We start from the raw sequence: 52,939 nt of genomic DNA, 5'->3' as shown, positions 1-52,939 counted from the left end.
TTTGTATTTCATTTCAAAACACCTTGTTTTCTCAGACACTAATAAGGTTTTAGATTCCCTTAAGTACAACCAGGTATTTAATTTCCTATCCTATGGTGGGCTAAGTTTTCAATACCAGTGAAATGAAAAATACTCTAAGATTTGGTACTTAGAAAATATTATACGCATACCATATTTACATATACTTAATTTTTTTGTATACCACCATATTAGCACATCACAGCAGGTTGTAGATTTTATCCAGGTTGTTGAGTTATATAAAAAACACAAATGTTTTGTAGTAGTTATCCTGACCTCTGACCCTATCAGATGGCAATTCCTTCTGATCTCCAAACTTAGAATAGGATCAAAGTTAACCTGGTTTTGCTGTTAAAATGTTTTGAGTTGTGATGTAAATTCATCTAAACTAGAAAGTCAACTTTATGTTACACAAAAGACAGAAGACTGCATGCTAAAGTTCACTCCTAATTCAGTTGTACAAACAAAATAAGAAAATTCTGAGATATCAGAGAACTCTGTCCTTGTATTTTTTTTTAAGAAAACAGAGTGATTTTGTATAATCAAATTACTTATTTTAGTTCATCCCCATGAAACTGCAGATTTTGTTGCCATGGTTAACAGCAGAGAAAAAGGAAAAAACCAAGTCAAACAAAGACTGCGTGTTGTGCGGCTGGTCGGCTGACATGCAACCACTATCCTCACTCAAAGGTCAGCAGAGATTAGGGAGCGAAGGAGGATGGAAAGAAGAAGAGAGAAGGTCTGTTTCTCTTGTGGGTGGCTGTGCGGGATGTTTACCTAAGCCGGCTCATTTCTCTGCTCTCCCAAATTAGAAATGAAGGAAAGTTCAGCTCACTACGTCAGAGGCTCAGATATCAAGTGGGCGACCCTGACTATCCAAACACTCTGTGATATTAAGTCTGCCTTTGTTTTCGCTCTTGCTTTCGTAAGGAAACCTTCGCAAATCAAATTTAAACAAAATATATTTAGAAATAGGAATTGTCTGCAGCCAACTCTCTTCCACATGTTTAAAGATTTTTTTTTTTTTTCAAAAAGCCATGAATAAATATTTCAGCTGGCTTGGATCTGTCTCCGAAGACCCAAAATTAACTTTGAAACTGACAAAAACATTTTCCTTAGTGTGAAAGATTATATACACTTGGTGACCGCCGGTGGAATTTTTGGCTGTGTCTTCACATAAATTCCAGACAGGACGTGTTTCTGGAGAATGGACATGTGGGGATTTAAACAGGGCTGTGCAGTGCGGACGGATGTGTGTACATTCTGTATCCTAAAACTTTCTCATACCTGCTCAGCGCTGTGATAAAAACATGATAGGAACCGTCTGAAGTGACATCAAACACGGCTGAAAAACATTTAGTGCTGAAAGGCCTCTGGCTGCTTTGACTTCTCCTGATATTTAGCAGAGATTTGCATCGACTCAACATGAACCATGACAGAAACCAATCATTTTATATTTATTTTATATTATTTCCTACAAAATATTTCCACTATTCTATAAGAGTGGAAATAATTGTAGGAAACTAGCTCCAATAAATTAACTGAGCTTGCGAGTTGAAAAAAGCAGCTGCATCTTGGGAATGTCCCTGAAGCCAAGAGTCATTCTGGGAGATTCCCAAAGGCCAACATGGGCAATTCCCCAATGAATCTATCCACTGAGGTTTGGGTGCAACAACTCCACAGCTCTGCAAAGAATCTAAAAAACAAAATATCTTTAAGATGTTTGTGTCTTTGCTTAAAACGCTTTTTTTTTAAACTCAATATTTTAGAGGACTTCGTGGTTCCCTCTGATGCCAAACTTACATGAAAGATGAGTTACCAGCAATGCAGATGAGCTGAAGGCCGCCGGTCTCCATAGCAACCTCCTGTCATTATCCACAGGTGTTTGAGTTTTGGTTTTCAGAACAAATGGAAGTAACATAAAAGAAATAATATACTGCACTAAAACAAATGATAATTATCATTTGTTATAATCAAACCTTTTATTCAGGTTTGCATTGTATAAAATCAATGCAAACTTTCCAATGTATGTTTTCCAATTAACCAAATCACTGATTTTATACATTTTAGTACTTTAAAACTTTTTATTTACACCCAAATTTAGGTTTAAATTTGTTATAAAAGTTGCATTTTGAGGAAAACAAATACAAACTAAACAGATAGTTCGAAAACATGCAGCAACCAAACAATAATGTAAAATAATATCTTTATTATGACCATATTTTTCGGGTTCAATACAAAGCACTTATCTGATCAGTTTGGAGGTGCGTTCAGTGTGGCACTTTCTTCTCTAAAGGACAAAGAGGATGAGACAGAAATGAATGATTATATCTAAAACATGATGCAACAAAACAAAGCAAATGTGATTTGTAATAACAAATATAACAACAATGTGCTGTAACCACTGGATCCATGCTGTTTGTAAGCGACCTCACTATTAGATCTCATATTGTCACTTAAATGTTTCTTGGATTCAAAGTACAGTCTGCATTTTAAATAAATGGATAAAAATAACTGATCTTCCTCCATGAGTTTTATGAATACTGCTCAGCATTTTTTTCTGTTCTCTTTGCAGGCAGATAGTTTAAAAGCAACTTTGCTGAGGATATTTTATTAGACTCCCTCAGCAGTTCACTGACAAATGACATTAAAAAAATCCACTGAAAAACATACTTTTTATTTTGAGTTTGCTGCTTCTCTAAAGTTGAATCTTATAGAAAAATTCAGTTTGTTTGCATTTGTCCTAAATATGAAGGTCCATGATTAGAAGGTTTGAAAGAGTACTTTGTGTCAAAAATGCATAAAAATCTGCTTATTGTGACAGACTGTAACTATTTAAATTCTGTAACCCAAGACTTTTTAAAAATAATCTGGAAAATGCTTGTGACTCTAAATATTGTTCGGTGAAACAGACAATTATTTCTGATAAGGCAAATGGACAAAGTCACACTTAATAAATAGAGCCAACAACTTATCTGCTTTTTAAACTATTCATGAGATTTTGCTCAATTTTAGCCCCATTTTACTTGCTTTCTTCAGATGAGTCAAGACTACAACTGATCTTATACTTAAGTTACTTTTTTTAGTTCAAGCGTCTTTCAAATTATGAAAATTAGAGTATGACCTTAAAATTCAAATAAATTTATACGAGGTCCCAGAGGATATCCTGTAGTAATAATGTAGTCACTTTTTGACTATGGTTCCATATTTATAAAATAATCTTTTGCATCTTAATCAATCTCCGCCTCTAAATCCTTTAGAAGAAAATGAAATCCAGTCATCACTTTATCTAAGTAACAAGTGGTCAAACAAATAAGCATACATTATAAAATAGTCTTATTTTACACATAAATATGAAATACAATGGCAGATCAGACAGAGCCTTGCTTATGTTGGTAAAGCTTTTGACCATGCAACGTCCAGTACCATAGAAAACACACCAAAAGTCATCAACACATCTCAGTCCACCAGACACAGATTAGCTCAAATATATACACAACATAATAACAACACCAATAGCATTTTATCATATATTTTACAGCTAGAGTTGTACCATTAGTCCAGCACATTAAGATGTGTACAGGTAGCTCAAAGGGAGATTTACACGACTGCCGTCAACACTACAAGGTCATCAGAAGTTTTTAAATACGCCATTGAAATATAGGATGTAAAAATAATATACTCCAAATACATTTATATAATTATATACATATCCATTTAGGTTAAATACTGATCACTCTGAATCCCTGGATTGATGAAAACCTCCTTTGTTGCTTTAGGCAGCAAGGTAACAGATGCTAACTGGATGAGGCCTTCTAAATATCGCTACAGAAAACTTATGTTGACATCATCTGTTTAGTTATTTAGCTTATGGTCTTCTGTTGTAGAATAGAAGACCAATCCCACATTCATTTTAGTTTGTTTTAGAAAAGCATAAAGAAAAAGCTTTTTTGTTATTTTCTGTTTTCAAAGTTGGGCTAGCTAGCTTGGATCTTCATTCTAAGCTAAAAAAAAAAAAGCCAATTTCTCTATTACTGCAACTTGTATTTATTTACCAAATGAAAACATTATCTGTTGCTGTAGATGATCACAAAGATGACTAAAGAGAAAATGTCTTTTTGTTTTACTAAGCTAGTTACCTCTAACTTTTATGCTAAACTAAAAGAAGTTTAGCTACCAAAGAAAAATGTGTCAAAATTCCCATCCAATTAGAAATCAAATAAGTACCATAAATTTAGGATTGGGTTGCTTTTATGACCTCCAGTATGAGATGTTTATCAAAACCCTTGCACAACATAAATTCATGTTTATTTTTTGTCTTTAAGAGGAGTTTTCCACTGGCCCATTTTCTCACTTTATTCAAATCACAGTCATATTCATTCTAACACTAAGAAGCATAATAATCTACACAGCTATCTGCCTAATAAGTGCATTAATGTTGTATAATATTCTTGTACCTCGACAGAAAAGCTCTCAGTTGCCTTAAAAAGGAAATCCACTTTAACAAAAGAAAATTACATGTTTCTCCTAAAAACTTGGCTTGTTTCAATCAGCACTCAATCAAAACAGGCAGTAACAGGTAGCAGCTCTGAAACAGATGTGAATTCAATTTCTTTTGTTAGATTATTTCTCCGGTCAAAACAAATATCTGCTTCAATCATTAAAACCAAAACTTTTTGGATACTGACATTAAGACCGGTCGGTAGTTTGTTGCCAACATTGTAGAAACGACAATTAAAATATTCAAAGATGTTATTTTGTTTGTACAATCAAGCAGTCAGGAGATAACATATTTTCTTTCCGGGTGGATTTTCCTCTTGACGCACCACCTTCACACAATTAAGGCACCTTTTAAACCCCTGAGGGGTCAATGGGTTCTTCTAATAAGAAGAAAAGCAACAATAACAACATGGAACACAAAACAGGAAAGAATGCAAACCAAAACAAACCACATGATGTAAGACACATGAAAAACCAAAACAAAACAAAAAAAATTGATGGAATGTCTGTGGGTAAGGTAGAAATTCTAGAAGTGCCCTGTTTCATTACTTCTCCTCTCACCTTGTAACTTATTACAGCAGCACCACAAGCCACAGGACTCCTGTGGAAACACTGTGGGTGTTAGCGAAGCACCTTGATCAGTAAAGTAGGTTCTCCTCAAACCTCGTCTGTGTTAATGGGTCTACAAATGGATGTGTGTGTGTGCCTGCGTGGTAGTCAGTATCCGACGTTGAGCTTGTTCTTGTTTAGCTCTCGTTCCAGGTTTCCTATTAGGGTGTCGATGCTCTCCTGCAGGTCTCTCAGGTTCACCCTGTTACTCAGAACAGGGCTGATGTCCTGGATCTTCATGTAGGCCTGGTAAGCGTGCTCTTTAGGAAGCCGAGCCGGGAGGATGTGGTTAAACATTTTCTCCTCCGCCTCCTCCTCTTCAAAAGCCGGCGTGTTGTTTGAACTGTCGCTCTCGCTTTCTTTCTCCTCCTCCTCTTCTTCCCCATTTTCCTCCTTTAACACAAACTCCTCTCTTTGAGGTTCTTCCTCCACATGGGGATCAGATGCAGGACTTGTGACCCTCTCCTGGTCATCTTCCTCTGCTGCGTCCTTCTCACGGGCTTCCTCGACCGCCTCTGTGTCTTCAGATGGCACATCGTCGTAGTCTGCTTCTTCTTTACTGGGAGGAAGCAGCAGTTCAGAGGGGAAGTAACTTTCACCACAGCCGCTCCAGTCGCCAGCATATCTGTTGCTGGGACTGTCCAGACGTCCTGGTTTGGGCCGCAGGACACCGGCCATCTCTGCTTCACTGAGGTTTAAAAACTGGGGGCGCTCTTTCCTACGTCTCAGAGGAGGGGCTGACAGAAGGTCGAAGGTGGCTGGAGACACACAGGCTGCAGGGAACCGAAGAGACGATTGGTCATTTGGGTCCACAACTACAGGGAGAGATAAAAGACAGAATAAATTAATCAGACTATCATAGAATAAATACAAATTCATAAAAGTTAGCATGGAATATTTGTTTAAAGGCCCAGAAAAAAGTAATTAAAGGTGCATCTGAACAGTTTTTTTTCAGTAATTCAATTTATAAAGCGAAACCTATGTTATATAAGTTTGAAATATTTCAAGCTTTTATTTCTGTTAATTTGTATGAACATGGCTTAACTCATAAAAATCCAAAATTCAGTTTTTCAGAAAATTTTAATATTGCTTAAGACTTTTACAGAAGAACTTTTTAAATGCAGAATTATGCTCTCATCACCTTCCTAGCGTAATGGCAGAAAAAACCCCATATATATAGTATATAGTAATAATACTACTACTACTAATAATAATAACTTATTAAAAAATGAAGTATGTTCATGGTTATTGACTGATGTTGTAGTTTAGTAGAAAACAATTCAATATTTCGGTAAGAAGAATAATTTTAGATTGCTTTTATTCAATATCAAAATTTTCTGAAAAACAAAATGTCAGGTTTTTTTTTTTTAGCTGTAAAGCATTAACCAAAATAAAAACTTTAATCAAAAACACTTTGTGCAGTTAGGATTGAATCGAATTACAGAAACAAAGCAGCTTTTTAATTATGTTACAATCTGTACAGATGCTGCTGTAAAAATAGCAGTTATTGAGATATGCATTGTATAAAACCCAAATTAAGATGGTGGATTTTGCAGAATATCTTATTTTACATTGATTGATAATGTTCCTGTTTGAAACCAACAATTGCAAATCATAAGCAAATAAAAGTCAAAGGTTTAAAAGAGAAAGTTTCGGTTTCTGCAGGGCTCAGCCTGTAGACTGCTTGACACAAAATGGCTTGCTTTATTGCTTCCCTTTTATTTCAATACAAATAAGGCAAAAGTACTCCAGCTTGGGCTGCTCCATGCAAATCAGAGATTTTTTTATGTAACTTTGAAGAAAAAAATCATGCATTGTGTGATTTTGGGTGATTTGAGCACCAATAAAACCCTCCAGAGCAAAATACATTTCTGTAAATCGTGCTCATTTTACGGAGGAACTGCTTGCTGCTATTTAAAGGTGTCTGAGCATTAATTTTATCAAATGAAGGAACATGCCAAATCGGGCGCATGCTAAAGTCACACCCCATCCCACAAAGTGTTTTGCTGGCAACAAAACACTTTGTGATTTTGTTGCCAGCCTGTTGATGACTGAATAAAATTTTAAAGTTAACCACAGCGATGCCCCATGAAAAAAAAATCACGTGACTGCCCCATGAAAAGGAAGAGTGAGTGATCACACAGTCAGCACAGTCTGATTACCTGTCTCTCTTTACCTCTATGTACCATTTCTTACTGCTTTGGAAAAGAATAAAACACAGTTATGGTGTTAAGAGTCACGTCCTGTACTTAGAAAATAAAGTCAGAAAGAGATCACAAATTTTGCTTGTTTTTTGAAACATTTATTTTTTTCCAGTGTTCCCAGAACAGAAATGTTGAGTTATGTTATGTTTCTACATTTACATATATGTTTATACCCAACAGCAGTCCTGAGGCTACAGACTTAAGCAATTATCACTTGAGGCACACAGACATTATCTTCCCGATTCAGAGACAGTGTTGTTCAGTTTCAGACATGATTCTCTAATGGCATGAATTAAAGAATTAAAAGAAGGATTAGAAGGAACTGAAAAACTTCAGTTTTCCTTTAGTTAATTTCTGTTAACTGTTTATAAGAAACTGTGAGAATATCTTGCTTTCTTAAAATCACATGCAGAGTTTGTGATATAAGGTTGAAATAATCTGAAAAGGTCTGTGCACATTCCTTCACAATCTGGCAGATTATACAGTTGAAATGACAAATTAAAGGTGGCAAAAGTTCTGAAATGATTTCTCTTCACCTATAATTGTTATTTCACAAAAATCCAGGAGAGGCCTGTACACTTTTTTTAAATGCAGAATGGATTACTTTGTCTTCTGAGTAATTATTTGTATTTTTCAGATATTTGCAAAACGATGTTTACAATTCAATAATGTTCTATTATTTTACTTTGTGAAAGTAAATGTGTGCAAAAAAAATCTTATATTTAAGTTTAAATACTTAATTTATTAATAAAAACAGTCCAGTAAACAGTGACTAGATATTGATTGTTAAAGCTCAACTAGAGCGCTGATGTAAACAAATACACTCAGACGCTTCCCTCATGCTGTTCCTGTCATCACAAACACATTCCCTTTCTCTCTCACAGTTAGAAAACGCCCAACATATAGCTGTCCATCAGCTTTGCCCGCTCTCTCACGCTTTCTGTAAATGCCTCCAGTGTTTTCCCACCAGCAGCCGTCAGATGCCATCGCCTTTGCCCCCATGCGCATGTTGCTCAACGCGGCTTTGAATCGCGTTTGGTATGTGTGTGTGAGAGGCGTGAAGTGGCGGCTGAAAATATCTCATAATGATTGTGAAATGTTAGGGTGAAGCTCCGGGGGCTGAAGGGTAAGGTTAAGTCTGGAATGTCTTTAATTACAGTCCAGGCGTCCTCCAGTCCGTGCTGGGGAAGAGGATGGAATGGAGGTGAGGGTGTAAACAAAGGCTTGAACCTGGAATGAAAGCTTTTTGTAGAAGTTTTTACAAACAGCAGCCAGAAAAGACCAGAAACTCTTCTCAGGAATTGCTTTAGTCTAAAATGTAAAACCAGGTCACTTTATTGAGCTGGTATGGGTCTAAAAAGAAATAAATATATTTTTCTGATATATAAAAAGTTCATCCTGTGCTTCCTCTCTTATATCCTTTATTACATCTTACAGGCTTCTTTTCTGGATTTGTTTTATGCTTGTTTTTATATGTTGAAGCTCTAGTTATTTAGGAATCAATATTCTATTTTAGAAAGATAAAGAATCTTAAAAGTAAGTTCTGATAGCAAAAAACACTTCAATGCACATATTCTAAGGTGGGGCGAGTGTTTTGATCCACGTCTGTGTCAGTTCTGAGCAGAACAACTGCAGAAAATGTTTATCTGAATTTATAATGTTTGTGTTTTGAAATAGTTTTTATCACAAGCAGGCATTCACTTCTGCAATAACTTGAAGAACACCTTTAAATCCTTGGGTAGGGTGCCGGACTGTTGGATCTCCAACCAACTTCTGTCTGCTACAATATGGATTTTATGTTCGTCACTGGATAAATAAAGATAGAAATATTTTCTTAATGCACCCAATTTCAAACTGGAGACTTTAACACTATGTTGCTTTTGGGTAGACATTGTTTGTAATTCCATCGCTTTTTGTTCACCCTTTAATTCTTTTTGCATATTGTTATCTCTCCCATGAAACTCAATGTTGCTACCATTAGCTACTTCTAAAATAGCTTCTTAAGCATTTAAAACAGGGTTAGTTAAGAGCAGGATTCAGAGGATGCAGCTACATTTAGCAGGCTCAAGCAGAAATGGATGAATGCCTAAAATTTTACAAATAAAGCTTCTGTAATACAATCTCAGAGAGGTTTGTAACAAGATTGCAGTTTTAAAATTTGACATAATTTTGTTTTATTCAAGAAAGCAACCAACATTATTGCATTACTTTTAATTTGGGAATGGTTGGAACATATTCCTTGAATTTCAAAATCTATAAAAATGCAGTTTTTTCATGTAGGGATGACATAATTGTTTACTAAATGTCAAAAGAAATGCAGTAAACTTGCTCATAGCATAAACTTTTCCTTAATTGCAACATTTATCATCCCTGATCTTAAGTGCTTTCTGGAATAATCTTTGGGTTCCTTCATACTTCACAGCAGACAGCTGCAGCCAGCAGGAACAGCTGTGGTGGCTGACAGATGGGCCGCACGGGGAAAGCTGGGACTCTGCTGGAGGACTGATCTGTCACAGAACGGCGAGGATACGCCTTATAAATTGGGTTTACTTTGGGCTTGCTGGCTTGGCTCTGATTGGCTCAGCCACCACGATAAAGCCCATGTGGAGAATTACATCCCAGAAAAACCAAAGATGGAGGTCGGCGTCTATCAGCCACACTCATGCCAGTCTGTAACCTCAGTGATCAAAGCAGCCCAGTCCAACATCAGTTCTTTTTTAGAGCTGAGCCACAAAGCTGGTAACAATTTGTAAACTATCCCATAAAAAGGAGCAGCACGACTTGAATGTAAGGGAATCAAAAAAGCAACATAAAAGGATGTTGGGCTCACCTGGCCAGAGCTGCAGCAGGTAGTGCAGGACTTCAATGTGCTTTTTGAAGTGCAGGGCGCTGGCGAGCTCCTCTGAGTCGATGAAGACGCGGTTGGTGTGGCACGAGGCCTCCTGACGCTGGCTGAGCAGCACTGGGCCAAAACACACTGCCAGGTTCTGACATGTCATCTTGTTCATTTCCTGGTAGGACGCCACGCGCTTCAAGTGGTCCAGAAGCTTCCGCAAAGTCATCTAATGCAGACACACACATAAGCGCGGACAAATAAGACATGTCATTATGCTGATTAGTAGTTGCAGTATTACCACTGTCGGCAGCAGAGGAGTATCAGAGTGAAGCCTCTTCTTCATCAAGCTAATCTGTTGCAGGAGCAGGAAACAGAGGATCTACAAAGTGATCCCCTCTTATTTAAATGCTACATTTTCAAAGTAAGAAATGAGATCAAATCAGGGTTTCTCCCAGCGTGTTGGAAGCCTGGAGGGCTTTATGTGCGCTCCACCAGGCTAAGCATCGTTTCTTTATTTATCAAAAGGTTTTTCCATACACCAGTAGCAGTGACAGCAAAGACATGTTAAAGATTTTCTTTTGTGAAACTGCTGGAAGCACCATGGCAACATAGTCTGAACAGTATGAGAACACATGGAAGACTGTGTTACATTTATTTTAATCATTTTTTTTTATATTTGCCTTTTTTTAGACTTTATAGTTGATGTTTAGATACACATGATTACTTTGTAATATTTTCAAATTTCACGTCAACTTCATAGATTTTTTTAACTCAAAAACACAGCAGGGTGCTGGACGACTGCCCTGGCACCCTTGACACTGAGCTTAGCAGATTTTCTGGGGGAAACCCTGTCAAACTATAAATAATTTCAAAGTTTTTCTTCCTTTAAAGTGAAGTATGACTATTATACTTTGCACCTATACAGGGTATAGGTGCAAAGCACAAAATCAAAATAATCACAAGTGGAGTAAAACGTTACGAAATAATTATATAATATATAATAATAATTATAAGATGTTAAAGTATATGTTTAACCATTGGCACATCTATTTATTCACGCACAATATTTTTATTTTTAGCAGCAATGCCTACTACCCTGAGCTTTTTGTATACATATATATATCTTTATAGGCTGATTTTATTGGTAACATAACGGTAATTATGTTTCCTCACAGCTGAGACATTAAACTGATTTGTTAGGTGCATTGTCAGTAATAAACTTTAGACTTTCCTCCAAGAATGACATGTCCAGCCCTGCAAACCACTTAACACAGCCATTATCACTACGCTGAAAACACACGTAATGTCATTGTAATGGTAGCAATCTTGCACATTGCCGTCATTCCACAGCCGCCAGCAGCTTAGCCACAGTGACCTCTCTCATAGCTTCCTTTGTAAATGTATCTTCCGTCATTAAACTGTAGGACAGCGGAGTGACGGCTGTATTTTTATCTTACCCTCTCCACCTCCGGTAGGATTTCCAGCAGGCTCACGGTATACTCCGAGTCTGCCGGATCGTTCTCGCACCCCGCAGCGGCCATCTTGAGGGGCCTGGTGGCCATGGTCTCCAGCACCGCCTCATACAGCTGCTTGGTGATTAGAGGGTAGGGAAGTTCACGGAGGTAGTCCTTCAGCACTCCTGACAAGGGGAACAGAAAGATGACTGAACATGAGAAAATATGACTCACAATTCAGTCTGAACAGGTTATGTCAGGTGGTTTTCAGACATTTGTGTTTATGTACATTAACCACAATGAAATAGGAAGAGTTTTTGTTTTATTTAAAGGACTAAACATAGTAAACATTTCTGATTAATTGCTAGGATCCATAATGCTTGGAGTGCCACAGAAACCTGTTCTAGAACCCCTCTTATATATACATAGAGATTATATGATTTATCAGATGTATTGGCTTCTCTCAGATCTGTTTCTGTATTAATAGCTAAAACTAGTGCTGGAGATTAAATACATATCCATATTCTCTATCCCAAGTAGCTTATGTTTTACAGTAGCTATATATTTCTCATAGTTTTTAAAAGAAAATGTAAAATACAATTCTTTTTATCTATACTAGAAAAAACCTGATTATATGGATCCACTCTACAAGCACCTCTAGTAGTTTGGGAAGACAAAAATCTTCCCAAACCTGCAATATTTATATTTATATTCATAACGTAGAATATCTAAACTTGTTAGGATCATTATTAAACCTTATGGTGAAGATTATTAGAATAGATTAATACCTCTCTAAAACAATTTATTTCTCTTGTTCTTATTGAATGAAATGCACAGGTAGCTAGCAAGCCTTCTTTCATTCATGTCTTTCTATGAAATAATAAATAAATATCTACAAACTGAGGCTCCATTATTTCTGCTAGTGATCCTATGATGTCTGGCAGGCGGCCTGGTTGAGTAGGGTGTGATGCACTGGCTCTAAGTGTTTTGGGAGACTGGGGGGGGTCTGGTTTAACACCTGTGACTTTGGACTCCTGTAGCTCAGACAAAAGCCTCAGAACAACATGAAACCGACGCTGTCTGTCTCCACTAAGCTCCTGGCATGTCTTTTCTTCAAAGGCAAAAGGGGAGAATTAAAAAAAAATAAAAAAGGTTTTTGGCAGCCTGACAGGTCTTTGTGGCAAATGTCTGCTCTCGTTTTCCTCTACATGAAGCTGGATCGGTTTTCAGGGAAGGCTAGCGGCTGTGTAATTAGCATTATTGGTTCTGCCTGTAAGTAATTCTAATCTTCAGAAAGATACAGCCACCTCCAAGAATGCTAACACTTTGTGTGACATATTTTTAAATTAATGCAAACACTCTCTTGAATTCAATCTATTAATTTACAAAAAGTATTTTGTTTAGATCTACGGACATGCAGTTGAAATTATTCATACCGCTGACAGCTTTAGGTTTAAAATAATTTCAACTGCATGTCCCTTCTGACTGAAGATGATGTTAACATTGTGCGATGACCCAGCCACTGGATACAAACTAAAAGCTGCTTGAAAATAACGGGCCTGACTGCTATAACGCCAATAAACATTTTTTCCATTGATTATTCCGAAGGATTTAAATACCATCTGAAATGGTAGTCTTGAATAAAAAGCAAATAAAAAAAGTTTTGTCTAAATATATACTTTATTTAACATCTTAAAAGTTGAATGGAAATTATTTGATATCTAACTCTATCAGGAATATGAATAATAATAATAATGAATTGCCTGAACATAATTTGGTGTACAAGAAGGCAGTGGTTAAGAATTTAAATTAGGAGTTTAAAGGTTAGAAAATTAAGCTTTTAAAAAAACACTCTAACTTAATCAGTACTTAAAAGTTAAATAATATAGGAAAGGCACAACAATTCAAAATAATTACTTGCAAAGTAATTATTTAATTACTTGGCATTGGTGACAGAAGTTTAAACAACAAGAGTATCCCAGAGGTTTGGATTGGGAAGACTACATTAACATTTGATGAGGACAATCATTATGTAATTTGTGGACCACACAGAGTAAGCACTATCATTTCACTTATTTGGAATGAGCAACAAAGAAAAAAACTCATGAAAAAACTAATATTGCATATTTGTGGGTTTAAGGTTGGAAAATCACACCATGCTTGATGTAGTGACTGAAAACCACCATCAGGCTGGAACCCTGTCAAAGAACCCTGCCCCACTGAAACTTACTGAAATGTTTTGAACATTTTGAATACAGAAATATTGAAAAGACAAATAAAACTTCTGTTTAAACAGCTGTCAGCCTTTATATGTGTATTTCGTAACAGACTTGCTGAATGGACAGTCCCAACTTGTCTGTGTTGAATAAAACCAGATTGCAGTGAGATCAATGTAAATGTGACAACCGCGATCACTTCCTAGAAATTCCCAAAGCAGCAACGCAATCGCTTCACATAACCAACGCTGATTACTGAGCTGGATTTAGGATCTTCTACTTCATCACCTCTGAATATGCTAATCACTCCGGTCCACCTGGAGTGCGCCTTCTATTTCTAGCAGTACACTTTGATGCGAATCCTCGGCCATCCTCTTAGGCACACCTTAATGTGCTAAGTTTTTAATCCGTGTAAGCCACTGCTTTTCTTTTTAAAAGAAACTGAGGCTTAGAGCAACTATTTTTGTCTGCCTTGTTGGTCCATCATCTGCCAGGTTTTTTTTTTAGAATTAAAAAGCTCAAATCTTCAACTAAAGCATTGGGTTAGGTGACAAGAAGTCAAAAGTTTCTATCTTACTTTTTATAATGCATTCAATGAATACTGAATGCATCTTCAATATTGCAAACTGGAAACAGAAATAGTAGATTCACTATAAAATGACTTGTAGTTGTCTGTTTTAATAGTTTAAGCATTTTAAAATTCATTAATACCCACAGCGCATTGGCACTCCAGAACCTAGCATTCACAGTTCTCATTTTCTTACTCTTTGGGATCCAGCCAGTTGGCATCCAGGGTGCTGATTGCACTAATCTGCAAATGTTCAGAAATAATTGGTTGCACAAATTTGGACATCTGAGAGTATTTGCCAAAAGGATCTTATAAGTTCTTTTTTTCTTTAGTTTTTTTCAACTTCTGAAACATTCTGCTCAATGCTGTCACTGCAGTCATAACAGATTGTGATTGTTTGTCCTTCTCAGTGCTGATCACTGGGGGAACTAACAGAAGAAAAAAACAAACAATAGTTTTTGTAAATGCAAAGCAAAGTTGCTGCTTGGTAAACTCTTTCAACCAGCATCTTTGTATTTACAATCATCAAATTTGAAAAGTTAATGTTTATATATCTTACTGTTTAACTTGTGGAGCTGTGTATGTCCTATTTTAAGAAGCTTTTAAATGTTTTTAGTTTTTGGTCAACAATCTTGTAAGTTGACCTGAACCAGACAACTTTTAAGGACGTGGGCTTTGACCCCTTTCAACTGCTTACACTTCTAGACTTTACTAAACTATTTACAAACACCAGACATAAAAAAACACAACTAACTATTATGTATTTCTGAAACATCTGCTAAAAAGCAACCTGTACCCAGACAAAGCAGATATCATATCAGCCCTTGTATCACAGGTAAACAAGCACAATATTAGCTGTGAAACAGCTGGGCCAGGCTTTAACAGCGCTCCACCAAACAGATTGAAATCTTCATTAAATATCACCTCCTGTGCCCTGTGAACCAGCGCACTTAATAACCTGGCTCACTTCCATTAATGCTTTGTGTCATTGCCTTAGTCATATGTGATATGAATGAGCAATAACATCAATAAAAGCTTCATTCATTCCCCTAAATGTCTCCCAGCGTTAGTTGATTTCCAAGCCAGATAACCGATGAACAAACATCTTCCCGGTTCTCCACTGACAGCGTTGATGAAAAATTCAGCCAGACTGATTCATCAAAAGAAATCAAACTGGAAGCAAAATTTCATCCATCTGTTTTCATCATCCAACTCATTAAACTGAACTTTTTTTCATCGTTTAGGGAAGTAAGCAAACCAGATCTAATGAGAATTACCACACAGCTTGTTTTTCTTCCATTCAACTGGAAACTCCTGCATGGCAGGTCTCCTGACCTGTCCTCTGCTCCGAGATAGACTCAACAACAAGCATCTGGACTGTTTCAAGTAAAGTCTGCGTAGCAAACCTAAACAACCTGACTATTTCCTCGCCTTGCATAACATCTTTGAAGCCATTTCATACACGTTCCTGTTTCTGCAATGCTGGAAAAAAAAAAAAGATCCCTGGATGCGTGTGTACGTGTGTGTATGCACAGGGACTCGGGTAAAATGAGGAGAACACAGCCATTCAGGTAAATCATTATCCTGACGTGTGTTTACTTTAGTGTCTTAGACGCTGCTGCAGCCTGAGCACACACACACACACGCACACACCCACGCACGCACACGCACACACACACACACGCACACGCCCACACACACTTACAACATGAGGTCAGTCAGGGGCTCACTGATGAACAGGTGTGTCTACTCTGCAGGTGCTTCACCATCCTTCTCAGCCAAGCTGACAACAAACACCCAACGGCTGTGTTATAATCAAGAAGTTGGCATTTGGCATGTCAGCACTATTAATACACTCTGTATGTGTTTTATATATATATACACACACACACATTATGATAGGAACTAAACGTACGATCCACCTTCTTCACTTCCAATGCGATTCAGATATCTGAGGTTCAGCCGATCTGATATAGAAAAACGGCTGAATTGACTAAAAACGTTTCTTTTTTTTAAACATAAACATATATCAACTGCATAACAAATTTATCTGATATCTCTGCACCAGTACAGCACACTTAAATACACCAATAGCTTCACAAACTTGGTCAACATGTAAAAACATTAAAATCTTTAACAATGTAAAATAAATAGTAGAGAAACAGAAACTGAATAAAGCAACAGGTCAAACATGTAAAAATCAACTGCAACAAAAGTTCTTTCAAATGGTTCGAAAAGTATTATTAATATGAATTCAAAATATAATGTAAAATAAATAACAAAACATGATGTCCTTCAGAGCACAAAACACAGAATTAGACTGAATATATCTGCCCTCATGGACCAGACACATTGTCTCCAATAATCAATTTCTTTAGATTTTTAAATACAGATATTAATGTTGGATCGGTGTAGCTGCCTTCATCTGACTCTTCTATTGTATGTACTCTGCGTTGTGTGCAATTGGTAGAAGGAACCAGCAGACGAGGAGCCTGTGTGTATTGCAGCAGTAGAGCAGGTTTTTTCTGTTTAAAACAAAAATATTTTCAGCACAGCAGTTCTTGGGCTCTGGCTTCCCCACACAGATCTCTCCCCAGCGCAGCTCAGCGCGAACTGAGGAGGGCAGCGCCAACACACAGGATATGACCCGGAAACAGGAAACAAGAAAATAAAAGCTTCTCCACCAAAATAAAATACACTTAAAAAAACCAAGAAAAACAAATATACACAGATAATTAAGATGGATTTGGGGTGAAATATAAACATGTTTACACACTTGCTACACATATCTTCTAGGAACAAGACATATCTCTCCAATCAAGACAATTGTTTAAAACTCTTAAATTAAGCCTTAATATGCTTAACTTTTACACAACCCCAAATGTGCCACCAACCACTACAAGGCACACGATGCATTAGGGCATGGCTCTACCTTTGACCTCTTGTTCAAACAAAGCAGAGGGTCACTCCTCCTGTCAGTGCTGCAGTCAGCACCCCGTCCAGAAAACAAATGAGGATTTGTTCTCCATCCTGACCCCCCCACTGCTGAGCACACCCCCACAGTACTTGGGGGTGGGCTGAGGTGTGTGTCGCTGCCTCCACCAATCACGAGGAGAATCTCTACATAGTGGTTAGCTCAAAATTTTCACTGAACTATTTCTGTAACTCTGGAACAGTTGCACTCCTGTACGCTGAGGTGATTTATTATAAATATATCCTGAATTAGTTCTTAATTTCTGACCCGCAGTTTAGGAAACAAATCAACGGCCACAGAGCCGGCCTGCTGCTCTCTGTAAAACACTCTCTTGCTTCCCTGGCCTGCCCAGAGTTCAGCTAATCCCCCATGCGTGAGCCAAATACCATCTGTGTTTGTTCGGTAACAAAGGGGACACTTGTTAATGACTTTCCATGTCTTCACTGGAGTACTGCCGATGGTGGGGGGCAAAGCGGAGAAGGAGGATGAGGAAATGGCAAATCAGTCAAAACTCAGAACCAGAACTGTGCAGGAACTGTGGCATGATGAGAATCCATCAGCTGGTTTCTGGGTTCAGGGTTTATGACAACAAATTGTCCTAATTAATGTCCATTTCACATGCTTTCACTGGGGATTTCATTCAAATACAACAATTTGAGACTGTTATTGAAAATTACATGTGTAAATCCCATGAAAATCACATGAAAATGTGATCACATGTGATTTTCATGTGATTTTTTTGTAAGAGACCTGCACTCCCTAACAAATCAAGAAAAAAAATCTTGTTCATATTATCTTCTCTAAAGTATGAAATAAATGTAAAAATGTGGTATTTTCTTTTACTATTAAAGAATGGCAGAATTATTATTATTATACTTTTTTATACAGTACTTCATTACATAGAGAAAGATGCAATTGCTTTTCCACGAGTGCAAAAATGTATATGTTGTTGATATAACACCAAATAGAAAAAACAACAAAATGACCAAAAATAATTACTGTTTATGCAGACCTGTTGAGGATATTTCTTTTTTATCTTTATACTGATGTTAGTATTGGGATATGAAACAAAGGATTTGGTCTGAAACAGTAAAGGTCCGTGCTCTGAGCATGTTTTGCAAGCTTTGAGTTGAACTCTGACCCCTAGGATAATCCCTTTCACTGCCAGCGCTTTTAAATTAGCCGTGTGACACGCCACTCCTCCAAGCTCGTCCACACGCTGCTCACTTGATGGCCTGGAGATTAGTTTTATAAACCTTAATTAGAACGTAGCACAGGTTTAAAATATCAGCATTGGGATAGTAAAATTTGACAGATTTCAAACAAATCTGAAATTTAAAAAACCAAAATAATGAATATAGTAGAAGAAATATAATGTAGCAAGATTATAACCCTTTGATCATGGCATCATGTATCAAACCCCCACATCTCTTCAGTTCTATCAGCCACAGCAACTCGCTTGGCAGAGCAAATTTAGGCAGCAAGCAAAAACCAACAATCCTCGATGGTGCAGGGCCTTTTTTTCCAGCCCGCTCAACTGTTAACTGTGTTCTTTGCTCTGCCTTGCAACTGCATGTGGATCAAAGCAGGCATGATGGAGCGACGCCTAAGCGAGGCCTCTTTCTAAAACCAACAGCAGCTTCTACAATACCTACTGGTTTCCATGGCCTTCCTCCACAGGAAAAGAAAGTCATGACTCAAGTCATTTTCTACACCTCTGAGCTGATGAACTCAGAGGTGTTCTTCAATTGCCTGACTGTTTTATTTTAAAGTAAAAAAAAATAAATAAAATAAAATAATTAAGAATAAAAGTGGTATTGTCAATTGTGCCTTACTTCAGGTCAAACTGTAAGACAACACAAATCCTCTCAATCATGGCAACCAGGGAGGGGACAGTCCATTACAAGTCCAAACCCACAAACTTGATGGAGAACGAATGACCTGAATGTACAGCTGAGTTTGATCAGTGTGTGTGTGTATGTGTGTGTGTGTGTGTGCGCGTGTGTATGCGTGTGTGTTTGTGCTTCCCTTCAGGCACTGATCTATATGTCGACTGCTGGAATGCTTCTATTACTAACATCACACACACACACACACACGCACACGCACACCCACGCACACACACACACTGTTAGAAGTGCACATGTGTGGCGGCCACACCAGTTCAGAGAGAACGTTTACCGATTGTGATCAATACTAAACCCGGACTCCAACAAATGAAGGTCTCATTAGTTTCATTTGTAGATTCACAGGAATCACTTTTATCAAGCATTGCTTATTTCACCTCAGTAGTTTCAAGTCATTGAAACTACTGAGGTGTTCTACTTACAGTTACACTGTGCTAAAATGTGATTGATATTCTAAAGATTCCCTGTATGTACTTGAATAACGGATTTTCCTGATTAGACAGATTCCAGTGTGTGGCTGCTGCGTTGCATTTTCCACTCCAGCTGGTCATGTTACCTGTGATGACGTTGATGTCAGGGAACATGCTTTCACACAGCTCCGCGCCTTGGCTGTCTCTCTCGAATGCTTCACGCAGCTCCTTCTTCACGGCTGCGGAGCCACACAGGCGGTAGAGACCCACCACCTGGAATCACAAACACACAGAAACGTGTTAGTCAAATGTATAGTTCATAGCATTTTAGATACCCTGTTTATCAGCTTTAATCAGTATTTCAACAATGAAGATTCCCACTTCTCTCTGCAAAATGAGACTTTGATAAGCTAAAGTTTACAATGATTTTAGAAATAAATACAAATTGACTGATTTATCACTATTACCTCTTTCTGTTTTGTGTTTGAAATCAAATGTGTTGCTACATTTTTAAAGATTGAGTTATTGTCCAGACTGGGAGTTTAAGAATAGAATGAACCATAAATTACAAGTAAAGTCCAAACAGATAAATAGATCTCGACTGACATATTTTACTTCAAATTGGAGCCACAACAATGTTTTTATTGATGTATTTTAAGGCCACACCTCAAGTATGCTGATTTTCTGAGCATTATGATAGGAAAGTTATAGGTACATATCAGCTTCAAACCCATGAAGAGTGGTGGGGACATCATGTTAACAGATGATGGGTTAATTACTATGCATCCTGCCACTGCAACATTTTACACTGATATTACGTTTGTGGCATTTTTTAATGTCGTACTCCTACACCTTTGGTCTTCAACACCCTTAGGCTCTGTAGGTAACTAATCTGTATTCATACAAAATTCAAACAAGATGCTGTGAGAGCAATAAACTGGAGATTACTGATTAGTTTCTCGTGACCTTTTAACAAAGTCAGAAATACCAATCACCTACTTTGATGCTGATAAAAAAATTCTCACAGTCAATAAAAGCTGTTTGTTGCAGCTGTCAAACACTTGAGCTTAACAATTTGCAACAAATTGTGGTGTATTCATTGTCTCATTTCTACTTCTTATGCAGTATGCTGTGTATTTATTATTCTGCTGCCAAAATATTTCTAAAAAATTTGCATTTGATGGGATTATATCTACAAAAAGGAGCTCAGACCTTAAGATCCAAACTACCAAACACATTGTCACAAACCTTGTTCACCCAAAAATCTATTTTTAATCTCATGTAATTTTCAAGATCTAAAAATAAAAAAGACAATGTCACAAACATTGTTCGTCTAAAAATCATTTTTACCTCATGTAGCATTTCTTATCACTAATAAGAAATGCAGTTAGCAAGCTTTTTAAATTATCACTATGTAAGTTATGTGCCAAGATAATTATGTCCAGAACTTCAGAGGCACAAAACATGTTGTTCCAATAAATAATTTTGTAACGGCAGAAGTTATGGGATTCTTTCTTGATGTCAGTGACAGCCGCCAAGATGTTTTACTCTTAAAGGACAATTTCAGAATAAATTTTAATGCTAAACAGCAAACGTAGCAGCATCACATTTAAAAGTGCCAGAGTGGGTAAAGTGACGAGGTAATGTGAGTTACACAGTAACAACCCTCTAAAGTGAGTATTAACTTACACTGGGCCCTGTGAGCTGAAACAAGCAGCCTGAATTTCCATCTCATCACACGACAGTTTGCTAAAAATTTAAATAAGAGACCTTCCGATAGAAAGTGGACAAAGATATAAAGGTTCTCAGTTTCATAAAAGTGCCACATCTTATTGACTGAGTGTGTCAAAGCTGATCCCCTATAAGGACCAAAGTGATAACAGAGAATTAAAAATGAAAGCTATGAACCATTTTTGTTTCTTTACCTAAGCCTCCAGACTGTGACCTAAAGGGACTGGAGACATCTGATAGCTGAAACTTGGCACCGCTGCTCTCCTTGTTATGCTGGGATTAGGTCTGGCTGCAGACATACCATAATTTCTCCTACATGTGTCTGTCTGGTATGTGGGATTGCAGGCCAACTGGTGTGGTTGCCCCAGTAACGTGTTAAGTCAGTGGGCTGTGAATGGCGGGTCGAGTCTGGTTGCGCGCACACACACACACACAAACACACACTGCCAGGGTTTCCGGGCTCCAGCGTAGGAGCAGTGCCATGTCTATCTGTCCCAACAGAGCGACTGCTGCTAAGCTGCCCTCGCAAAATGCAGTGGCGATTTTCTAAACCTCACACGAGAGCGAGAGAGAAGGACAGATTAGGGATTTGGCTTTGTGTGCAAGTAAATAAAAGTCACTGGACACAATGAACAACAAGTCCATTCAGAAATAAAAACATGGTGTCTCTCTTTGAGTGCAGGCAGAGAACAGCTGTTAGCAGAAAAGAGGGTCTTGCTCTTATCCTCTGTGGCTGCCGGGCAACACAACAGGCGGCACCGGGCAAGACCTATTTGTGGATAACGCAGCCACAATGACCTCCAAACAAAATGAGCTGAAAAGGAGAGTGGATGTCAGTGATGTAGAGTATTTTCCTGCTCTGAGATCAGCTGTAAGATTTAACTTAATAAGGAAGAAAATTTCACCAAATGTTTCACCAAGTTTGGGAATTTCTTTCCTCATCTGGCAGGAGGAAATGATTTCCCAAAATGCAGTCATAGGAATGTGTGTGTCACAGGAGACCCCTGTAGGACCGCCAGTCATGCTAACTTTATCCAATGAGGAAATGGTTTGGGACAGCAACATATCCAAGCATTGTGACAATTTCTTAATATTCACTCACCAGGCACTCACACCTGCTGAGTTACTTGTTAACTAGCAAAACTCTCTTGGGTTTACAGAGAATGATGTGGAAAATAGAGCTGGAGCTGAGTGCATGAAATGCCTAGTTGAAGTCAGAGGTCAGACGTGAATCACCAGACTGGTTTAGGAAGACAGCGATGCAAAAGCAGCACAACAAAGTACTTTTAGCAACCTAGAATACCATCTGTTTGAACCACATGTTGAACCTTTAAGGAGAATGTTTGACTTGGCACAAGGTCCAACATAGTTCCAGCTGCCACTCATGTATGCTAAGAACAAGAAACTGAGGGCTACAACTAAACAGAGTCGCCAAATTTAAATACCAGATTTTAAAAATGCTGACTGCTCTCGAGCTCAGCTGTAACATTCAGATGGTAGAATCAGAAATGTGTGCAAACAGTACTTAACTGTGAATCTCTCCTACATTAGTCTTTTTATTTTCTGTTGGTGGAAGTACACTGGTTTATGCGCAACATTTGTCTTACCAGTCTTTGATTGAAATCAGACTTTCAGATCAATACTACACTGATTGCGCATACAGGCCATGGTAAAATTTGCCTTGTATTTTTTAAATCTTTACTATAAAGTCTCTCATCTTTGGAAGTTTGCACATGTAGAAATCCCTTGCTTCCCTCCTCTTCTCTAGTCACGCCATCAGATCATGTGGAGGGAATCTGAGGCGCTATCAAGACAGTCAGAAAATACTATTTATACTTCAAGTCCTGGATCTGCCCCAAGGCGTCCTCCCACTAGGACACTTCTACAACAAACTGGTAAAGAATATGGCCAACAGGCATCCTAACCAGATGATCAAACCCCCTCAGATGGCTGAGTAATTTCTCTCTGAACCTATCTAAATACCTCAGGTACTAACCCTTATAGAAAAAGGTTGAGTCTTTTGTGAAGCCTTGAGGGTGGAACAATGTGTTACCTTCTCTCTGTGTCAGTGTTTGTTTAGATATGGGAACTGCAGGAACTTGGTCAGAATTAAAAGGGGATGATGGTTTGTCTTACGTCACAACCTCCTCCAAATTGTACACATTCGTGACAAAGTCAGGTTAGCAGAAACAAAACAGCAGCATTTTTTCTCAAGCATTGGGGTTGGATATGATGATTGAAAAGGGGATTGGAGAGCAATGAGTGCTGCAGGAGAACTGATGATTAACCATTCAGCACCAAGAGTGAGGTTGACGCCAGTATGAAGCAGTTGTCAAACTGTTTGTATGAGTTGTTTGTCTCTTTAATTAATGCTTATACCACAGCTTCCTACTGTAAAACAACCTTTAATGTTGTTCCTCGTGGTTTTATGGTAAGCCAGCTGCTTGCACATCAAACCAACTGATTACATAAACCACTGACAACTCAACAGAGTATTATATTCTTCAGAACTTTACTGACTGCCAAACTTTTATATTGCATCTACAAAAGAAGTGGTAAAGCTCCCTCAAGACTCTGGTGATTTCTCCGCACACTCCACATCTAAGTACAACATTCTCAATCATATATGTCCTGTATGTGAGTTGAGTCAAAAAGCTTCTTCTAAGACTGTCTGTCAGACATACATAACTCCATTCTTTGACACAGGTACCCTCTGAAGTCTTTTCAAAGTACCAGCACTCATCTAGGATCTTAAAAGCTTAGAAAAGCCTTGAGGACACACATTTCAACGCGACTATCAAAAGAGAGCGGCAGCATAAAAGACACAAGCAAATGTGAATTTTGAGGGCAAAAAACTGCAAAAACTCCCCTGGAATGTGGTGTCGACCCCAAGCCTAACCTCTGTCTGCTTGCCATGCAGAAGACCCCTGAAGTTGATATGAGACTAATGAAAAAGAGGCAAGAAAACAAGAAGATGGGGGAGAGATTAGAGGAAGCGCTGGGAGCGACAGCAGACAAACATGCCAGACTTAAAAATCCACAGACAGGAGAGATAAATAGATACAATTCACAGCACTGGGAGGTTAAAGTCATAAAAACAAAGAAAATAAATCCGACCCGACATATTTAAAAGGTAATGGTGATGTTAGAGTTGTAAAACGTTAAGTCGGGTGGGCACAAAAAGCTGAGACTTTATCTTGGTGAGGCAGGAAACAAGTGCCACAACATGAATGAGGAATACTGAGGTTTCCAAAATGTCTCACCCAATAAAAATGAGTGCAAAATCCTTAAAGGTTTTCTTATAAGACAGACTAGAAAACCCTAAGACTTTACTCTCTAGTGTGTGTCAAAATCTATGGTCTTCATCTGATATTTTTCATCAGTTTTTATTATTTGAAACTTATCAGTACAGTGGACTATCAATATGGACAGGTTTATTGTTGCCATGAAGATCAACACACATATGTCTTACTTGAAAGATAGATTTTCTTGTCTTATGGTTAATGGAAATGGATTTCTGTGTTACATCATATTTTGTATCCCAGGGAAACAGAAAATCATATAAAATCATACAATGAATTCTTATCAAGGTAAAACATCTGATGAGACTAAAACTTCACACATGCAAATATAATTAATATTCATTTTAAGTAACTCCCACTGAAGCTACAGCTGTTCAATCTTCAAATCCCAGATATGATGAAGAACCAAAATTCTGATTTCTTTACAAGAATCCAAAACTGATCATTTTCTTTTAAGCTGCAAAAAAACATGAAACTGAATCCATCCTCAACAAATAAAATATTAAGGGTGTTAATCAGACTGAACTGCACAACCACTTGAGATCCCTGAGATCACAACAACCAGCTGTTCAAAGCAAAAATCCAACACTCGTTTTTCTCCAAGATTTTACATATATTCAACTCAAAACACAATATAATGTACAATACCATGAGATTGATTATTTTAACATTATTTTAAGAAAGTTTAGAATATCAGTTGCTGATATCCACAAGAATCCTCGTATCCCTTTTCGTCTTTGCTACATCAGTGTCTTAATTCGTCCACATGTCTCTTCACTGAATAAAGCAGTTGTGTTGCCCATGGCAGCAACTCTGACATTATGAGTGCTGCTTTTTGATTCATTCAACATCATTAGTGGCTGCAGGGCGAGCATTCATCCCACAAAGCTAAAAAGGATGTTGTGAATCCGTAGTTATTTCTCCAGCTGCTTTTATAGTCTGTGAACATCAAAAACAAGACACCGTCTTCCATTTGAGAAGGGCTATTTGTTGTTTGACTGCAGATTTCTTAGGATTTTCAAGCAAAGCAAGCTAAGTAAGTGAAAAGAAAACCTCCAAAGTAAGGCCACTCTGAAGGCTTCCTGATTGAATGTCTGAACTACCTAGTTTTGAACAGAGCCAGAACACAGGGATAACAGAACTCCTCACTTGTCCAGGGACTTGTTCTTTCAGTCATAATGCAGAATAACATACAGTCAATTCAGAGATTTCCTTTTTGGCTGAGCTCCTTATTCACATCAAACCAGAAAAACTCCAATATTACTGTAGACGAGGCCCTAAGTTATCTATTCGTCTCTTCTCCATCCTACCATCACTCAGATAATGGAATCCTTCTGGCTAATCCAAATGCACCTAAAACCTCAGTCTTCAATGCCCCTAAACTTCAGCCGAGAAAGTAATAAGGCACTTAATTACAAAACAAACAATTAAAGGTGCCAAAACTGGTCCCAGTTAAGTAAATGGAAATCATCCATGGTCAAAGTCGACATTCAAACACACTTACTTGGCAGCCTCTTCTCTCGATCTCGTTGATGCACTTGTATATGATGAGTGGCACCATCAGCCCGGTGTTCTCCCTCTCCACTACCCGCCACGCCTCCACTCCAAACACTTGCGACTCTCTGTCTCCGTCTGGCCCGCCGTCCAGTGAGTTCTGCCACTGTTCCATGAGGTTCAACTTGACGTAGATCAGCCCCCGCGGCTCCAGCTTCACCGCCAGCTGGTGGGTGCGTGTCACTCTGAAGAGTGCGGGCAGCACCACCGTTCCGTGGCAGCAGACACGGTTCCGTTTCGGCGTGGGTTCCCAACTGAACACCACCAGTTTGAGGTGCTGGGCGTTCTCCAGCTCAATGTTGAAGGTGTGATCCATATCCAAGAACGATGTTCGACAGGTAAGAAGTGCGGTTCGTGCTTTATTAACCGAATCGACCTGGATTGCACAGTAAACATCTCGTGAGTCGATGCGTGGAGGTTTGAGGTCCTCAGCACCATAAAAATGGAGGCTCATCAGTCCAGAGATGTACTGGCTGCACTTGGGCTGATCTGTGAAGCTGTAATGGCGAAAAGCATCAATGTCCAGCTCTGTGCCATTCAGTCTAGAACTTCCTCCCTCAGCATCCTTGCCTTTTCCGCCCTTCCCCTCGGCAGATCCATGTTTGCCAGATTTGGCAACCAGCTCCGGTGAGTCACCATCACTGAGGTAGCCGCCTTTGCTGGCCGACTTTGAGCTGCCATTATTCTTCTTCTTGTTGAAGCTGTGTTGTGTTGAAACGCTGCTGTCCAGGTGGTAGCGGGAAATTACGTTGCGGCTCGCCGACCCACCTCCGGAAGGGGCTAACCGAGGCGGACCGGAACTCTGGGTGACGGTCTCGGACCCACTGCCGGTGGCCCGGAGAGAATGAGCCCTCGGCTCTAGATGACTATTTCCATTGTTACTTGTGTTGCTATTTTGGGTCCCTTTGACGCTGAGCTTTCGGCTGAGTTCAGGAAGCTTCTTCATCTTCATGGAAATCTTCCTGACTGTTCGTGGGGACTTGATCTTGTCTGGGAAAGACCAGTTGATGGAGCTGCTCTTCTTGGTTGGGTTTGGGCTCGAGGGAGGTGAGAAGCTAACGATGTTGGGCAGGTCAAGTCCATCTGAAATGGAAACAACAGAAGAAAAGAAATCTAAATTAACTGTAAATCTTATAAAATATCCATAAGAAAATCAACAAATGGACACCATCATATCCGAGCTTTCCAAATCACTATGGCTAGTGCTTTCTGTGTGTAGGTTTAACCTGTTATCACAAGTAATTACACGCTGTCTCAAGAAGACAGAAAGGGGAAAAGGACGTAAAACCAAAGGAAAGGTATGCAGGAGCCATAAATTACAGTCTACGCTACACCGTTATGGCATATCATCACATGATTAGGTGAACATGCAGCCCAGTAATCCAGTGGTAAACACAATCTCTGTGCAACTCTTTATATAAACATTCAACACAGTATAGTACTGTTAAAGTCTCCATATGTAAAGCTAGACAGTCATTAAGAAAGTTAACAACTTCAAAGAAAATGTGTAGAAAATACTTTTATTACATTCTTTATGTCAGCAAAGTTCTATTGTTTACAAAACTAGAAACGCCCCTAAAAAATTTGCTGGAGTTACAATCAGTGACCAAAACAGACCCCGATCAGTAGGTTGTAAACAATTTTCTTTAAATTAGTGTACCCACTGTAAACACGAGCTAACAGGCTGCACTCAAACTATCACATTGGTAAATTAAGTTTGAAAATGACCATAACTAACGCAGTCCAAGGTTAAAGATCGTCCAAAATAAAATTATGGGATTTTCCTGATGTTTTTGTTCTTCTCAGTCATTAATTTATTCAGCTAACAACAGAAGTCTAATGCAAGCACAGTCACAGGAGGAGACAACAAAATCTGGCGTAGTTCTAAATCAGAAAATTATTGTGGGCATGTGCAAAGTGGGAGTCTAAATATTTGTTTTAATTATCTGCAGGCTATCCAAATCCACCCGTCTTAACATTTATGTTTTTCTCACCAAACCTCAGTTCATTTGTGGATGAGATGTCCAACCTGAGCAGAAATGTTTTAATTTTACAAAATATCCTTCTTAGTTATTGTGGACTGAAAGTAGGAATACATTTCAGTATGATTATTCCTAGTTTGTTCAGATTTTCTGAGAGGGCGAAAGAACACAGAGAGAGAGAAAGTAGAAAGCGAGCCAGGCCCTGCCAACTTCACCAGCTCCAGTTTCAGAGGAGACCTGCTGTGCTATTCTAGGGTGCAGGCCTGGAGAGTGAAAAGACTGAGGTGCAACAGGATGTAGAGAGGGTAAGATGGGGAGCACTAGTGGGTCAGGGTGTAGCCCTGCAGATCAGGGACAAAGGCGCCCCTTGTCCAGGCACTCAGAGGTCTGGAGGGTCGACTGCAAGGCTGGCAAGCTGGCTGGTAAACGTACAAACACGGCTTTTCTTTCAGATTCCTCATCAAGCCCCCTTTTAGACGGGTGGAGTGGTGTCTGCCTGTCACAGCGCCCTGCCTGTAATCCAGACAGAGGGGCTCTGAAAATGGAGGATATGGGCGGAGGACCTTGGAGGAGCAAATTTACCTAACAACATCTGGCAAAGGGTGCAGTACACAAAGAACTACAGTCAAGGCTAAAACAAGGGTTGTAGGAGAGAGAGTACTAAAATCAGACAAAGCTCACTCACATTTAAAGCACTTTAAAGTGACCAACAAAAGATCTCAAGAAACATAATTTGCACACAAGCAGCTATTTTAGGTACTTTCTACAAAAAAGAATTTTAGGAAATTGTAGATAATTATTACAGTAGCTCATAAAATAGCGAGGACTGTTTTAATCTTATTGAAAAATACTAAATTAGAATTAGAAGATTCTACAATTTACTGAGGGAAGAGTACAAACTTTGTAGTATATAGATATAGAAATAAACCTTTTACCAACTTGTAGGCTATGTATGATATGTGCTGTTGATAATTGTAATTTTTTTTAATTCAATAAAAATGTTTTGAGGAGTAAACAGAAACTCACTGTTAACCAGAATCACCTGGTTTTCAGCTTGTTTGACTTGGATGTGTGACTGGTGAGTCAAAGATTAAACAAACTGGACATGAGAATTACCAGGTTGACAAGAACACTCCACACAAGTTTATTTTTAGTATTGTGATGCTGGTTTAAAGCATTTCCAACGGCAGCACCCAGAGGAACTCCCAGAAAGAAGCTACTCTATCATCACAGCTCATTCTCACTCCCTCTGTTCTTTTGACTTGGATTTACTGATTTAAGGTGAGTCCAATGATGAATGCATTGCTAATAGTTTTGACTCTACACACACGAACACACACACACGCCCACAGGCTGGGTGCTTTGTAGCCTTTGGACTTGTGGCAGCAGCCAGCAGAGTAATGTGACACCTACAAGCTGAGGTTCACGGGCGATGGTTTGACACTCAACCCTCCAGGGCCATGTTCCGAGGTCAAAAGGTCAAAAGGTCCACATTCCGCTGGGTGTCACCTAAGCCGTGTAACTGTGCCCACCCCCAACATTTACCAAGCACTCCAGTCCCTACATTACTGTAAGACAAAGAGAGAGCGCATTTATAAAAAAAGAGCACACACACGGCCCCTTGACCCCGCTGCCCCCTCAGGCACCCGGCATCCGACAGCCTTTAACAAAGGCCAGGAATTTATGACCCGGATTTTTCACCGCACTAGCATTAAACAGGTGCAGAGTGAAGGCGTGCACCAAAGTTACAAACTAATCATTTGTTTTTGTGTTATTCCATCACAAAACAAATTGCTGCTGCAGCCCACGGCAAGACAGTCATATAATCTCAGCTGTCATTTGATTAAGCATGTGTGTGAGAAAGAAAAAATGAGCAAAATGAGCCTGAGCAAACTTTGATAAGCCTTGAGGGAGGACAACAATCTGCTGCTCCTGACTGCCCACCTGTATCCACTTGCATGCCTGTTTTTGTACAAGCTTATCAGCCAAAAGTGTGCGAAACGTAAAAACAAAACAGGCCAGGGTGTGTGCTGACAAACATGGCAAGTGTAAATAAAAGTGTGAATGACATGCTGGCGCTGTAGTTTCTTCTCTCGGTGACTGGGACACCACCGTGAGCTGAGCTGCCTCCTCTTCACTCAGCTCTGGATATTTTGGTTCTGGATGGATTTTTATTGGCTGCAGAAGTCGGCATGTCGCACTACAGTAGTTATCAAAAGCCCTGCCTAAATAACCAAGCACGCATTGCGGCTTGTTAGAACCTTGCCAAAGTGATACTTGCAGTATATGACTCAACTTTCTTATACTACTGTGCCAATTTCGCCCCTGCTGTAAATCAACAAAGTGAGTGGGTGCTAATTCTGCTCAGCAAAGTGAGAAAACTTACAAGGTTATAAACATTTGCAATATAATGACAAACTGAAGATTATGTCAATTAATCAACATCTCCTCTTGGGAAAGAAACAACAACGATAAGGGAACAATAAATCCATATCCACTTTATACACCACTTTAAATGAATCACATCCTGAAGAGATTAGCATTTAGTGTCATGGTAGTCACTCTGAGAGGCTCGCTAAGTGATTAAAGCTGCATGCAAAGATTTTTACAAGACACTTAGAAAAGGACAAAAATGAAGAACTCAATACTGGTGTGAAAAGAAAAGCTCTGTTTATCAGAAACGTTTCAGGAAATATTTATTTAAATATTTAAAATATCAATAACACTGTTGTCTTGCAGCAAGAAGGTCCTGGGTTCGATTCCCAGCCCAGATTCTGGAAAAATATGGTGGTTTTCAGATTTTGACTTGACAGTCACAAGTCAGGGCCAATCACTTGGTTCCGGACAAAAGCTAATTTTTCTATCTCTGAAAGCATTCTGGCAATAAAGTGTCATCAGTTAATAACGCCTTGTTAAATAGAATACCTCAAAATAATTAGTTTTATGTAGAAATGTTACATTTATTGAATGTGATAGATCAATGAAACAACTTTATCTAATTTTTAGTATTTGGATGTGTGTGGGTTTTTTTTAGATTAATTGGGCAAAGGATGTCATTGGAACTCTTTATTTGGAGAGAATATGCCTCATTTTGACCTGATGATTATTTTTACCTATCAAAAGAGAAATCAAAAATCTTCCAGAGAAAACTATGTGACCTGAACTTCACTTCTGATGTGCGTTGAGGAATCTGCTCTGGTTTTCAAGGGCTGTTCACACAATGTTGCTGCTAAAGGCTGCTGACTTCGTCCAGACCCAAACGTTGCAACCATCAGCCAACATTAGCTTCAGGGTTTGAACTGTGAGGTTTGTACTCTCTGTCTATAACGCTATCAACCAAGGCCAAGTCTGGAACTCTGCAGCCAATGAGACCAAAACAAGTCCAGAAATAGCTCTGATCCAGTTTTGAGTGCTGGCCAAGTCAGATTCCCTTAAACAGGCTCCAAAGAGAACAACAGATTGGAAACACACCAGTGAGTTCACCACCCCCAAAGTCCATCAATCATTATCGTCCATACAAATAAAGCGTTCAGCTGCACAAAAAGTCACTCAGTAGGCAGCACACAAGGAGTCTGTAGTGTATCCGGCGAGGGAAAAGGAAGCAGCCAACCGGACAGAGTCATCTACATTTATACTACTTCATTAATTCAGCAGACATTGCTATTCATGCTCAATAAGTAAGAGGCCTGTCAATTTTCTGGTCTGCCAGATGAAAGTGGCTCCTTCATGAGCTCATTTTTATGTTAAACAAGAAACAGGAAGTTCAAAACATGGGTTATAATCACAGGAATTCAATGGGTCTTGCAAACGTCAAAAGCCTTGATTCCTATATATGTCGGTAAGGATAGATATTGTGATGAGCAAACCTTTAATATTTATGTGCTACTGGTCTGCAAAGAGGGAAACATTTCCTACAATATCACATTATGAAAGCTTTAAGACATTGCAGCAATAGTTGACCATGTTTAATCAAAAGGCTCATATGTCAAACCATGCCTATGTATCCGTAGATGTTAGTAAGAAACTAAAGACTTATAGGGTAAGTTAGTTTAAATAAGTATGTTGGAACCAAATGATGTGTCTGCTGACTCCATGCAAGCCATCCTGTCTGTGGGGGGTTTGTTGTTTGATGTTTTATTTCCCTAAGAGCAGCATCTGCTGTGTATTCAGAGGGAGGTGAACAGAGAGGACACTGGTCACTCGTTCGCTAGACAACCAACTCTCTTCTGCCAGGACTGGAGAACAAACTGGGACTCTGTCTGAAGTTTGGTCAGGGTGGCCTTATTTGAAAAGACAGGAAAAGGAACAAGACTGACAGGTAAAACTGGAGCTAAAAAATAAATCCCAGTGGACTGAAGCCGACACAAGCCATAATGCTTTGACACTTCTAACTGTTGAGGAGGAGAAACATGCTTTGGCAGACTTAATTAACCAAACCTCCCTTGGAACTTATAATATTTTGAGGACCTCAGGATGAAATAAACTGTTCAACCCCTAAAAACCCAGCTATTTAAAGTATTACTAAAAGTAATCAGCAACCATAGACTTGAAGGTTTAGTTTCTTGAAGAAAATTTTATCATACTAAATGTTGTGTGTGTAAATGAATGACGAGCAGTTAAAAACAGTTTTTTATCTGAAAATATTATACCTACTTGCATGAAGTCTAAGGTGCAATGATTTTCTTTCTTCAACAAATTAGAATCTTTTTTAGTATTAAATAGCTACATAACAACTCTTGCTTGCTAGAACAGAGGGAGACAAACAGTTCAAATTATTATTATTATTATTATTATTATATTTTTTCCAGATTTCCAGCTTCTGATTCTTTAACCAAGAGATGAAAGGCTGACAGCTCATTGCCGGCTGCTGCCCTGAAACCACAACCCCCCCACCAGTTTAAGAGGAGGAGTGTCCCTCTGCAGTCAATACAAACTCTGTTAACAGCAACCACAATGCCCACAGTAAACTCTGAAGGTCAAGGCTGTTTATAACTGAAGACGAAGGCACACAGCAAGGCAAAGCAAACCCACTGTATCCACACCACACTAAAAAGCCTCTATGATGGTTGATGACACAAAGCAGGGGACGCAGCTCCGTTTCTGTTGGAATAAACTGAGGGATGGCGTCACCAAACCCGCTGGAATCGACTGCAAAGTCAACATGCAGCAGGCAGTTCCGGAGAGGCGGGAAAAACGGGGGGAAAAAAGAAAACACTGCTACGCGCTGTTCTCATTTTCACAGCAACAAGTAAAACCACAACATCACAGACCTGGCTGCAGGAAAACACAAATATTTACTAGAGGCATAAACTTAGCACATGTTTCTGAATGGTAGTAAAGTAAAAGACTTATATAAAACTCATGTCAGGGCTACTCGTCTAGAGCCTACAGAAATATCTACAAAAAAAGTAATGATCAGAGGAGCACTAAATCTGGAGAAGATGCACAGCTCAGGCTCAGGGAAAGATTCAGAAGCTTTCCTTCTGAAGGAAAGCTTTAGTTTGCACTCCACAGATCTGGTATTTATAACAAGAAAAGATTGACAAGAAAAAGGTTATTGTTCAAAGAAAGCCGTAAGGAAGAAAGTAAACACAAGTGGGAAGAAACTCTGATCAGATGAACCTAAAATTGATCATTTGGCCCACTATACATCCCCTCAAACACACTATTCCTATGGAGAAACAAGGTAGTGGCCGCATCATGCTGAGGCGATGCTTTTCTTTGGATGGAACTGGGGCATTCTCAAACTTAGATGGAGTTAAATACAAGCTGTTCAGAGAAAAAAACTTTACAAAAAACTTTAATTACACAGCCAGAGCTACAAAAAATGGTTTACATCAAAGAATGTCCATGTGTTAGTTTAACTAAGTCCAATCCTAAATATAACTGGCAACATGTGTCAAACCTTGGGCCTTTTTAACAGAAAATAAATGGAGGTAGAATTGTTAATTCTGCCTGTGCAAAGCTGGTAAAAACATTTCCCAAATAACCTGCAACTGAAGTTGACGTAGAAACTGTTCTATAAGGGGATGAATAAAAGTGCACTTACTTTTCACTTAACTTCACTTACTTCTTTGTAAAACATTTGGAAAATTCTGAAAACAACTACTACTTTATGTTGGTTCATATCACGTAAAATCAGAAGAAAAACTTTAAAATATGTGGCTGTTATGTGACAAAAAGTGAAGAAGTTCAAGGGGTAAGAGTACAGTTTAATTAAACAAGCTTCTTTAATATTCAATATTGTCCAACCTGATGGCTGAAATTTTCAATTAGACCACAAAAAGAAACACAGTTCTATAAAAGGTGTGCTAAGGTATAGCTTTTAATTAGCTCTGTGCTGAATGATTAGTGTGGCAGACTGTGCAGTATGATTAGAGCCGTTCCTGGACCCGTACACTGAGTCTCATTTGGGACTGGATTAATTCTAATCCCACAAGGAAAGTCCTGCAGGACAGACTGTCTTTTTTTTTTTTAACCATGCATAATGTTATATGAGCACCAGGAGTTAGCTGGATGCTACACAATCACAGGCTAAATGAGTTTATCAGCTGCTAATTATCGCTGCTGTTAAAGCTAGTTGGTGCAAAATTATCATGACACAGAAGAATATAGAAGATATATAGTTTCAAAAAGTTTTGGGTCTTGGTTATTGTGGTTTTGGTTCTTTGTGGAGGAAAGCTGTCAGCGTGTTCATTTCAAGCCTTCAAACTTTCTCTGGGAGCCAGACTATTCACACTGCTTTTGTGTTCGTACAACTGTAATGGCTGTTGCGTGCCACAGAGAAGCGTTATAATTAAAGGCTCAGATGAAGATGAGCCAAATAGTTCAAACTACCATGTTGCCACATCACAAAGAACAAAAAGTCGGAAGTCAGGAAAAAAAAAAAAGAAAGAAAAGGACAGTGGAAGATGGGAAGCCGTGTGCTGGCTGTCATCATCCTGTCGTCGCTAACGGGTGGCCGACAAAAGAGGAGGGAAAGAAAGTGAAAGAGAAGTGCAATGATTCATGTCTGGGGTTATTCTGAAACTCTTGGGGTCAAGAATCTGTCCCTGCATATGAACAAAAAAACTCCAAAGATCACAGATCATTGTATGAACTCAGTCTTAAGTAAGAGGATATCATTCGTCTGAGGAATGTCAATGTTGAATTCCTTCTGTCTAATGTCTGTCTGAGCTGAACTAATGAGGGACACTGATATGGCAGGATATGATTAAACGGGGTTTGACTCCAGTCTGCTCTGATAAAAAAGAACATAAGAATGAGACAGTTTGTCTCTTTATGTAATATCTGATGAGCTTTACATTTTAAGCAAAAACAATGAAAAGGCTGTCTTAACTTAAAAGATTTAAACTTACATGAAAGTTGTCTTTAAAATGTACAGTTAAACATTAAATATGTTATATTTTTAGCTCTGACTATGTAGAGCAAAAACAAAATCCTTGATTAGGATCCTTGTCAGCTTTGGCTATAATCAGTGCAAACCGCAAGAATCTGCTGAATGATTGATGGAGACAAAAAGTAATTGGCCCCAAGCACTATCTCAATAAAATAAATGAAAAAGCATGAATGACTAAGTCTGCACAAAGAAAGAAGCAATAAAGAGTCTTTTTGGGGGGGGTTTACCTGTTGGTCTGCTGGAGGAGGACCCCCCCTCCTCTGGAGGTTTGCACGCGAGCATCTGTCTGTGCAGATGTAGCGCCTCCGTGGAATGTGCAGCATTCCCTGAACTCAAATCTCCAGAACCACTACCGGGACCTTCCATGACCGCCTCCGGCCCGCTGGAACTCTCAGCGGTCCAGCCGCCCTGAGCCACGTCCGCTCCCCTGCCAGGTCGCCTCTGCGCTTCGCCCTGCGGTGGGACGACCAGCCGTATGCAGGGCCGACGGGCCGTCTCTGGTTCATCGTCCTCTGGGATTGGGTTGTACCAAATCTCCCCCTCGTCATCTGCGTCGTTCTCTTCTGATGGGTCCACGCTCCGAGGATGAGGAGACACCTTACACTGACCAACAACCACCTGAAAACAAAGACAAATAGATAGAGTTTCCAACTATTGTTTTAAAGTCTTACCCTGCGTTACGCTTAACTTTAACGCTGACTTGTCTGCTGTGTTCCTTAATCTTTGTGATTCTGCTTTTCTTTCTAATTCGGTGTGAATGGGGCTAAATTTACTCTAAATGGAACCCACACTTTTCTCTTTATCATTACTATTTGTAAAAAATTTCTTGACAACCATGTGTTATTTTCCTTCACATTTTTTCATATCTATCATATAAAATCAGAATAAAACTAGAGGTGTTCCTCTAGTTTGCCTTCTTTCTGAATGCCACAGCACAAATAAACTTGCAATGCTTGCCTAGAGTCTACAGGCCTATCTGATACTAATATCGGAAATCGATCCGATATCAGCCAATAGATGAGGATCAGATTTTATCAACCTACATCTAAAATTGTTGGAGATTAGCATGTTCTCATGCCTGTTGTTGTTGACTGCTGCTCTTTGTTTTAGTAATGCATCACCTTTCTAACATTCCACACCACAAAATATAAAATAAAAGAATGAATGATGCATACTGACATGGTATTAGGTAAATATCGGTATCGTATTAGAAGTGAAAAAATAGCATAAGGGCACCCCTAGTTGTAACATGGTAAAAAGACTCACCCTATCATAGCTGTTTCTGCTTTTTCACCAATGCTAAGCTAACACAGTCATCTTAATCTCATACATCTGTGGAGGATCTAACCTGAGGGATCTGTGGGCGTACTGGGCGTACTGGCCGTGGCGGCGCTCCACCTGTGGATCTCACAAATTCTGGCGAAGGGCTGGGAGCAGGAGGAAGCTGACTGCCCTCCTCAGCTCCCAGCATGCCTTGCAGCTCCTCCTTGGTGCAGTGACTCTTTGGCTGGGAGCTCTGCTGCAGCCAGTTGCGTTTTTTGGACACTGTAATGGTGGTGGTGAGCTGCGGGCTCCATGATGAAGGCTCATTGGTCAGTCTGCTGGCCTCTCTGACATTAGCACACGGGGTTTGGAAATTCTCAATGAAAGCTGAGAAAGTGGAGAACACAAAGGCAGACCGTCACTGCAGCAGGCCAGAAAATAAAATGAAAAAAAGTATTTCCTGGACTAAATAAAAGAACTAATCATCTTCTTGATTAGTATAATTTCAGTAATTACTGATGTGAACTGAATTAGAGAAGGCAATGTTTCATCTCAAACTGTTCAAGTCACAACAGGCTGAAGAAAACATTTACATCAACAAACCACAAGTGTGAAAATATTTAGTAATGCTAGGTGGTTTAAATATTTCTTTCCTATTTTTTTTCTCTCTTCTTTCAGGGATTCAGGGATAGATGGACTATCATCATGTCCCTCAATGCCCTCCAGCATTATGTCCAGAAACTACCCTATTCAGGGTTAACTTTGGGAATCTGTGAACTCACACTTCCTAGAGGAAATTGAGGGACTTTGCACGGATCTGTTGTAGCAGATCTGAAAAAAGTATGCAAGAAACAGCCAACGTTTCAGAAAGAAGTAGGAGGAGGAGACTGGTAAAAAGTGAAGACAGCAGAAACCTGTTAAAAAAGTAAACAAACAAAAACACATTCCGGCAATACGGATGTGACCTGCATTAGCACTTAATGTTTCGAGGGACTGGAGTAAACGGTTCCCGCAAGGAGGAGATTTCCAATCGGATACTAAGAAGATGCAAGAATTTATGACAGATGTAAGCACAGAAAAAATAAAAACACACAACTATGCAAAAGAGTGTGACAAGTAAAGCACAGTGCAGAAGGAGGCTAGCGTCCTGCTCTAACTTGTAGAGCAGGCTCATATAAAATACTGTTTTGATCCCCTCCAGCTCTCCTTCAAGCCCCTCCAACATGCTCTAAAGCCAACTTCTCCAGAAAATTATTTTTTCACGCATGCCTGAGTAGCCGAGCAAATTAGAAACCTGGGGATATTTTTACTTTCTTTTAGAAAATTTTACATTCTATGCAGAAGATCTAGCATAAAATATAGTTGTAATAGTGCCAATGAAGAGTGAGAAAGAGTGAGTTCTCAGGTATGTCAGAAGTGAGCTTGTGGATAGATAGAATGTCTAAAAAGTAAAAAAGAAAAAAAGATGATAAACTGTAAAAAATATCTGTATTCATGTGAGCGGGTCTCTGTGCTGCATTTAACACAGCTGATCATAACATGCTGATCAATACACTGGAAAGCTTGGTTAAAATGTATTTGGCAGATCAGTTATCTGTTATTTGGCAGTTATAACTCCGAACAAACAACAACCGTGTGTGGGAGTTCCTCCAGGCTCTATTCTCAGGCAAGCAGAATTCAATATCTACATAGTTAGTCTAGCTCCAGTTATGGAGTTTTACATTTCCTACAACGCACCTTTATGTTTCTGTGTGATCACATAACCACAGTTTGTTACAGTCACCAAGTCCTTGTGTCCATAATACCAATGAGTTGTTACTCCTACGTGATTACAGACCTAAATTGTAACATCATCTGTGTCTGAGCTATGTATTTGTTTCTAGCATTTCTTTCTTTTATATTCAAATTTTACTATTATTCTCGTATTATATTTATTGTGTAATGGGATTTTTTCTTTATTTCCTTGTAAAACACTTTGCCTTCTTTCTGAATGCTGCAGCACCAATAAACTTGCCATGCCTTGCCTAGAGTCTACAGGCCTAGCAGTATTCTACAGCTACAGATCTACAGCTTTATAAAGCAACTTTTGTCCCATAAACATACACACTGAAATTTATTACAACGCAACAAAAGAAGGGGTTAATCTTTCCTGAGCTACAGCTAGAACATTATGTGGGAATGGACTAATCTAAGTTGGGGATTAAACTCTCTTGCGCTCCACCTTGTTGTAAACATTCCAGTTAATTTGATTTCTGAATCAGCTTTGTTTGCACAGTAAAATCCTAATCTTGAACGAGTAACAACAACATTTCTTGTTTTTCATTTGATGTCAGACACAAGCAGAACCTTCTTTTTGCTTCATTTACAGAGGACTTGCATTCAGAATCACATTTCTACTGTGTGTTCGCAAAGTCTCGATTAGAGATTTTTGAGGATCTGCAGTTGAGTAATATTAGAGTTTTTGTAAAAGGAGAAGCCAGGATTTGATTTCTGCCGGTTTGCTGAGTTCCATGCGTGACTGTGTGGGCTTGAACTGCCAGGCTGCACTCATCTGTGATGCTATGATTTTATCTGCTCCAGTCTGGCTGCGTTTCAGGTAGCCTTTCAATTTTTATTGAAAATTCATAAGGTTAGAACATACTGTAGCAGAAAACAGGGGATTGTACAATGGTGCACCATTAACTTTGCTTTGTAAGGAAAAATACGCTAAAAGCTTTAATACTTTTTACCTAAAATGGATCATTTGCAACAATAAACTCAATTCCTTATCAGAAAAGCTAGAATTTAAAGACGTTTTGGTTTCAGGATGTACAAAGACCCATAAACAACAAACAAAGCTAAAAAGCAACCTTAAATATAGAATCAAGTCACTTTTAATTTAATTCTACAAAACGTAATATTTTTATTTGAAAAAAAAAGGACCAATTAGAACCGAAACCTCTCCAAAACTACTGACCCTGATGCCGAGACTACACACGGCACGTTTGTCAACAAGCTGTCTTCTTCAAGGGGTCTTTCATAACCAGAAAAGGAAGCATGTTCCGACTCGAACGGCATTCCAGACCACGGCTGGAGATTTAAATCTTTGCTGCCGTCTCCTTTCACCATCACACTCCTTTACAGCAGCAGCAGCTTCCAAAACAAACAACCAGCCGGACAAGTTGGACCCAATTTGTAAAAGTTTTGGCCTCTTTTAACTGCTGTCAGATGTTAGACAATTTATAAGCCTCATTCACCTCTCAGTCTATTATTTAGCCTGATAAAAACAGACAAAGGATTGCTAAGAATTTAGGGATTTCATCCTAAGAAACATCAAGATATATTGTGGTTATATGATTGAAGAGTTTATAAGAACACTGAAATAAACTAAGATGTTCTAAGAGGGAATATAAGGACAAAGTGAAATAATAAAAAAGAATAATTATGATTAACAAAGATGAGATGAAAACTATTTTTGTTAGTTGGTTAAGAAGCTTTCAAGGAAAATGTTGTAAATGTAAGATTTCATCCTCCAAGTTAAGGCAGGAAACAGGTTTAAGTCCCTCTAAAAGGCATTTCATTATTCAAAATTAAACATCTAAGAAGATTCATGATGCAAAAATAAAATACATACATTCTCTATTTAGAAGATGGACGACAGTTTTAGGACAAGGAAGAAAAGGTCACCTTATGACAAAAAATGAATGACCTGCAACCACAAAACCGGTCCAACAAAAATACTTAGGGAAATTGTAGTATTAAAACTTTCATTTAAATTGAAAACTGCCAAGGCCCCTGTCAGCTTCTTTGTAGCCTAAATTCTCTTGTGATCACTGCAAAGAGAACTGACGGACCCCTGACCTGAAGGTAACAGATGGCCAAAGCCAATAATACAGGATTGTGTCTTTTTGACCAGACTATAAGAAAGAGAGAAAGGAAGAAAGAAAGAGGTGGTGCACAGATGGGGAGGAGTGTTATGGTTTGCAAAGTTACCAAGGAAAAATCTGGAAGTGCCGAAGCAGATCTGTGCTGTTTGAGCCACAGAGTAAAACCCACTTACATTCATCTCTAAACCTTATGAGTGACTGGATCTTTTACAAAGCACTTGATCCACTTTCCCATAGGCTTTTAATTTCTTTCCTGATTTTCCTTTTCGTCATAGAGGCTTCTCTTTTATAGGAGCAAACACACAGCAGCTCATTTTCTCCTCCCTACAGACACAACTTTGTTGTGTATACGGGGTTTGTGAGCTCCCTTTAGAGCGAATCTTTTTGCTGGGTGCCATGCATTCCTGTTGACACTCATTCATATGCTAATGGGGATTGTCAGTGTAGATTTTTCTTTTTACACAAGGACAGAGCTAAGATCGCTCAGGGTTACATCACATGTCAACACTTGCATCCCACTGACACGTACCGCCAGTGCTGTCCTCAATATGTTGGCTGAAGTGCCATTTTTTTCCCTCAGTGTTTCTTTTTAGAGGTTTTATTTTTCTGGTTAAAATTTAAGTTCGAGGACACAAAGATGACTAAATTAATACAAAACTGAAAAAAGAATAACAGCCCTTTTAAAAGAAGCTCTGAAGTCCCTTAAAAGCTAATAAAAACTACCGTAGTGCTCTCCCCATTCCTTGCAGCAGACGCCATTATGACTCAAACATCTCATAAAACCATCCTAGTATGATCTCTGATGCCTCAAGATTCTCCCAGCTCATATCTGCAACATCAATAAATCTGTCAAGGCTTATGCATGCTAAAAGACAAGACAATCTTTGTACCACCACCCTCAGTTGTGTCATGTGTTTCTGAAAACACTTTCTCAAAACACAACAAATTTATATAAGGGCATGTGCGTATAATATAACCAAATACGTGACTGTACGATGTTGATGAACATGATCGGCAACAACACTCAAGAAGACTCACGATTTCATTACCACTAGCCTGATCCAGTTTTACAAGGCAGGATTGATCTATGATTTCATGTTGTTTACACTTAATTCTGGTCATTGATTGTTGCCATGGAGATGGAGACTCATCCAACCATGAAGCTTTTTTCAGTAGAAAGTCCAGTTTTAAGCCTCAATTTCCTGTTTTTAGTTTACAGAGGCGGCAGCTGGTCTAGTCCTCTGCTGCTGTAGCTCATCTGTCTCAAGGTTCTACATATTGTGAGTTTGGAGTTCTGCATAGTGTGGTTGTAAGGTGGGGTTATTTGAGCTCCTTGTGATTTATTAGGTTCGTTCTCCATCTTGTCTGCAAACACTCTTTGAACTTCTGAAATCAACAAGCTGATTTATGGATGATTTTCTATAAACCTTATAAATAGTTGTGTTTTAAAATCTCAACGTTAAGCTCAATTACATGCCTTAAAATTTAAGAAAGTTGTTTTCATCACATCCAGATGGCTAAATTTGTTTAGCTGTTGTCATGTGACTTGCTGATTTGCTATGTTCAATTGTTTGAACTGGTGTACCCAATAAACAGAAGAATCACTGTTTGTAACACCTACACACAGAGCCCAAGTCTAAATCTCCAGGACCAGCAAATAGTGACGGATTTAGGAAGTTAATCAATGCCTTAGAAAATTAAGCAAAAACATAATAAATGCCTTGGTTTCAAAAGATTAGGTAAAAGGTTTGGAAATATTTGTTTTTTTCTTGATAGAATTTATTGTTTTTAACTTTAATCGTATGCCTTTGTAATAAATCTAAAGAGTCACAAGTTAAGCTAGCTTAGCGCTACTTATATAAATTTGTTGTAAAATTAGCTGGGAGGTTGGAGGGGAAAAAATGAATTTAGTAAATCAAACAAACTTTATTGACCTCAACTAATGAAACTTATAAATAAGAACATTACATTTCATAAAATTTATATTTTGAAGCAGATACAACTTGGTAAGAAATCAGCAAAGATTTTGGGAAGTTGCTAATACAGACCAGGTCAAAACATTTAAAGTTCCGCTTACATAATAAAAAAGATGAAATGCTAAAACTTCTGTTTTCAGTGAGGTCTTGTATGTAGATGGTAGCACTTTAAGATATCAATACAAATGTTTTTAGCATCCGAAATAAAATCTTTTTTTTTTCCATTTTCATTTCCAGTTTTTGCTCTAACAGATATAGTTTTTGCTATGTAGATATTTACTACTTAGATATATTCTGCTTCATGTTTCAGTTTTTTATATCTACTCTCCCTTTTAACTCTATTTTACATTTTGTAAAGCCAGACAGGTGTATGTCTTTTTAAATTAAGTTAAACTACTGTAAAGGCAGCATACAGGACTAATACTGTTTTCATCTTTATACTTTTTGAAAGAAAGTCTGTACATCTTCAAAATATTCCAGTCACAGACTAGCATAGAAACATCACTGCCAAATTCTTTTGAGACTTAACACGATATTTACCAAATGCATGACTCATGACCTAATGCCAGGTGAAAACAGGACACCTGGATCATGCCCACCTGTCAGCATGCCTTCTCTGACAAACCAAAACAAAATAAATCTTTTGACTTCATATACACACATGAACAAATAAAGTATAGAGGTGTGTAGGCAGGCTTATGTTCACAAAAGACATTATGCATAAAGTTATATATGTTTCAAAACAGTGATGACTGGAAAAGTTAGAGCATAAACAAAATTATATGAAGTCAAACTAGGACATTTGACTTACTAAAAACTTTACACTAAAGTTTGATATCCAAAGAAATCTAAGAAAATTTTCAAACAACTCAAACAAGAGCTTTAAGTGAGTATTGAATAACTTCAGGCTTTTTCTACGGTGCGAAGAGCTTCCCGAGATAAGCCAAGCAATGACCTCAATAAATACTTAATCACCCTTCATTTTGTTCAGTCATGGTGAGGAATTAGGTGACACAGCTCTAACTAGTTAAACAACGGGAATGGCATTTCAAAAATTCAACTCAAAGTCTCTTTAAAATGCAAGCTACCATTGGGCTGTCAAGAGCAAATGACTGGGGAGGAAAGCGACATGACAGCACAACCCCCTCTTCTCTCAAGCAAATCACACACCACGAGCGCAGCAGAAAAATACTGCAGTGGCTTCTCTCCCGCCTTGGATTCCTCTGGCCACAGCTGTGGAAAAGCTCAGCGGAGACGAGGAGAAGAGAGAATGTGGAAGAAAATAAATTAGGAAAAAATGAGAGTAAGAACTGCGTGGTTCATGGAAACTAATAAATACCAAGTTCTGTACCGATTCTAACTGCAAATTGGTCAAGAAAAGCTGAAAAATTGGTGGCAATACGTTAAACAGAGAAATCTTCTGACAAATGATCTCACTTGTGGTTTCCTGATACAGATGTTTCTGTGTCTTTCATAAAAACTGCAATAGAAAATTATTTTACCTTTTCCTCAGAGTCAAACATTAAAATAAGATATATACATATAAAACACACACACACACACATATAAAACCCCACCACCAACACCACTGGGAACAATCTAAAAGAAGAGTGAGTTAGTTGTTACTGGATCTATGCTATGAGTATTTGGACCTACAACCTCATGTGCAATTAATTTAGTGTTAAAATGCTGCTAAATTAGTGTGAAGGAGGAAGCCCGCCACCGGTTAGAGAACTCCTACAAAGGAAAGCAAGAGGTCTGAGGTGTCTCGTCCCTTTGCTTTGCATCCAAAAGTGGAGGAGTGAAGGGTGGACCGCCACCAGACGGAGTCTACTATGAGTGGAGGAGGATGACAACAATCAGATGGGAGGAAGAAAGGTAGAGGATCCCCTGGAGACGAGGTCACCCTGTGTAGCCTTCCTACCTGGCTGCTGCTGCTGTCTTGCACACTTGACTGTAGATGACTTAGCCTTGACTGATTTACTCCCTCGAACCTGGACCCCTGGTTTGCAGCCTCCGAGGTTAGCCTGAATGGAGGACCAATCCTGGCTCTGGCCTCCACCAAGAGGTAAAGAAGAACCCTCAATGCGCTGCTTCATCTCAGACGACAGCAGACGACCCTTGTGCATCCACTCTTGCATCTTGTTCACAGTAACACCGTAGGCTTTGCTGACCGACTGGACCACCTGTGTCCGGATTTCGGCCTGTTCTTGCTTGCCCTCCTGACCCTGATGACTTGCTGCTTCGCTGTTGCTGTCTGTTGAACCTGTGAGGCTGTTGACCGAACCGCCGCTCTCATTCAGCCGTTCACCATGTTCCTCCTCAACTCCGACATTTTGCAGCAGTTCGTCACTGCTGATGCCGTTGCAAAGCACCTCCTGTTCAGATAGCTTACCTGCTCTTGAGACTTCAGCCTCTTCATGTTTATTTAACTCCAGAGACTCTTTATCATGAAGAACTTCTGCACTTTCCCATTTGGCTGCCTGAGTGAAAGATGAAGGTAGGCCTTGATACCTAATAACTCCATCACTGGCAGACCGGACTAATGTGGGTCTTTTGGTCACTGACAAGCTGGATGTGCTTTTACTGATCAGCTTTGCCTTTGACTCCAGGCTTCCAGTAAGGCAGAGCAGGAGTGATTCAGTGTCAGAAAGCTGCTGAGAACTGTGGTTCCCTCCAGAGGACCAGGAGTCACTGTCAGTGTTTTTGACAGAGAGCCTGGAGCACAGGCTGTCTCTTGAATGACTACTACAGGAAGAGGTGGCTTGCTGCTCAACTAAGCCACCACTAATCTGCTGAACATCCAAGCTGATATCATTCATAGCATTGATGAGAAGATAATAGGCCTCTTGCAGCTGTGTTCTGAGCCTGTCTGTTTCCTGGGCGCTATCACCATCATCTCCCTGCCCTTTATCCTGTATCTCTGAAACCTCCACTCTGGCAACAGTTTTTGGTTTAACTGCTTCATAAAAGGGCAGAATTTCATTATCATAGTAATCGTCATCATCACTATCTAAGGGGTACCTCAGTGACCCCTCTGTGGCGCACAGAGTTTGCATTTTGAGATCACAAATCTGTAAGTCAGTGGGGAAAACTGTTGGGCTCTGAGGGCATCCAGCGGTCTCCCCAATGGACCTGACACAGTCAGGCTCATAACTTTCAATGCTTCTGATTAAAACATTTTCCTCAGAGTTTGGATGCACGCAAGTTTGAGTGTATGCCTCCAGAGCGGGGCGGTCAAAATTCCAGGTGTTGTTTGTGTGAATTGCTACTACAGTCCCTGCCATGTGCCGGGAGTACCCCCGGCTCCTGGTCTCTGCCCCCTCACCATCTGCAACCCAAGCCACGGCAGCTCTAACGACCCCCGTCTGCGCCCGTCCCTGCGCTCGGTGTATCGCTTGACCGGAGCTGTCCCCGAACCCGATCGAATCGCCGAAGCCGCACTGCCTCGGCGCAGGAACGAAGCGTTTTATCTGCACATGTGGTCCTTCGAGAGAGATCCCCGCAGATCTGGGCTCTCGGAGTTTCCTGTCCTCCCCTCCTAACGCGTCCCCAGCAAACTGCGCGTCTCTTTGAAGTGGGGCACCAAGGAGCCGCTCATTACCGTGAACCCTGCCCCCGCTGCTCGGCTCCCGGGGACGTGAGCCAGCCACCTCCGCTGCGCGACTTTCTGGGACTGTTGTGGCTCCCTCTGTTTGCACCAGCGGTCCTTCTACATAATTCTCGTATGCGCTCATTCTCTCTGCCGTGAAATCCAGCCCTGTGATCAAAACTACCGGCCGAGGCTCCTCGGGGAAAACTTTTTCTTTACCTTCTCGGCCCCCATTAGCCGCAGCAGCAGATCCGTATCCACCGCTGAGCGTCGCTCCTTTTTTGGACTTCTTCCCCCGTAGTTTTGCTAGTAAAGTCCTCCGCAGAGGATAAGCCATTCCTTTCCACTGCCCCCCTCCAGCTAATTCCTCCCGGTGTCTCTCAGCAGGCTGGCTCCAGAAGGGATGGACCGAGCTGGTTCTCCTCGGTCAAAGCTCGCCGAGCGGACGGGCTCCTCTCCATTCTCCGCTGTCACCTCCGTTCTGCTGCCCCACTGAAACACTCAGCACTCCGCTTTGCTCAACTGCACCACCTCTCTCTCTCCTGTGCTATACACACACGGCACACACTTCTTTTCTCCGGTCTTCCCTCCTCTCTAGCGCCTCGCCTCTCTCCATGTTTGCAGCTCGGATGTTTGAAATATTTTCTTGGTTCAAAGTTCAGAAATTTGAAGCGCAGATTATTCAAAGAAAATAAACGTCATTTTAGGCCATTTACCTGCGGATGATTAATAGGTTCCAGAATAATCGTTTGCTACATGACTAATTACCAGCCCATAATATCACACCACACTAGTTATTGTCTGGAGTATTTGTCATATGTGGGGCATTGCTCTTTACATCTGTCTGTCTGTCAATCCATCCATCCATCCATCCATCCATCCATCCATCCATCCATCCATCCATCCAAATTTGTACAACAGCTAGTTATATATATTTTTATAAACAGTATAAACTGCAAAATCTGGTAAATAAGCTGCAAGAGCTTGTTAACTGACTTGAACGTTTAAGTCCAGAAATCTTGTGTGCAGCATGTGTGGGGTCTGCAAAGATATTAGTGACCTTTGACCAGCAAAAGCAATGAATTGAGGAAAAAGATCTACTCCGCAGACCTGATTAATTGAAACAAAGGGTAGTTGAGTTGAAAATGTTACTAATGTCTTTTCACCCATTTGCATTACATGGCTATTTTACAGTAACAATCTGTTTAAAAAATTTTAAGCCTCCCAGTCAGTATAATTCTGTCAGCAGAAGAACAGAGGGACATTATTCCACCGAACCTTCTCTTGTGTCGCTCCCTGAATCTTGAATTAAAATTGGCGTGGGAGCAGTTGAGTCAGGACTTCAAATTACCACCTTCACTTGTAGCTGCTAATGCATTTCAGTAAACCGCAGTGAGAACAATCTCCATCTCAGGGGGAAATATGTGCTTACACTCTGCTGAGAGAAGAGAAAAATGTCTGTCTCAGCAGGAAACAATAAGGAGGACGGTGGTTAACTATCCATTCCACATACCACTCTTAGTCTTTTTCCAAATGATAAGGATTATGTCTGTCACATGGAATTAGCCAAGTTATTGTTTCATCATCATTATTACGCACACAAAGGACATATTTCATCCCATTCAGCGACAACGACAGCACAGAAGGACAGACTGCTCTAGTTATGGATCACTGGAGTTTTGTTGTTTTTCTTTCTTTTTTCTCCAAAGAGTTTTGCAGCACTAGTGGCTCGTATTTTTGCGACAGTAGGCAGACAGGAAAGAGGGGTGTATTTGTCTGGTGTATTGCGGTAAGGGTCGTTGGGACCGGAAGTCGAACCCGCGACGTCCGCGTCAAGGACTAAGGCCTCTAATCGTGGGGCATACTAACCCCCTGCGCCACCACAGCACGCCTCGGATAACTGGAGTTTTATCCGAAGTAAATATTGAGTAATCATCTCATTTCTTGACCTTGCATCTCTGACCTAACTTGTGTACAGTGTGTGTCTGTGCTTTGTTGTTACACCACCCAGGGCTGTACAACCGTCTAAGAAGGTGGAGAACAAAATGGAGCATGTTTCACTTGAACCTTAAACTGTTTGTTTGCTGTTGCCTCTTGTTGGAATGTGCAAGAAGATGAACTCCTGGGAAGCTGCAGTGGGTGTATGAGTGCACATGCGCAACCTAATCTCTTCCCTGTAAGACACACATATAGTATACTTAAACACCTACGCACACTTGGACTGAATCTGATTTCATCTTGAGCCTCTCCGCATTTTTCAGGGGGAGAAAACACCCTGTGATTAAGGGGCATTTATAATCAAAGCAGTCTATTGACAGGGCCCTTCACTCCCACTGCTCCACTCCCAGTCAAACACGATAAGCATCTGTTATTGGCCTGCAGGAGCCATGTCGGCCCTGAATCCTTTCCCTGCCTCCCCGACTTTCTGACTAGACCTTGTCTGGGCAGTTATTCACAGGTCAAAACCTGCAGGCTGTCGTGTTTTGTGTTTTTGTGTCTGAAAGAGGGGAAAGGGAAAGCAGGAGGGACGGTGGGGGTGTCAGGTGTAGGAGGACAGATTCAGAGAAAAATATGCCAAACACTACACAGTGCAGAATTACATTCTGAAGATATCTTTACATCCTTTGTAGAGATACAACTTGCAACAATGTTAAGCACAATGACCAATATAAAATGTGGAAGTAAAGGACGCAAAAACCAAACGGGACAAAGGAGCGCTTATTGCTGTTGGTACAGCTCTATCCAGTTTAGAAAGAATATTTATCTTTTCCAAATTTTACTTGTTTAGGACACTCTGACGCTCACTAAAAGTCCTCCTCAACATCAGAAAAGTTTGAATGCTTACTCTTCAGGTCCTATGCTTTTCATATTTCCCATTAGCCACATTATCAAACCCCCTTTTCCAAATGGCTGCCATTTTTCTGCCTTTTATTGGCATAAAATGTTACTCATTTTCACAATTTTGTCACGTCATATGTTTTTGACTTTAGTCATCAGATTCGTACAACTTTAAAGTAATAATATGCGGCATTCTAAAGGGTGAGCGACGGGTTTCTTCATGATTACCATTAGCTTGAACAAATTTTGTTTATGTGTTCAGGGTTTTAGCATTAGCAGCGCTAAGATACTTATTGGCGGTGTCCACTACTAATAATATCAGCTGCTTATTTAAGTGTAAACATATATTCTGCACTACAACTATAAAGGCCACTTTGAAAAATGGCTGCCAGACAAAACAAGTTGAGGAGAATATATATGACTTCTATGGTTCAAGGTATGTATAAATATGAATAGTTTGACACCAAACACATTCATAAATCCAGTACAACCATGGTGTCCATCTTGTTCACCAACAAAAATAAGTTTAAGATCTGGAAAATATCAATAAATATGATTTTTTTTTATGGGTATAATGTGTAATTACACCCATAAAATATTTTATTGCACTAAAATATTTGAAATTTTAGTGCAAAAATAAATTTTCCTTTATGACAATGGTGGTCATCTTGATTTTTTCAGTGGCTAAAAGTTTTGTTTTTTTAATTAAACACAGTAAGGAATATCAGATTAATGTGTGAAATTAGGGCCTTGCGAAAGACTTTGCTGAAATGTTCAATTAATTTGCTGTACTATTAGAAGAAACTTTGAGAATATAAGATTTTCCTTAAGGTGATGTCACCAGGAGCTACACTTAGTCCTAGGATTCTTTGAGAATATGTACCCGGGTAGTTTATGGAATTATTTATTTCTTCCTCAGTCATCAACACAAGAGAAGGCAGTACAAATAAGAGTATTTACTGAACTGGATGAAAGATACAGAAGTTAATATAAATCAAGACTTCTTTTCTCACAGCACTCCCAACTCGGATCTCTGCTGTGAGAAATCTACTGTGCAACTAAAAGAAATAAGGATAAGTTTGTCTCTTTTATTTCCCTGTTTTTTCTTCCATCATTCACTTGTGTTCTTTGTGCGAGCAGTAGCAGAACATCTGCTTGGCTGGCCCCTTTCAGATGGTGTGGTCAGGCAATGTATGTGGTAGAGAGCAGTGTGTGTGTGTGTGTGTGTGCGTGTGTAAAAGAGAGAGCAAGAAAGAAGAAAATAAAAGGAATCTGTGTGCAATTGTGAACATTGTGCAAATTTATGTGTCTGTAAGTGCATGTTGGGACTTGGGGCTTTGCAGCTGTTGGGGCTCTCCTCCTGATGGTTGTCCATTGTTCCCCAAGTCTTTCCCAGGTTGTTTATGGGCTCTCTATTATTATTTTTTTTTATTTCTCAGAGCACACTGCAGCTAAATTTATGCTTGTGGACACAAGCTTTTCTCAGGGTATAAATTAGGCTGGAGGATCCTTGTCAGATTAGCCTTGCCAAAAGCTTGCTGCTCTAAATTCTTGAGAGAGGCATTCTTCTCATTCGTTTCCATTTTGCTACTCGCACATAATCTATTCTAAAGGATCTCCAATTTGGCCTCCTTTCAGTTTATCCCCAGAAATGTCTTGCTAAATTCTTCTGTCATTTTATTGCAGCTTTTACAATGTTTTTAGAGTCAAATACTTTATAAGTGGGACCTCTTTTATATTGCTGCTGCCAAAAACAAGTCAGTTAATTATTGTGAGGTTAGAAAATTCATTTGTACAGTGAATAGGTACTTAAGAGTTTATATATATATATATATATATATATATATATATATATATATATATATATATAAATATATATATATATATATATATATATATATATAAATTAACCTTGAGTTTATATTAACATGGTTGAACTCCATGCATGATCATGTGTCTGACAACTGAAGCTTGTCAGACACAAGCTTCAGTAAATACACATTTTGACACTGTGTAATATTGGCATATATTTAGGCTGAAATTGAGTTAATAAAAGAAACAATTCCAATATGCTGCAAATCTACAGTCAAAAGACGGGAAAAAAAAATATTTTCACCACGTTACAACAGTTAAAATGAATGCATAAAAAGACATTGGCAAACAAATTAAGGGACCATTAAAAAAATAGTGATTCTATACCTTATGGGACTATATGCATATATATATATATATATATATATATATATATATATATATATATATATATATATATATATATATATATATATATATATATATATATATACATATATATATATATACATATATATATATATATATATATATATATATATATATATGACCAGCACCCATAATATTTAATATTTACTGACAAAGTCACCCTGCAAAACTTTAAGTAACCCTAGAAGGTGGTTCTAGAAACTATTGAATTTGCTGCATTAGTTAATTCATTTTTGATATTGTGTAATATTGACATAAATTTAATATTTAATTATTCTATGCCATGGCATGTAAAAACTTTTAAACTTAAAGACAGTGTACTGTACTCACTTCACAAAGCCTCTCATTTATTTTATTTAGGTACAATCACAGGACATGGGTCTAGATAACAGAATTCACACAGATGGTATCATCTCAATTCCTGACCAGTTAACTGTGTCCCAAAGGCTAATTCAAACACACGCTAATACACACACACAGAGAGCGTGGGTTGTCTGTTCTCATCATTATCATTATCTTATCATTATCAAGAGACAGCTGCTGACATGTTTATCATGAAAAGAGGTCAGACTTCTTGCCGCTCACTACTGTTCTCCATTATCAGAGAATAAAATAGGACGAACATTTCCCTGAGTGACGTCTGTGTAATTACATAAATACCTTCTGTGTGAAAACTGCACACTCTTATTTTCCTTTAATGTTTTCTGCAGTGTTGGTATGTTGTGGTTATAGGCATTGAAGGTTTTCCATTCCTCCAGGCAAATCCAGAGCTTTCTATTACCTTAAGCACTTTCTCTAGCAGATGGATGTGATATAAACTGTTCATTCTTGTTGATTTTTAGGAAATATGAAACTTTGTCTCTTGTTCTCCACACACACTCCTGTTAATTACTGTTTGCAGCTACTGTTTAATCATTACTTTCTCGCTACTTCAAGCTTAATGTACATCCCAGATGAACTTGGGTGGTATGGAAAAGTAAAACTTTTCACGTCGTCTTCAAAGAAGAGGAAGGGTTTGGAAGTATTCAGCTGCAATCAGCAGCCTGCACCGCAATGTTCCTGTGATTTGCAGTATTAGGTTCCTGTCTGACCACAGATTGGAAGTTCTGCAGTGTTGGTATGTTGTGGTTATAGGCATTGAAGGTTTGAATGTCATTGAATGTCTCTTTCTCTCCAATTTTGCATTATTTGCTGTTATTTCAACTTTTAACTTTCTGTTTCTTACTCCTCACAGAAGCTACATGTGGTTCGTCGTTGTGTTTATCTGCTTGGATGGGGGCAGCGACTGAGCTACTGCCGTCAACAACTCAATGTTCTTCTATAGATGATGCACCTGGCCCCTTCTTCCAGTGTTTAACCCTGTCTCATAGTGGTTGGCTGGGCTTTTGCTGTGCCTAACTGTATGGACTTCACGACCAGCTCAGAGCTTATTTGTTTCATGTTACTCTCAAAGACAAAGCCACAAAAGGAGCTGCTGCTACCTTAAGCTTTTTACCTTT

General features: G+C 39.2%; 1 protein-coding gene across 1 annotated transcript; it reads right to left on the bottom strand.

Annotated features, from left to right (window-relative positions):
• Positions 1 to 2,207: 2,207 nt before the first annotated feature.
• Positions 2,208 to 46,698, bottom strand: syde2 (synapse defective 1, Rho GTPase, homolog 2 (C. elegans)). The gene is made up of 8 exons (XM_044130000.1): positions 44,694 to 46,698; positions 37,013 to 37,314; positions 35,892 to 36,282; positions 26,234 to 27,366; positions 19,843 to 19,969; positions 11,625 to 11,806; positions 10,162 to 10,393; positions 2,208 to 5,942 (listed from the first exon to the last, which is right to left on the bottom strand). Exons 1-8 carry the CDS (start codon positions 46,696 to 46,698, stop codon positions 5,236 to 5,238), a joined length of 5,079 nt encoding a protein of 1,692 aa, XP_043985935.1. The 3' UTR covers positions 2,208 to 5,235.
• Positions 46,699 to 52,939: the final 6,241 nt, after the last annotated feature.

Source organism: Gambusia affinis, linkage group LG10 (genome assembly GCF_019740435.1).
Source record: "Gambusia affinis linkage group LG10, SWU_Gaff_1.0, whole genome shotgun sequence".
NCBI classification, from domain to species: Eukaryota; Metazoa; Chordata; class Actinopteri; order Cyprinodontiformes; family Poeciliidae; genus Gambusia; species Gambusia affinis.
The sequence above is the reverse complement of the archived record's forward strand: the minus strand, read 5'-3'. Positions and strand labels throughout refer to the sequence as shown.

Bases quoted from the DNA above. Each gene is read 5' to 3' on its own strand.
- syde2 (XM_044130000.1), bottom strand. From the start codon at position 46,698: ATGGCTTATCCTCTGCGGAGGACTTTACTAGCAAAACTACGGGGGAAG. The intron at 37,315-44,693 runs GTAGGAAGGCTA...CCACTTTCTCAG, and splicing joins AAGACAGCAGCAGCAGCCAG to CTTTCATTGAGAATTTCCAA. The intron at 11,807-19,842 runs GTAACATGACCA...TCCCCTTGTCAG, and splicing joins TGACATCAACGTCATCACAG to GAGTGCTGAAGGACTACCTC.